The 72089-nt window shown below is 40.5% G+C and overlaps 3 protein-coding genes across 6 annotated transcripts; 2 read left to right on the top strand and 1 right to left on the bottom strand.

The window, feature by feature from the left end:
- Window positions 1-3253: 3253 nt before the first annotated feature.
- LOC306759287 (protein C19orf12 homolog) lies at window positions 3254-18246 on the top strand. Its single transcript, XM_079244873.1, has 3 exons — window positions 3254-3443; window positions 17588-17762; window positions 17956-18246. Exons 1-3 carry the CDS (start codon window positions 3339-3341, stop codon window positions 18219-18221), a joined length of 546 nt encoding a protein of 181 aa, XP_079100999.1. The 5' UTR covers window positions 3254-3338; the 3' UTR covers window positions 18222-18246.
- Window positions 18247-20408: 2162 nt separating this feature from the next.
- On the bottom strand, window positions 20409-35544 carry LOC306759261 (uncharacterized protein F13E9.13, mitochondrial). Of its 4 annotated transcripts, none has more exons than XM_079244841.1 (8): window positions 35412-35544; window positions 34983-35115; window positions 33482-33564; window positions 33225-33405; window positions 32887-33037; window positions 23183-23310; window positions 20677-20771; window positions 20409-20550 (listed from the first exon to the last, which is right to left on the bottom strand). In XM_079244841.1, the coding sequence occupies exons 2-8, from the start codon at window positions 35053-35055 to the stop codon at window positions 20500-20502; spliced, it is 762 nt and encodes a 253-aa protein (XP_079100967.1). In that variant the 5' UTR covers window positions 35056-35115; window positions 35412-35544; the 3' UTR covers window positions 20409-20499. The 4 variants fall into 4 exon arrangements, with proteins under 4 accessions (XP_079100967.1, XP_079100965.1, XP_079100966.1 ...); XM_079244839.1 differs by having other exon boundaries at window positions 20412-20550; window positions 20677-20881; XM_079244840.1 differs by lacking the exons at window positions 34983-35115; window positions 35412-35544 and adding exons at window positions 34557-34657; window positions 34775-34820 and having other exon boundaries at window positions 20412-20550; window positions 20677-20881.
- A 940-nt stretch (window positions 35545-36484) lies between these two features.
- Window positions 36485-56653, top strand: ccne1 (cyclin E1; the record flags this gene model as incomplete). Its single annotated transcript, XM_079243370.1, has 12 exons — window positions 36485-36498; window positions 36678-36765; window positions 38401-38463; window positions 38550-38704; window positions 40716-40851; window positions 41013-41159; window positions 41419-41514; window positions 42982-43116; window positions 46871-46982; window positions 48394-48551; window positions 48844-48994; window positions 56529-56653. 12 exons carry the CDS (start codon window positions 36485-36487, stop codon window positions 56651-56653), a joined length of 1380 nt encoding a protein of 459 aa, XP_079099496.1.
- Between the last annotated feature and the right edge of the window lie 15436 nt (window positions 56654-72089).

Genomic DNA, 72089 nt, shown 5'->3' on the forward strand with positions numbered 1-72089 from the left:
CATCTCTTTTTATATATACCCATCAGTCAGTGACTATCAAACCTTGTTACATACATAAACTATTTAATCTTTAAACTCCATCCCCCTCCTCGTTAATATGGTCCATTCCTGCAGCTCTTAAGCAGGTAGTTGAGCCTACTTCCCTCTTTTAGCTCCTGCGCTTCTCCAAGACCACAAGAGGTAAGTAGTAACCTTAGTTGTTAAGAAAATAAAACAAATGTTTAGGAAGTTTTCTAATCAAGCAATGCTAATTAAAACTCTCTTCACAGAGGAAGGATGGCCAGTCCCCCTCCACAAACACCTATCAACATTTGATTTTAAACATTTTCAATAAACAATTGATCAGTGTGCTTACTCATTGTCATCACATACCTTTTGCATCAACTATAAAGCAGTACTTGGTGATGGAGTCACACACGTCCATCACACAACCACTCACGTTCCCACTAACTCCTACGGGCAGTTTAGAGTAACCAATTAACCTAACATGCATGTCTTTGGACGACTGGGAGGAAGCTGGAGTACCCACAGAGAACCCACGCATACACAAGGAGAACATGCAAACTACACAGAAAGGCCACTCCTCCCCCAGCTGAGGATCGAACCAGTGACCTTCTTGCTGTGAGGCCACAGTGCTAACCACAACTCACAAAGTTATAAAGATGGCTGAGTTTTGTGTTTTGCTGAGTTTTAATTCTAACATGGGACAGAACAATTGTGACATTTCAAAACGATTGGTGACGTAACGGAACATGATGTGAAACAGTCACGTGAATTCCACGTTTCGATTCAGATCAGGAATTTAATTTCCCATTGCACGTTCCACAGTAGTTTCAGTATGGACTGCAACACTGTTTTGAGCTTGCCAACACCAGTGTTTACATCTAGCTTCAATATGCAGGTCTGCCAATAATTGACACATTTTAAATTTCAAAATGTAATGAATCATGAAGGTAACATGGTTGAATTCACCCACGAACTTCCTGCAAAACACCTGGATTGAAAACCTTCTCGAAAGGCTAGAATTGTTCCTAGCTCACCATAGATCACCCAAAGACTGTGCTTATGGTAGCGATTTTCCCCATATCGGGTCCTCCTTCCAGCTGCTGACTTTGTGATTCAGTAGGGGACCACCAGATGCCCCTTATGTCTCTGTACATGTGTAGCAGATGGTGTAGAATCTGTGACTGGATGTGATTGTGAAGTGTTTTCTATGTTGTGTATCTCATTCTCCTCTTTTTCATTTGTTTATTTTCCTTCACCTTTCTGTTCTCATTTTATCCTTTTTCTGTGTTCTTCTTTAGTCAGGACCAGCAGTACTATGTAAACTCAATAAAAAAATTATATTCATACACATTAAAACAAGCAAATGAAATTGAAAACACTTAAATTATCAAGGGGATCTTGAAATATTTAAATGTCCTCCTGAAAAAGCAAATTTGCTCATCACAACACATCAATCAGACCATTATTCTGCTTGCTTTGATGCTGGACAGGACAGGTTAAAAAAATAATAATAATCATGTCACAACTTTCTTCTTGCTGTTACAATGGAAAAGTAATGCCGTGCTGTCAACTCTGCAATGTCCCGCCTTCAGGAAGACGGAGTGGCGCAATTGCTGAAGCCACCGTCAGCATGGCACTCTGAGTTTCACCCCCCTGCAGACAAAGCTTCGCCTGAGCAGTGCTGTGAGGGAGGACCACGTTTACCAAAGCGGGGCTCCAAGGTTTAATTGATCAGAGAACTGTTTCAGATTGGGTGCATTTCCCCTTTAATTATTTTTTTTAACGCATCCGTTTTTCTGTAATTTATTAATCATAATCAACACGTTAAAGTCTCAACTCTAATTTAATGATAACATTTAATATTTAGAAATAACATTTAAATATGATATTTAACATTTACACATGACTTGTAACATTTACAAATATATAAAATATTTAGATTTAAGATGTAACATTGAGATTTTGATCAAATAGTTTTAACATATAGCATTTACATTTATATATTAAAACATTTAGATTTAATATTTAGATTGAATGTTACATTTGACATATAGGCTTTGTGTATGTGAAAGTGTGTATGAATTGAAAAATGTAGGAAAAATGTGCTAAATATGAAAAACGTGAGATAAATAATGAAAATGTATCATCACCAGTTTTAATGCACAATTTTTTTGCATCTGGCATTCCATAGAAAACAACTAAATTTATTTAGAGATCGAAACAGGTTTCAGATACCAACCTGTTCAAAAGAAGAATCTTTTAATGCGCAGTGAGGATCCAAAGATCTTGTTTTACTGAAACAGGTTTGTCCACCAAAAAATAAACTCTCTTTATGTACATGTATGTACATGCGTTTATATAGATCAATATGTATGGGTATATATACATATTCATGCAAATGTCTTTTTTTTTTCTTTTCCTTCTTTCTCTATCTCTCTTTTCCTCTCACTCTATGAGGCATTTTCTTTCTCTTTCCCTTTGTCTTTCTGTCTATCTTCTATCATCGCCGGTCTGGTCAAGCAGTAGAAAATTAAAATTATACAATATAAATAGAGAAATAAAAGAAGAATCCAGAAAATCAAGGGGAGCATCATTTCAGTCATGCTCCCCTTGGCAAAGTAAATTTGCTCAGCAGAACACAGCATACAAACCATCATTTTGCTTGCTTAAATGCTGGACAAGACACACACACACACACAATAGGTAGTATGACGATTATTTTTAATGTTTTTGTATATTTCTCAAATGTAGATCTACATTTTAGGTACATACTATATATAACTATATTTAGAAACTGCTTTATATTCAGATTCAGCTTTACTTTTTTCCAGCTTTACATTAATTTGTACTGCTGGGTTTCATCTGACGTAGCCGCGACGTCACGCAGTGCGGACTGGGATCAGGAAGTAAACGCACAAAACCGACTTTCCTCTGTTGACTAAACATCAAAATGCTCAGATTCCCTGCTGTGAACAGTCACTGCAAACGCTTATCGAGAGAAATAGAAACTTTTTCATGTATCGAAAATAGTTTAACACATAGTTAATGATGATTTTTTAATAGTTTACAGAAGAAAGGAAAGCGAAGTGGATCAACAGTCTTCCGCTGAAAACAAGAGGAGCACAAACGGACATTGCCAGAGTTTGCAGCGATCACTTTTAATAGGTAAGTGTGGAGGTACTGGACGATGGACTACATTACCCACAAACCAATGTGCCTACGTGGGACGTTCGAGGCGGGACGTTGAGCCTATGGGGAGCGGCGACTCAGTGCGGAGCGCGAAGGGAGATAAAAAGTTGCGGGTTCGCTTGTGAAAACGTTTTGAAAAGTTAATGATTAAAAATAGAAGTACGAGAACGGATAGTACGGTGGTGATCGGAGGAGGAGACCAAGCTGCTGGACACGGAGCTACCGGAAGGACGCCGTACAACATAAGAGTGCGTAATAGCTAAGTGCGCACAGCACTAGTTAACTCACAAGTGTAGCATAGCATGTAGCTAGGTCATTGATTCTCGGAGGAGGAAGACTTTAGTGTTTCTCGGCGCGCTGAGGAGAGACATGACGAGCCGATTGATCCATCAAAGGAGGAGCTATAACTACAACCGGTTCTGCAAGTCCAGTACTTTCATCGAGGTTGGAGCAGGTGACCACCCACAACCACCACCACGGATCAGTAAGGCCCTTATGCTAGCAACCTAGATATCTGACTACTCACCTATTTTCCCTCTGGATCCCCGTGGATGAACAGCTAAGTTCTGTGGCCAGCAATGCCACAGGTGGACGTTTGTGTGGACATATCACGAATTGGGTGTAATTGGTTGAATACTTTCAGGTATAGAGCTGCGGTTGAATTAGCTTATTGATGTCAATTTTCTGTCTGCAGCTTTTGGGTTTTTTTCCAAGTTGTATTATCCTATGTGTTGCCATCAGATTCATCCTTTTTTTTTTTATTATAACCATTGTTGTGGCTGAAGGATGTTCCAGCTAGACAGTTGAGTTACTTACCTGCATAACTGGGTGGTGCTATTAGTCCTGGTGCATTTTCCTTTTGTTTGAAATAAATGTGCACCTGGTTTTATAACTAATTGTGCCTCTTTACATGAATGCTAAGGTTACACACCCACTAAAGCAATTATCGGTATCAGGGTTGGGAATGCTATGACGGAACTACTGGGTGTGGGGAAGTGTCCAGACGAGTGCTAATGACTGAGGTGGAAGATCACAAGTGTAACAGCTTTTAGCAACCCTAGAGTATGCCCTAAGCCTACGCTGTGCCATCTAGAACCCTTGGGTCCCTCCATAAGCACCGCAGTTGTTAACTAGGACACATACAGCTGGGGACGCAGTGACCAAGATCCTTTGTGCCCCAACTGCCCAGTAGCCTGTAACTAAGCCCCACTACATGAGTAAGTTCTGCTCATTACATAAGGAAGAAAAAGTTAATGCTGTATGACTTGCCATCAACATATACTTACTCATCTACTAGGAATTTGGATTTGCATAGGCAAAATAAATAAATATTGGTAATTGTATTTTGGCAGTTTAATGAACCTCCAAAGTGCCCAAAGTCTCTCCGGTCTAAATGCAAGACTTCATTTGAAAGTTTATTATGAAAAGTTAAACGTTTTATTATCTCTAAGACGTAACAGGCATGAATACCGGACTAAGACTTTATATATAGTCAGTTGAATGTTATTCCAAACCTTATTGTTAAACAGAGTCTGATTCAGACTGAAGCAGAATGGCAGATATACCTTCAGTCTTTCACCAAGGTTCAGCAATCCTTTGGTCATGTCTACCCTCGCAGTGGGTACAGTATCCTAATATCTAGTGGCTGTGTCTCAATTCAGGGTCTGCACACTTCCACGTGTTAGACTACGTATGACACCAAGTGGTTTTTATGGCAAGCCGATAGTATGAAAAATCGGACGTAAATTAACGCCGTATTCTAAACTGTAAAATATGGCAAGCCAAAGTGGTCAAAAATCGCCACTTAATTAACGCGTTTGCATTACAACGCCGTAAAATTCGCCGTTTTCTTCACAAAACGCCGCATAAAGCGCTGTTTTTTATGACTAAACCGCCGTAAAATACGCCGTTTCGATAAACGCCGTAAAATACGACGTTCTGTACCGTTCCTGCGGCGTTCAATGTACGCGTGTAAAAAAACGCCGTTTTATGTCACTTTGACGCGCGTAAAAAAACGGCGTTCTGTTCAAGTACGACGCGCGTAAAAAACGACGTTTTTTTTAATATTATAATTATCCCAGCCCCCTTTCTGAACTGCCACTGAAATTAAACCACAATCATCCAATCAATATAGACTAAGAGCAGACATCGCCAGTTCATCACAGAGTTCCTTTGCTGCACGAGTCTTTTCGATGAGCCCATTCTGGTGTTTGTTGGGTGTCTGCTTATGTACTCATATCTGCTGCTTAATTTAAATGCACTGCCAGGAGACACGCTCACATGTAGATTAAAAAAGACACTATTTTATTATTATCATTTAAATATATTGCTTAGCCTACTTCGTATTAGTATTTAGCCTACTTCGTATTTGTGGCTTAGAGAACATCACCAAAATGCGCAATAATTAGAAAAAAAACTACCCGTGTGTGCGCATGTCTCTCATCTATATTAATTATTAATTACCATCTAATTTCTATCTATAGTTAACGTCTTCCACGGTCACTACAGAGGCAAAGGATGGCTTCAGTCTATTTGTATAATGAGTTCACTTCCATAATAAGACACCGATCTGTTACTATATTTATAAAAAGTGATTGATCGTGTCGCACACTATACAGGATGCTATAAAACAAGATACCCTTAACCGTAGAATACCGATGCTTAATTCAAGCAACTCAGAAAATCTGCTACATTTACGGCTACCAGCCTTCTTCTCTCTGCCAGCTCAAGCTGTCGCCGTCTGCATCCACGAGACCCATGTTCCACTTCACCATAACAACCAAATAAAACAAACCATCAGCACATTGACCAGTCCCCCAAAAACTGTATATGTGGGATCTACAGTTTAGAGGTCCTCATACAAGTATAACATTATATGTGCTATACTACTGTAGTTTGTAGTAAATACATCAGCATAATGAAATGTAACACACTCAAACATGCTTTTTAGTTTGCAGGTTCAGTCTTTGCTATGCTTATGACTCTGGGTAAAACTGTTCTTTTGATGTTTGCATGTTTGAGTGTGTTACATAAGATAGCTGCAAAATAAATCTATAAATGAAATGGATACCAACATGTTAGATTAATCCAGATGCATCAATAAACAATCAATCTATTTTTATCTGGTCAAATAAATTATTATTCAACCTTGTGAAATGTGATTCCACACGATCTGCTTTCAATATTTTGCCAGGTATTGCAACCGTATGCTAAACAAAATATGGAAATAGCTGCTGGCTTTCTCTTTACTACGGTTGACTTTCTTTTATTTACATTTATTAATTTATCAATATAGAGATACAGGTGTAAGAAGTTTGAAAATAAAGTATTGTATCAAAATTGTGCAATTCAGAAGTTACCCGGAAAAACACTCAAAGAACGTAAACCTCTGCCAAGGCCTTTAAAAAGTTCCTGGATTCAAACGGTGATCCATATCATCACCAAATTTAAATCAGTTCTTCCCTTTCAGGTTTCCAACAAGTCCTGAAAATTTCATGAAAACCGGTCCATAACTTTTGAAGTTATCTTGAACACAACCAGACAAACAAATAAAGCCGGTAAAAACATGACCTCCTTGGTGGAGGTAATTATCCTACCATGTAAAACTCTCTTTGTGAAGTGTCAATATCATATTTTTCCATAACACCCCATTGGAGTAAAATTTATCATTTGCACTTATTAGGTTATTCACTGTGTTAACAACATTTATAAACTAATTATATAGAAAAGTGTTTTGTGTGTGTGTAATATATACACATTGTTCCACAAAAAAACAGTTATGTGTTGAAATTATGTTGACTGCAGCAAGACTCGAAAGCAGAGACCAGTTCAATATTGCAGCAACACTGATTCACTCTCCAGGGCATATTGAGGCGTCTATGTATATATGATGTCTATGCTATCGAGTGTGCGAGAACTACCCATAGTGCTCCAGTTCTCCGTTGCCTAGCAATGAAATACGCCAACTTTATCTATTATTATGTATTATTATGTATTATTTTGTAAGCCGTATTACGGCTATTAATGGATCCACTATTCTTTTTGGGTTTAATGTCGACATGTTATCAGATATCTAAACTTTAGGAATAATTACAGCAACTCTAAATAAAACATGTGACATACAAGGAATAAATTGCAAAAAATAGCTAAAACAGGAGGTTTGAAAATACGGAACTTGACAGCGACTGAACCATTCTCAGCTGTTTGGTCAAATAAAATAAATAGTAGGGCCCGACCAATATGGATTTTTTTGATACCGATACTGATACAAAGACTTTAGAGCAGGCCGATAGCTGATATAATGGCCGATAAATCCATCCACCAGAAAAAAAAAAAAAAAATATTACTCAAAGCTAAAACACTACATTCTAAGCTCATTCTTAAACTCATGTCTACCTGTCTACACCATGAACTATCTGAATTATTCACTGATTTAAAAAAAAAATGTAAATACGGTTTTCTTATTCCACAGTGCCGACACACCGTCACTGTTTTATCAGCTGATCTCTTCTTCGGTTTACTCTTCTTCATCGTATTTGACAGAGAAACTAAAGTGTTCCCACACAGGGGATTTGAATGAACTGGGGCGTTTAAGTCCTCTGCTTGCCATGACCATGCTTCACTTATGAGTAACGATTATGCACGCAGCTTTCTTTTTTTTCCATGTCAATCCGCGGATCACATGTGTCCCGAACCGTAGATACTGATCCGGACGGATCGCGGATCAATGATGATACGTTGCACCACTAATAATAATAAGTATTCAGAAATGGTGTAAATGGCACGCAGCCACCAACTTTCACACACGTTCACGAGGCTAAACGCTAAGCACTGCATTACTTGCTGCAGAACATCAAGGTTTCCTCACTCTTATGACTTTCCTACCTCATGACTATAGGTGTTTTGGGGGCGCCTCTATAACATGTAAAGTAGTCATTTTTAAAGACACTGTTGGAAAAAATAGCCGTCAGATTATGGCTATTTTTAGAGATGATGACGATAGTCTCTATTTAACTTAACACGCAATGACAAGTTTGTAGAGAATGTAAGAGGGAAAACATAACTGTGTTTATTTAACATTTCAACTTACCAGTAACAAAATATAAAATGCTCGTGAGTAGACTTCACTTTACTTGGCTCAGCTGCTATCTGTTTCACCGTCCGGTTTACTCTGTCTCGGCTTCCACGGTAGGCAGCCATGAGCAAGAATGACCCCGCCCCCGCTACTTACCCAGCAGATGGCTGGCCGATATTATCGAATGATATATCGGCTGGCCGATATATCGGTCGGGCCCTAATAAATAGTACGACATAACTGTTCAGTTTAGGTTCAACTGTACTCAACTGAACAGTTGAGATCCAACACCATACCATGTAGCTGGTAGGGTGGACTACAAACATCAAGATTGAGCAACTTGATATCTCCTCAAGTTGCTCTGTCTTTTCTGTACTAGAAGGAACTTTTCAATACTCATTTGGATTAAAACAGCAAAAATTTAAATTCAGTCATAATAATAATAATTAATAATAAATACTAACTCTTGACACTTTAGTTCCATAGATACAGGCTTTATAAACATATATAAACAAATATAAAGATGTAAATTTCAACCTTAAAATCCACTCTGCTGAATCATGTATTCATGAACTGTACTGGTGACAGGTAACCAGCCTGTTACTACATTACAACAGGAATATGACAGTCCTGACTCAATAGTCTCATGTAAAGGTCATGTGACAGTGAAACTCACGTGACATTTCAAATGAATATCAAATTTAATTGCAGATCAGTTTTTCTTTGTTGACCAACAAACAAAACAGTACAGAAAACATTGAAACTTTTTCAGGCTATGTTCACATGTCAGATATTGTGTTGACATTAATAAAACCTACATACAATATTGGATCAATTTTAAGTGGAAATTTGACATAAAAAACAGAATAATGGCAGATTCCACTTGTGCAGCTGTCTGCATTCCTATGATTGACATTAAGTTCTTGCTGGAACATCAGAGCAGCAGAAATACTCCTGTTCCTCACTTTCCATCTTCACCACTCTGTGTGAAAAAAACCCAGTAAAATGATTTGTAAATTGAAGACTTTTAAGATTTATTAAGATCCCACAGGAATGCTAGACTTTTAATTTAGAACACCAATAACACCATGTACCCAGCTAATCTTGCTCGTACACACCTTCTGTATATCAATAAAAGCCCTGCGTCCCTTTGCGATGCTGGGCCTCCATTATGTCTTCTGTGACATCTTTGTGGACACTGGTGGTGGGGGCAGCAAGGCTGGCAGAAGTACTTATACTGTTTCTGCAATGTTTCTGTTTCTGTTCATATGTCCTGCCCTTTACTCAAGTCCATGTGCTCACCTTGAGATGGTGAATAGTTGTCCTCCATTTCCTCCTTGTCCGGCTCTGCACAAGGTGTCAGATCTGGTTTTACAGCTCTGCTAGAAGCTACCTAGCAGAGCTGTCCTTGCAATCCATCTTCAGCTGTTGTAGCAGTCTGGAGCAAAGCTCTCTCACTTTGATGTGAAGAGACCAGTCTCATCACTGAAGAAGGTTTAAAAGTCCTCATCAATCTGTTGAAATTAAGCTGCAAAAATCAAAATGAAAAGATAATTTAGGTTAATGAGCTTTTCAAATTTACCATTGGTGTGAAGTGCATATTGAATATTTGTTTTTTAAAATCATGAAAGGTGGTCTACACACTTAGAAGTTGGACAGGCAACCCAGCATTGTGGACAGCAAATGCTAAAGAACCACTCTAAGGATTTCTTTGTTGCAATTAGGAAGTAACCAAGTAAATATACACTAGTGGTATCCATATATTCATATTATTTTGTGTGGCAATACCTATTGGGGGACACCAGGTCATTGATGTGTTCCAAATTTTAAGTCAGTAATTTCATAGATTTGTCCATAAAGCAGTTTATTACACTCTCCACACAACATGTGTAGGTCTACTGGCTCACACTATGTGTTGTATGTGTATTATAATTCAGGTTGTTTTTAAACTCTTTTGCAAGGTGGGAGCCTCCAGGTTAATTAGCTCAATTGTCAGATCGTATATGTTCAGTAGGCTTGATTTGGTTCTTTTGTAACCTGAAACACCACTGCAGCCAACAATAAACATCGAGAAAGGGAATTCTCATCAGAGAAAATATTGTTAAAAAATGTTACTATTAAAATCATTCAAAGGTTGTGTGTGTAAGAGAAGACAGGAGACATTTCTTGTTTTTATATTCGGTGTCAGCTGTTGCAAAGTTGATGTGCCGGTAATACGAGCAATAAATATTTATATTGGAAAAAAATTGTGAGAGAATTGTGATCTCAATTCTAAGCAAAAAAATTGTGATTCTCATTTTATCCAGAATTGTGCAGCCCTAGTATAAACTTTCTAGACCGAGACTTAAAATGCATTATGTTGTGTTACTGAAATAAGATCCAGATCAAATTAAATTAAATCAACCCGACCTGGTGGTGGGTAGAGGTAGAGGTGAGCTGGCAAGGAAGGAGGGGTGCCAGGCCCATATAATCATATAATAAGGAAACACTGAAGTTACAATTTAATTAAATATTTCATAAATGTTCTAAAAGTGCATCATTTTTAAATCTGATGAAAAATGACAGCTTAAAAAAATTACCACACTTAGCAAAACCAGTGTCATTTTTGGATTCAGCACATCAAAATTGTCCAAAATCAGCATGCAAAACTTAAGACACCAAATTTGTTGTAAACCAGTGTTATCATATGCTATTACCCATGGCAGTAATTTCACAACCAAAGGCTGAAGTAGGTGTGTTTCCAGTCCCAGCGTGACCTCTGACAGCTCTCCCTCCTTTTTGTTTGCTGAGCTTCCACTGGAGGTTCAGCAGACACTCTTGGATATCGCCAGTTGCAGGGATTTTTCCGTTCCCAGGAGAGAAGAAATAGTCATGAAGATTGGGAAAAAATGTTTGAAATAAGCAAAGTCTTTAATCAAAGACTTGCATGTTTGACACTAACTCCTGTCTGCAATATGGAAGAAAGCTACTGCACAGAAATACCTTTGTAGAGAGAAAGTCGACTGGCTACTTCCCTTCTAAAGATCTCGCTCAAGAGTCACTTTGCTTATATCATTTCCCTCTCAGACTGTTCTGAATCCCCATTCAGTGACCTGCAGGAAACCCCTACTATTGGCCACAGGTTTGTATTCTACGATACATAATTGACTGCTAGCAATTGTTCCTCCTCTCTTCTTAGGCTACAATGAAAAAGTCAACAAAAGTATAGTCTAGGAATGGGATTTTCAGGACTTTTGAGAGAGCCGGGTTGTTTGGATCGGCTCATCAAAATGACATCTTTTGGTGGCTAAATGGCTTTTTTTTTTTTTTTTTTTACTTTTACAATGTAAATTACCAACACATTTTGCATTTATTTAGATTAATGACACCTTGAATGCACCATGCACTACTTCCTGCACAAAAACAATAATCAAGCAAAAAAAAAAAGCAACAACAAAAAAAAAACCACATAAAAACAAAGCAGTCTAAACCTGCCTATTAGACCAATTAAAGGTGATCAAATCTGCAGCTCAATTTCTTCACTGAACTGTCTGATGAACTGTTATTGTGTTAGCGATCTTCTTCACGTAGACAACTTTTATTTTAGAAAAAAATAAAAACAAAAGCCTTCTGCTTTATTTTCACCTGGAAAAAAGAAAAACGAGCCTCAAAAGTATATATATTTATCTTTGCTCCCCTGACATTGGTGTTCATCTTTTTTTTTTTTTTTTTTTGCTGTTTTTCCTGAGCAGCCTGCATGCACATCTCTGTCTCTCTCCCCCACTGTCACACTCTCAAACATGGTGAAGCAGGCAGCGCACCCCGTGCACAAAAGAAAACCTCCACCAATCAATTTAAAGAGCTGTCTCTTTGCACCGACAAATTCACAGAAACTTCTCTTTCATCCAGAAGTTTGAATTATAAATTAAATGCAACTTACTAGGCTGTGCCAGACTTGATAATTAGTAAACTACAAGAAACCTGCACCAGCTTGATTCCCAAACTCTTTGAGAGTGCTTTCCTCTCTTCGTATTCCTTGGTAACAGTACTTTCACCATTTGCATGGCCTTTCAGAGCTTTCCTGATGTCCTTCAACATACACATGAAACTCAACCACAGAGGTTAAAAAAAAAATTAATATACATAATTATTAAATGGATAAAGTAAAACTTACATAATAGGAGCCTCTAGCAATAATTTTCTGTGGTGGTTCCAGACCTTTTTGAAAGTTTCGACTTGTGTTCTCAGTTTCTCCATGAGGATGGCGCTTGCACTAGAGCTACTTGTAAAAGAGCTGGTTTCTCCCCTTAGCACTGCTGGCTGTCGGCACAGACTCTTGGAATCCTTGTCGGAATTTCTTGAGTACATCCTTCATACAGGTCATTTTATTGTACATCATACAACAAATTATTGTAATTTTAAGTGAATTCCAATTACACAATCTTATGCATGCTTCAGAATATGTTTTCGACAGAATACAATATTATCAGCCAGCTAAAAATGCAGCTATTGACCCTGTGCAGTGTTTCTTAACCTTTTTGAGCCATGGTATATATTTTATATTATAAAAAAATCTAAAGCCACAGTTAGCCATACACCCAAAAAAGTATACTTGTTGCAATATAATTACAATCTAATCTCAATTTACTCACTCAGTGTGAAACCTGGGCCCATTTAGTTGAACACAAAACATTAAAAAATAGAATAAAGATTCACAGAATTGACACTTGGAATGTCAGCCTTGTGAAATTGGCTAATTTCTCATGGCACACTTATGTGCCACCCAGGTTGGGAAACACTGATCTAGTGAATGTTAACATGTACTGAATACAGTAGTTGGAACAGAAATAAACTAATGAAAAGGAAATTTTCTCGTACAATTCTTGTAAAAGGTGTTCCAGTCTCATTAAATAGACATGTGTACTGCTTCATCAGCATCATCTTCAAATGGGCCCAAACTGTGTACAATACCCAGTCAGAAAAAAAAAAAAAAAATAAATACCATGGCATGTGTTTCATCACATTATAATAGCCAGTATTTCCATTATAACTGGAAAATCTAAAATGCACAGGTTGACAATCAAGGATGCTCTTTGGAGTAGCACACTGCAACGTTGGTGGCACCACCCTGTCTACAAATTAGGCCTTTACATGCTGATCAAAATATTGTGTTGGCCACAGTACAACAATAAAGTGAGCAGTACCATTGAGAACAAAGATGTGCAAAATCTTCCCAAAAAGAGGGCACCCGGTTTCAACGTCAACATCCATCACAACTCACATTTCTGGGTGATTTGTGACTCCATTGTATTTCAACCAGGTTGCATCAAAAAGATCTTCATATGAAGCAATTGTGCTATGATGGGACTGTAGCACTGGGTAGCACTGTGACACTCCCACTGCCTATCTCTATTGCTCTAGAATCAAGATGAGCCTGGGAGAAGAAGCGATAACACTGAGCCAACTGGTGTCTCATGGCCATTGTCTTGCATATGTTTTTAAAATAGCAGACACCATGAGAGAGCTGCTTGAAGTTGTGCTTTGCCTCAAACCGCATGGCCCAGAATCTCACAAGAGGCCACAAAAGCCAAATGCACCGTGGATAGTGTGTCATGTAGTGCTGCTTTGGTCGCAGTCTTGCATCTGGAAATAGCTCCAAATGGTCTGCAATCCGCAGAAAGTATGTTGCTTTATGGGTAATAGCAGGTGCAAAAGCACTGCCATGATCTGGCAGAGACTGATTAACGGCTCCCAGTGATCATCATCTTCTGGAATCTTGTCTCCTAGCATCAGAGGAATAAATTGCACCAATGCAATACCTACATGGATTGTTGGATGAAAAGCTTTCAACAAAGCCAAAAAGTCCATACATGGCCAAATTGTCACCAGACACTTGGCCAAGGGCTACTTGACATGCATCTGCATGTCACTGACACAAAAATGAATTCCTTGTTTGTTCAAGTGCTTCAGCTAATCTGCTGTACATTCAAGGATTTCAGAAAAGCCATACTTTCCCCTATCTGTTGCATAATAAATCTGCAGCAGGTGACAATTAGCCAAAAGGGAGTTATATGCAGCTGGCAACTCTTTGATAATGTAGTAGAAGAAGCCAAGCTTCTGGATGCCTGTGTGACTGCCAAGTGGATGTGTGGTTTCCATATCATCATTGTACAGACCCAATGTAATACAGTTGGGCTGAGAGAGTATGGCATTATTCTTGTAGTATAAGCCATCTTAGAAATTTCTACGGATGCCATCATCCTTTGGCTTGTTTTGTTGAGGAACTTCCCAAACATAAGGTACTCCAGGAATTTTTTAGAACACATTGTAAAGGAATATATGACACTGTGTCATACTCGCCACCTAAATTGTATCTCCAGATATTCTGTCATTTTTTTGTTCAACCCTGTGGCCAAGAATTTTCTCCTGTGGCAATATGAGCGACCCATGTCTCAAAAAATATGTGTTCTCCATATGTTGAAATGAAATACCATGGAAGAGGTGTTCATGAAGCATAAACTCGTGTCTAATGTTACCCAACACAATATTAAGGTTTTTTGGATTTTCTGCAACATTTCTGAGCTTTGTAATGGTCAACTTGTGCAAGTGTTGCGCAATATCTTTTACCATGTTTGTGGAATAATCCAAAACCTTATTTGCATTCTGCATCTTCATAGACCTACTTGTCCTCATTTGAGCAATAAATACTGCTGCCGGTTTACAAACCCCATGCTCATCACGAACTGAGATACAGCTTGGATTACGTCAACATTTTCATGATGATCACAGTATTGGTAATAACATTTGTCACCACTTATGAATCTAGCATCACTCGCCCACTAATAACTAAAATTAAACCAATCTTCTACTTTGATGCAGTATCGTTCATACATGTTACCAGTGGAGCACCATCACCGTTAACATGTTAATTTGAATTGCATTGCAATTGCAAAAAAAGAATGCAACATTTTTTAAATACAGTATTTAATCTCTGCAGACATATGCAATGATACTTTTTTGTTTATTAGTGATATTTAGAATTTATCATGATTTGTAATTTATTTTAATATATTATTTAAAATATTTATAAAATCATATGTAATCATATTTATATTATGTTATCTTCTATAAAATAAAGATATATCATCTTCTTTTCCTACTTATTGCAAAGGCTAATTTGGGTAAAAAGCAGCTTTTTCATAATAACTCAAAACAGCGCCCTCCTCTGGTCAAACTCATTATAATGGTTGGAGTTTCATGAATTGAAACGCTTTGGGGTACACCGACTTCATTCAAACAAGGGTCAGTAACATTATATAACTTGTGTGACACAAATAGTTCATTTTAGATGTAGAGGTTTTTTTGTTTGTTTGTTTGTTTGTTTTTTTCCTGCCAAATCAGACTACAGTAACGATCACGGTCTTGTCATGTAATAATTGCATGTCGGGTGAATGACCTAGATAACGCACCGAGGAGGGCAACTATGACTAGCTGTGTGATGGATGCATGTGTATGTAGAAAAGGATCATATACGTTTGATTGTAGTGAATCAATTTACTTACCCTTTTCTGTATACCTCTCAAATCCCCATTCCTTGAGCTTCTCGATGACATCGTCGTCCATACCAGCACAAAATATCAAATGTTGGTAGCTAAAAAAAAAAACTGCCACACAGCGACTAATAAAAACTGTGGTTTTAAAAGTGCTGTACCTGAATCCCGGCTATTATTCAGTAAAAAAACAAACAAAAAAAAAACCAAACAAAAAAAACATCTCTGTCTCTCCCCTGTCTGAAAACGTACCTGGTTCTTTTTTAAAAAGCAAACAAATATGATAAAATAATATGTTACATCACTCATAAACAAATATTTTGTTAAAGGGGTGCTATTATGGTATTTAGAGTTTTCTGAGCTTTCTACAGTGTGACAGTGTTGAATCCTCATCAGACATGTGAACAGCGGGTGGAAAACGTGGGATAAAGTTATTTCCAACGATGGCTGGTGAGTTTACCAAAGAGAGACATCCTGCTGCATTCGTTGCTGTGGGTTGCTGTTTTCCACTTCGTTTTCAGGCTCTGATTCAGGTTCCAACATGTAGGGCTGGATGCTATGTGTTGACATTGTATTTTGATATTTTGAGTTCATATGAGCCTAATCCTTCTGTTTATGAGATGTTACAATGACGGTGAAAGCAGGTGCGGTGCGCGCTCCCGATGTAGCGCAGTGGCGGGAGGCGGGGCTTAATGCGGAAGAGTCTCAATCCACTCGTTTTGCCCGCAGGCTGATCTGACAGCCTACGGAGAGGGTCGGTCTGAAGTAAATAAAGCCATTTGTGACAATAACTCCATCAATCCCAGCCCTTCTGGTCTCAGAAATAAAAATAAATTAGCCTGAAATGCACATAATAGTTCCACTTTAAAGAATCCTTTCATGTTTCTGCTACAGTCAGGCGTTCTATGTTCCTCTGTCAGACTTTCGCAAAAGTGCGCTAATATGTCCAGGACCCATTTGTTTTTTTTAACTCAAGTAAATGAGAAAACAGTGTTTTAAATCACTAAATTATAATTTAGCACATTTTTAGTTATACACACATACCTACTCAAGAAATAAGTCATTCTGTCTCAAACAAATTTGTCTTTGAGCTGAGAGGCAGCTCCCTTACTACAGTGAGGCATATAAGTATTTGTACACCCTGCGATTTTGCAAGTTCTCCCACTTAGAAATCATAGAGGGTTCTGAAACTTTCATCTTCGGTGCATGTCCACTGAGAGACATAATCTAAAAAAAATGAATCTGGAAATCATATTGTATGAATTTCTTAAATATTTGTAAGTTATTGACAGATTTTCTTTAAATTTATAGGGGTGGTTGGAAATGTGAAAAGGAAGAACTGATTTGATTTTGGTGGCGATTCAGATCACCGTTTGGATCCAAGAATTTTTTAAAGGATTCTTTGACATTGTGAGAAAGGGCCATTTTCAACATTAGTGCACGTAACTTCAACGAAAATGGTCGGAGGATTTAGGAATAAAAAATACAGAACAAGCTTCCAACAGGTTGTAAAATATATCAAAGACTGATTTCAGATAAAGGAATCTTTCCAAATACTATAATCCAGAATATGAAAAAATAGGGGGCATTTAAATTTTAATCATAGAAAGAAAACAAATAATTACAAAATAGGGACAACTGTGGCCTTCGGTGGAGGTTTGCGCTCTCTCAGTGCTTTGCTAGTTGTGAAGGTGACTAATCTGGCTTTCAAACCATGAATAATACAACACCTAACAGTATTATTAAAGGGGAATTTTACACCAACGGACTAACTTTGCTATCTCAACAGGGCCTCAGCACGGTGATGGCTCCCAGGATGGATGACGTCATGCGTCTGTGTTGTGAACTATCAGCTCATGATCAGATCAAGGTGGCTGTGAAAAACTCCATGAAAGGAGCAGTGGTGGCGGGAGGAAGTGCCTTCGTAGGTGGACTTCTTGGTGGACCTGCAGGAATTGCTGTTGGTAAGGTTGCTGATCGGCAATCCCTAAACATTTGTTGATGGAACACACAAACTTCTGAGTTAATGTGTAATGAAAGGCTTGGTATACTAGTTCTTATTTAAAGTGCAATAAGATCAGTTATTGTCAAGCTAAAACATTTTTTGCCATTTTTACCGAAACTGCAGCTTACCTCTTGTTTATCTGTCTCCATCAGGTGGAGCAGTGGGTGGTCTCTTGGGTAGCTGGCTGACCAGCGGTCAGTTCAGGCCTCTGCCTCAGATCCTGATGGAGTTACCACCAACCCAGCAACAGAGGCTGTATAATGACGTTGTTAGTGTGTTAGGAAATCTGGACTGGACAGATGCAGCCCAGCTCATAGCCTTAGTGATGGGCAATGCCACGCTCCAGCAGCAGGTCACTGCTGCTCTACTGCGCTACGTTACTAACGAACTCAGAGCAGAGGTCCGGTATAAGGACTGAGTTCTGATTTCACGTGAACTTTCCTAGCCAAGCAGAGGCTATATGGAGAATTTTGTGCCTAATTGGGAAAAAGTGTGAAAATCATAGGATTAACTGTCATACTGGTGTAGGATTTTTTTTTTTTTTGGGGGGGGGGATTCCAGTTAGGAAAACCACAATTGTTAGTATATTTCTTTACTAAGGTTGATATATTTATCTCAGAACAAATAATGTTTTGTATGCGACTTTACAATCTCTGTAAGTTCTTTAGAGGTTCTCACAGAGTCACATATCCCGAACTCTTTCTCTCTTTCAGGGTGTTTTTTTAATTTTCCACTCATTATGGACTTCAAATAAAATCAGTGTTTTAAGCTTTACATTTTTATTACGGTGTAATTACATCCCAGATCAAGTCTGACAGGATGGCATGAAGGCATCCAGTCAGTGGAAGTCACAGGTCCATTTGTACATCTCTTTAGCAGCAACAGTGTAAAGCATAGGTGTCCAGCTAGGGTCCTGAGGGTCACAATCCTGCAGGTTTTCCATGCATCCCTGCTCCAACACACCTGACTCAGTTATTGTGCTGTACTTCATTGACTGTTGGGTTCATTAAATGGAAGCCAGGTGTGTTGGAACAGGAATACCAAAAACCTGGAGGCCACTGTCCCTCAAGGACCAATTCTGGACACTCCTAGTGTACGGACTGCATGAATATTAGAAAAAAATCTCTCAATGCGTTTTGGATACTGTATTGCAGGCGTGTCAAATTTCAGCCCTCGAGGGCCAGTATCCAGCAAGTTTCTGTTGTTTTCCTGCACCAACACACCTGATTCAAATCAAATAGATCCAACAGCTTTTTGTCAACCTATTCATTCATTTCAGTCAAGTGTATTGGAGCATGAACAGACACACTGAGGCTGCCAGATGATGAAGATACATCCAGGTTATTTTTGCACACTAACTTAACACACATTCTGTCACTGATTACAGAACTAATAAATGAGTGATGACTGCTTTTCATCAAACCTGTTTTCCTTCTCTGTAAAAGCCACAACCACACTGTGAGAATATGTTCTATTTCCACTTTAATTCCAAGCCAGTTCATGGCCACCCCCACACCCATCTCAGACCCTTAATGTGCAGGCAGTGCTGCCCCCTAGTGCTGGGGTGTTTTATATTTACTCTCAAGCAAAGGATGAGAGAGGTCAGAGGTAAACTTATTCTAAATAGAGCAGTCTAAACTGATACTGATGCAATGCAGTGATGTTTTTCCTCAGGTCATTTAAGCACGCAGACCTCACAAACAGGAGCCTTCTTCACAGTTCTTTGACTTCTTCTCGGCTCTGCCTGCTGGGCTCAAAATGTTGAAATCCTGGTGTCAGACAGCAGTCAGCCCAGGAGTCCTTTGCTCTGTGAGACTAAACCAGACTTTGATGGCTTTAGGGTGACTATCCTTGTCTTCAACATCTGCCATTCTCTCCTCACACTTCTTCGGAAGCGGATCTGGAAATGCACTAGAACCAGTAATCTTTAAAACATTTTAGCCTTGTTGTTAAGCAGGTTGTTTTATTCCTCTTTAACCTTAATACTGTAACTGGAACCTCAAGTTTGAAGCCAAAACCAGCCTTTTTAGGAACATGGACCATCCAAGCCCTTGCAGAAGGGTCTTCCACTAGCCACAGAGCTGGTTGGCAGCATCTGTGGTTATGTGTCATCTGCTCATGCTGTTTTCATGCCAGTGGCAGTGAAGTGGCACATATCCTGGTACCGACCACATACTGGCTGCTCAGAGATCCCTCTACAGACCGAACCTCACGATTCCCTCAGGGAGGAAAACGTTGTGCCCACTTCAAGCAGCCCTGCTAGTGCCTATACTACTACTGATCAGGCTTTTCCTTTTCATTTAACAACCTCCAGCAGTACCCAGGAAGCTGCACTGAATTCTTCACTCAGCTCTGCATCCCCACCAAAGCAAGGCATCCCCAGTGCCATATAATGATCAGGCAATGAAAGGACAGAACTGTTTTAAAACTTGAATACAGGCAGCATACCAAACCACTGGAAACCCTAAAGTGTCATCTTAACCACAACTCACAGTCCGTCTATACATACTGAAATCCTTACAAGAAGATAAATATATGTAAAAAATGGCAAAAGTTGTTTTAAATGCTGAACGTGGAAACCATTTTAATGATGCAGTTTGTGATGTCTGGGGACCTTCATTACCAATGATACATGTTTGTTACTCATATTAGAATGGATTGTTTGTATTTTCCTTTGCTTGAAATAAGTTTGCAGCTCAGCGTTGCGTCTGCCCGCCGAGTGCATGGACATGTCCAGTGATGATACTCTGTGAAAACAAAGAAATATTAAGATGAATATTTCTGTGTGTGTATAAAATTCACAAAAAACATGAATAAATGTGTTTTTTTAAGCTGGTGGCAGCAGGTATTTTAATAGGACTGCACAGGCGTACTTCAACAGTCCTTGTTATTCGCGAAGCTTCCGGATCTTCTCCATAAACCTCCTCACTCTGTCTGGGTCGACTGTGTTGGCCCAGTAGCCACCATGCTTAAAATGAGAGCCAATAATCATTCCATTTGCACTGATGTAGTGTTCCACATTGTCGTATGTTACTCCAGAACCGATCAGCACCGGGATTTTCACCGACTGGGACACTACTGCAAAAGCAAACAGAAAGATTTGAATGCTTTTTTAGTATTTAAAACTTCTTAATGGTCTGGAACCTTGTCATTTATCTGACCAGTAAATGATGAGCCCCGTGGACCCTGACGACCTCTGATACTGGCCTTTTAATGGCTCCTACAGTCAGAACGAGGGCCGCGTTCCATCCCTACAGCCCTCGTCTGTGCAACAACCTGCCTCAGCGCTGCAGAGGCGTCTCGTGTTTTTAAGAACAGGCCCGTCTCAGCTTGTGACTGGAAAACTGCTTTTTGCTGTAGTCTTTTCTTTTTTCTTTTGCATTATTTTATATATGCACATTTTTGGTTTTACTGATTATTAAATAGTGTAGTGAATGAGGGTGTTGTGGAGTCAGGCCTGCACTGAGGTTGGTCACTGGTGGGCTGGCTGCCACGATGAAAGTTGCTCTTGGATGTTTATTTACATTAATAATTTTATATGTATATTCAGTTAGAGATGGGAGCCTGAGGTTTGGTTTGTGGAAAGCTGGACAAGCAACACTGTGCTGCTTCGTGTTTTCTTGTTTCATAAATAAAATTTGATTTGATTTGACAAACAGCAGCTGCAAGTTGATATCAATTCACCACTTCGAGTTAGATACAGATCTGGAAACTTTACTGAAACTGAGAAAAGACATGCAGTGATTAGAATCACAGAAAAAATCTGGCAGACGTTTGCAGAGTGAGGACTGCCTATCTGGATGCTTTCGGCTACAAAGAGCCGTTCTCATGGACCTTTGTAAATCGTTTGGACAGTATTGTAGAGCCTTATACAACAGTCCAGCCTCGTCACGCCACATGTGCAGACTATCCCAACCTTCTCGGATGTTTTGGCCTGTGAAGCATTTCAGCAGGAGCTGGGAGTTCGGGCCGTGACGATAAGCTTTTGTCCCGATTCGATATGATTCCGATTTTTTGGGTGCCAATTCGATTTAAATTGCGATTCTCAAAAATCTTCAATATTGATGATTTTTGTAGATTAAAAACAAATTTTTTTAAATAAAACTTATTTTTGCTAGTAACTTTACTTGATTTCAGTTAGGAAAAAACAACACAGTAGCCAGATCATCATTCTGCTACTATAATGCCCAAGAAGACAAGTAAAAAGATCAATAAAACAAATGAAAATGACAAAAATTTTATACTGGATTAATTTTATTTATTTGAAAAAAAAAAAAATCGATTTTAAAATTGTGAAGAAAAAAAATCCCGATTCCCGATTTTTCGATTCCATTTTCCCACCCCTACTGGGAGTCATAGTGGGCTCTCTCTCAGGTGAGGATGTAATAAATCATCTGGTCACAAAATATACCAATTTTTCAGAAACAGTTAAAGAACAAATCACTCAAAAGAGGATTTGATTGTATTCTGTTGTCTTTCTGAAACTCCATAATTGGCTGACTTATCTGAGACTCCCAGGTACAGCAAATGAATATGGTCTTCTGCTTCAGAGGAGGACTCCTTATCAACCACATCTGGCTCCACGGGCATGGGCCTCCAACACGCAGCAGCTCATTGGTCGACACGTTTATGCTTCACTAGCTTTTTTAGTAAAATGATGAGCTTGATGAGGAAATGAAGGTATGTCCTGATCTTGTCTCTGACTGTACATGTCTTCTGTCTTGTGACCTTTTAGGGGCATTTTTGGCTCTTTACCTGTGAAAAATAATTTAGCAGGACACAGGCATTTATTAGTCTGAGATGGGGACAACACCGTCTGACGGAGAGTTTACTGAAGCTAAAACTTCAGAAAGTATTTAGGTAGCTGTGTTTCTCATTGGTTTGTCTCTTCGTCATGGTTTTGGTTCTAAAGTCATGATTTTGACAGAGACTTTGACAGAGTCGCTAGATACGACTCTGTTGTTGCTCTGTCTGTGAATGTGTGGTGAGACACAGCAGTGTTCAGCCTGCCTACAGCATCATCAGTCTCCAGTCTCGTGATGATGGTTTTTCTTGACGGCAACTGACAGCCATATGCTTTCAGCTCTCATGTTACTCCATTTGCTCTTGATGTCTAACATTAAATCCTCATCCTCTGATGACAAAGTTACTTATTGACTGCTGAAGTCCTGTTGAGCTGCTATGTTACCTTTCAGGTGATACCTATGAAGGATATGCTGATGCCTTTGCCGTACATCCTGGTTAGGCCACTCAATGAGCTGATGTCCCATCTGACATGCAGTTGAATGTCATGCATGCTGCAGGAGACAGCTGCTGCTCTTTGTGAAGATCTGCTTGTTTGTGTATGATGTAATAAAGTGTGGGTTTTTGTGGGAGTACCTCTGAGCTCATGTGGGTCTGCCTGCTCTCCAGTGGCTGCTCCTGTGATGATGAGTCCATCTGAGAGGAAGAACTCAGCAGCGCGAGCCGTCTCTTCAATGGTCACATCTGATGTCAAGGCATGAGAACTGGAAAGACGGACAAACAGTACATTGCATTGTGTTTACTTTGCATATTAAAACACCAGCTGTGGCAAAGCGTCTAAAATAAAAGGTACAGTGTTAGAGAACTACTGGCTCTTCTCCTTTACCATCAGCCAGATGATGAAACTGAAAGAAGTGATGATGAGCTGCAGAGGAGGAGTTTGCTGCTTAAATGGAGGCAAAGCAGTGGAATGAGGCTTTGCCAGAATAACAGGCATGGATCTTTCAGGGTGAAGCTGATCACAAAATAACAAACTTAATAATAAAGCTGTCATTTTGTCCACATTTCTTTCAGGCTATCATCTGCAAAGTGCAACAGTGTCCATTTGAGGACAAATAAGGACAGTTATTTGGACTGGAACGCAACTTTGCTGCCTGGAGCTGAAAATTTAAAAAAAAACAGCACAAGTTGTTTTAGGGATGAAATTAAATGAAATGAAAAATACTTTATTAACCCCCAAAGGGAAATACAATATTGTATTATATAATTAACTAGAGGAGGTCTTGTTCCGGAGGCTGCTGGCTGCTGGCAGGAATGATCTTCTGTATCTTTCAGTCTTACATCGGACCTGAAGAAGCCTCTCACTGAACACACTTTGTTGTTTCATCACTGTGTTGTGGAGAGGGTGTGAAGAATCCTCCATCATCTTCATCAGCTTGTGCAGCATTCTTCTTTGGACAATCAGCTCCAGCGGCTCCAGAGTTACTCCAAGCACAGAAGCAGCTTTCTGGATCAGTTTGTTGATTCTCTTCAAGTCTCTGGTTCTGATGCTACTACCCCAGCAGATGCTGCAAAGCTGACTGCACTCTCCACAACAGACTTATAGAAGATATGCAACATCTTGGTGCAGACGTTAAACCATCTCAGCTTCCTTAAGAAGTACAGTCTGCTCTGACCTTTCTTGTAGATGTAGTCAGTGTTGCATTTCCAGTCCAGTTTGTTGTCCAGCTGAACTCCAAGATACTTGTATTCCTCCACCACCTCCACCTCCTCTCCCAGGATGGAAACAGTGCTTTGTTTATTCTTCTTCCTCCTGAAGTCATCAATCATCTCTTTTGTTTTGCTGCTATTTAATATGAGATGATTGTCACCGCACCATTTAACAAACTGACTCATGTTAATGAATGAATGAATGATTTTAATGAATTATTTTACATTATAATTATATAATTACATTAATTATATTATATTACATTATGAATTAGTATGAATTACATTAATGAATCATATTAATGCAAAGTTATCTTCCAAACTTAAACAAAGGCCACACCCCAGCATTATCTATCAGGTTGGAACATGTTCTGAGCTTATCTGCAAGCTGACTCTGATTTGTCTGTTCCACCCATGTGGTTAAACTGACCATCTTGCCAAACAAGCAGGCGGATCTGAGCAGGTCCGCCAGCTGATGCCCTGTCTGATGGCGTGTTTGAAATGGAGAGAAAACTCCTCCCACCTAGCTTGAAGCCAACCAAGTCACCAGGGCGTTAAATGGAGCAGACCCACTGACAGGTGAACAGTGACATGTCAATGATGGGAATAGACGGTGGCTGTCAGTGGCCAAAATTCCTCCAGACATGTTTTTATCTGTGCCTGGAGCATGACGGGTCCTGATCAGTCCCACGCAGCAATCCCACAAAACGTTACTTTCACTCTCTCATGAGACATCACAAGGCAGTACAGTGTAATCACACATTTTATAAGATAAATGCATTTATAAAATAATGATCCAATGTATAAACAGAATGTATATATGGTATTGATTACTGTCTTGTTATTACATCTTGGGTATATAGCCTTAACAAAACCAAATGCACATTGATTATACAGTTATCAATGTGTGTGCAGAAAGCTGGCTGCTCTCTGACCGGACAATTTGATTATTCACCATGCAATCTGATAGATGCATGAAGAAAAGGACAAAATGTGTATCTGCAACTTCAACGTCTTGCACACAGTTTTGTGCTTCCTGTCTCTTGACAGGATGTTTGCAGAAGAACTTCCACAAATGCAAATATTTTTTTACAAAAATCCCTTTCTGCACGTTTACAAACTTTCATTCATTCATTCATTCATTTTCTAAACCGCTTAATCCAATTCAGGGTCGCGGGGAAGCTGGAGCCTATCCCAGCCAGCTTTGGGCGACAGGCAGGGTACACCCTGGACAGCTCGCCAGTCCATCGCAGGCGTTTACAAACTTGATTTACAAATATAAACTCCAAAACTATTTGTAGCTGTAAACTATCCATTTACAGCTGCAAAGTATGTATGACTTCATACTGAGCCCATAGTAGACCTCTAGATCTTGCATGCTCCTTTTCCAACTGTAGCTGTTTCTCTGTGGGGTTCCTTTTTTCTAAGGTACATACTGCTACTGGCTTTTGATCCACATCTTCTGTGTGCACTATGGGATCTTCGTTTGCCCAACACACACCTGATCTGAATATTTGTGAGCAGAAATTTAGCCAACATACCATAGAACCACCATATGATTAGTATAACATCAATATATACAACAGTGGAACTGGACTCTGTCATGGTTTTCATCTGTGGATGGTTTTTCCCAGCGGTCTCTGAAGGCATCCTTCCTCAACTCTGATTTGCTGATGCCTTCCACCTTTTAAATCAAAAATATTTTTATTGGTTTTCAACAGGAAAGCTTTTTACATAATCTGTCAGTTCACAGTAACAACAAATAAAAGATTGACGTGAGAGTCTCCAACAGAGGCATCGTACATTATAATGTAGCAATGTATCAAATTTATACAAAACAAAACAAACAAAAAAAATCATACCATTAAAAAATAAATAAAATAAATAAAAAAATGTTTTTTTAAAAACTACAACAATATCCCACCCACCCCGTCACTACCAGAGTAATGCATTCAAACCAGGACCTGGGTTTGGTCGCATGCAGCTATACTACTACTTTATGATCACAGAGCTGGAAATGCACACAAGAAGTGGCCCCACGTATCCTCAAAGGCACCAGGAGTTTGTTTTAACGAACACTTAATTTTTTTTTATTTATTTTAGGCAAGACATAACGTCCTGCAGCCACTGTGTATGGGAGGGAGGGCAGGCATCCTTCCATTTCAGTAGGATAGCACGGCGTGCCAAAAGTAAGGCAAAAGCCAAAGAATGCTTTTTGGAAGCACTTTGTTTTCAAAGACCCCAAAAAGGGCTACTATGGGGTTTACTTCCAATCTGAAATGCACCAACTGAGATAATGTGCTAAAAACAGTCCTCCAAAAAGTGCCCAAGTGTGGGCAGGACCAGAACATGTGGCTGAGGGAGGCCTCCATCAAACTACATCTGGTGCACAGTGGGCTAACATCAGGATACATAGAAGACAGTTTGGCCTTAGAGATGTGTGCCCTATGCACAATTTTAAAGTGAGTCAGTTGATGGCGGGCACAAAAGGAGGATGAGTAGACTAGTTTAAGTGCATCAGCCCAAACTTCATCTGATATAACGATACCTAAGTCCTGTTCCCAGGCTCTTTTAAATTTGTCCTCTGAAGGGCTGTTAGGTTCACAGATCAGAGTATACAGCTTGGAAATTAGGCCCTTGGATGGCTTGAAAGATAAGATTTTGTCGAGTGCAATTGTTTGTGGTGAAACTAAAGATTCAGAGAGTTGTGATGTTACAAAATGTCTTATCTGAAGATAGCGAAAAAAGTCAGATTTTGAAAGATTAAATTTCTCTTTTAGTTCTGTAAAAGACAACGTAATACCATCTTTGAACAAATGTTTGAATTGGGTGATACCTGCTTGATGCCATCTCTGAAAGCCTATATCCATTATAGAAGGCTTAAATAGCTGATTTAGAACAGGGCTTATGGTTGAAAAGTTAACAAAGCCAAACTGCTTCCTAAATTGACTCCAGATTTTCAAAGTGTTTATTTACAGGATTATCAAAAAGAGTAATAGAAGGTAAAGTTAGGGCGGAGCCCAGACACACCAAAGGGGAAAAATTGTGAGAGGAAAGCTCCAACTCAACCCAGTCAGGACGTTCAGGTTGGTCATAATAGTAGGACCAATGAACCAGACATCTCAAATGGGCCGCCCAGTAATAGTAACGAAAGTTTGGTAGAGCAAGACCCCCACTGATTTTAGATTTTTGAAGATGGGTTTTGGAAAGGCGTGGTCGCTTGCCAAGCCATAGGTAGGAGGATATGATTGAGTCTAGTTGTTGAAAAAAGGCATGAGAAATAAAAATTGGCAATGATTGAAAAAGATACAGGAATTTCGGGAGAATGACCATTTTAACAGAATTTGCGCGGCCCATTAAAGACACAGATATGGGCGACCATTGTAATATCAGTTGCTTGGTCTGGTTTAAAAGGGGAACTAGATTTTCTTTGAACAGGTCTTTGTATTTTTTTAGTAACCGTAATCCCGAGATATAAAAAACTTCGTATGTTCAACCATAAAATTTAAATTGGAGAAATCAAGAGCCCTTGCTTTATCATTTATAGGAAAGAGCTCACTCTTGCTAATATTCAGCTTGTAGCCTGAAAGAGAACCGACGTGACTTAGTATTTTTAGAGCAGGAGGAAGTGATTCTGTTGGGTTGGAAATGTAAAGCAGAAGGTCATCTGCATATAGAGAGACCTTGTGCTCCACACCCTCTCTCCAAACACCTGACAAATCATTGCAAGAGCGAAGAGCTATAGCAAGAAGCTCTATGGCTAAATTGAAGAGCATGGGGCTCAGGGGGCAGCCTTGGCGGGTTCCACGGTGTAGATTGAAAGACTTTGATCGTTGGGAATTGGTACAGATCATGGCAGTGGGGTGAGAGTAAAGTAATTTGATCCATAAGATAAATGAGGACCCCAGACATATTCAGCACGGCGAATAAGTACGGCCGTTCGAACGCTTTCTCCGCATCGACAGAGACAACAAATTCTGGCCCATCCTCTTGAGCAGTGTAGACAATGTCAAAAAGCCTTCTGATGTTATAGTAGGACTGCCTATTTTTAATGAAACCAGTTTGGTCTTTGGATATGATGGTGGGAAGGAGGTTTTCCAGTCTATGAGCTAATACTTTTGCCAAAAAATTTTTCATCCGTGTTGAGAAGAGATATGGGCCTATATGAAGCACAATTAGTTGGGTCTTTGCCTTTCTTTGCAATTAGTGTGATACATGCCTCAGAAAAAAATGAGGTAGTTGGCACAACTTACAACATTCCAACAGGACTGAGGAGAGCAATGGCGAGAGCGAATGAGAGAATTTCTTAAAAAATTCTGATGGAAATCCATCAGGCACGGGACACTTATTGGGCTGCATTGAAGACATGGCCTTAGAAGTTTCTAAATGTGAGATTGGCTTTTCCAGTTTTTTAGCTGAGTCTTCACAAAGCTTAGGAAAATTTAGGTTGTTAAGAAAATCATTGATTGCATTTGGGTTCACACAGGACTCTGAGGCATAAAGTCTCATAAAGAACTCCTTGAAAGCTTTATTTAATTTAAGGGGGTCAGTAGTGATCTCCCCATTACTCAGCTGTATCTTCAAAATAGCCTGCTTTGATTTCAAACCCCTTAATTGATTAGCTAGTAGTTTATCTGACTTATCCCCATAAGTGTAAAACATAGTCTTACTTTTTAAGAAGCAACTGTTCAGTCCGGTAGGTGGTAAGCAAATCAAATGTAGTTTTCAGCTCAACTCTTTTTTTTATACAAGTCAGGGCATTTTGTCTGGGCATACTGTTTGTCTATTTCTCCTATTCTGCAAATAAGTTCATTTTGTTCCTGAACTGATTTACATTTCATGCGAGTAGTTTAAGCAATAATCTGCCCACGCAGATAGGCTTTAAGTGTGTCTCACAAGGTAAGATATGAGATATCCGTACTAATGTTGGTATTAAGAAAGAAAGTAATTTCGTCCTCTATAAACTTAACAAACTCCACATCTGACAACAGAGTTGAGTTAAAACGCCATTGAGATCACCCCCAAGAATAAGATTGTAAGTATTTAAATCTGGTAGTAAAGAAAATAACCGGTTGAAAAAATTTGCATCATCTACATTGGGGGCGTATACATTAACCAGGACCACTAACGTATTGTATAATCTGCCTGAAACTATTACATATCGACCATAATTATCTGATATTACATCATGAGGTTTGAATTGAATATCTTGGTCAATGAGTATTGAAACCCCCCGAGATTTGGCCTGGAATGAAGAATTAAAACATTGCCCAGACCAGCGCAACAGGCGACATGAGTCTGATTTGCGAATATGGGTCTCTTGTAAAAAAGCAATTTTGGTTTTAAGATGTTTTAAGTGTGAAAAAACTTTCTTTCGTTTTACAGGGTGATTGAATCCCTTCACATTCCAGCTTACAAAGTTAAGGCCATTCATTGATCACCATGAATGAATGGAAAACTACAGGAAACCTGGTAAGAAGCACAGATAAGTAAAATGTCCAGCACTTTTACTAAAGGTGTAGGCTGTCACAATGCTTTTAACAGTGACAATCCCTCCCACAGCAACCCCCCCCCCCCCCCCCCCCCAATAACAAGACAGCTGCAATGAAGACAAATAAAATAAAGCAACAAGCTCTGTAAAAAAAAAAAAAAAGATAATAAGAAAGAAAAAAGAAAAGGACATCTCCGTAATTTGCCTTCCATGTATTACACGAAATCTAAACCATGAAAGCTATAGCTCTGGCTTACAAGTAAATTTGAATGATAACCCCAAACGTAAGGCTATATAAAGCACCAGGTAAAGAAATTAAATAAGCCAGCAAGCAGTCCTTCAAAAAGAAAGAAAATCCGAATTGCTAATGCAATGGACAATTTCATGGAATTAAGTTTTTTTTTCTTTTCCCCCATTTCTTTTTCTTTTTCTCTCCCTTCGTTTTTAGGGCATGCAAAAATAAACAATACTCAGTGGAAAGAGAGTACAACAAAATATTAATACATCATTAAAATAAATGAAGATTTGTCTCCAATATTAGTGAAAATGATGAACAATATAAATCACCTACAGTGGAGCTGACAACACGAGACACGGCCAAATCCAGTAAAGAGGGGCTAAAGCAAAAGGCGTCAGGCGTGTCAGACATCTCTCCAGTTACGCTGGGTCGTGTTGTTGAGAAGGATGGTCATCAATAAACTTTTGCGCTTCACTCACCGAGCTGATCCATTTCCTGGCTCCACTCGTCAGCGTTATACGGAGATGGATAGATCAAAGCCGGCTTAAAGCCCCTGTGGTAAAGCACTGCCATAAGGTCCTTGTATTGCACTCGTTGGTTCATCACTTCAGCGCTGTAATCCTCGACAATGCGAATTTGTTGCTTCTCTGATGATGAGATCCTTCATCTGGTACTGATGCAGGCAAGATGATGATGGCCTTTCCCGAACGTCTTTCCCGAACATTTCTTGGAGTAGCTGGGAAAAGAACTGAGTCGGTGGACCATTCTCTGTAGATTCAGGTAGGCCAATAATGCGTATATTTGACCGTCTGCTGCGATTCTCCAGGTCGACCACCTTAGCTTTGAGTGCGGTGTTCTCCTCTCGAAGAAAAGAGCAGGCATTTTCAAGCTCTTGAACTCGTTGCCTAAGGTCATCTGCAGCTAATTCAAGAGAGGATATGCGTTGGCCGTGGTCATCCACCAGAAGTTTTGTTTGGTCCAACTTGGTCTCAATCCCGGTGAGTGACACCTTAAACTCTGCAGACAGTTCTTCACAGTGTTTTTGAAGCAGAGCGGATATAGCATCAATGGTTAAGCTAGTGCTAGTCGTAGTGCTACCAGCACTAGCGGCGTCCTTTTTGACAGTTTTTTCTAGACATTTCGACAAGGTCTCGCTCAATCCTGGCTTTAATGAAGAATGAAATTCTTTAAGTTACCGACGGACTCAAAAGACTTGTTTGTGCGGGGTTTAAAGGATGAAAAAGTATGAATTTTGCCGGAGCTCGCTCCCCACGCGCCTACTCCATTAAAGCCATACCGGAAGTCTCGATGCCTTCCACCTTTGCCCCTCTTTATCAAAGCAGCAAGCCCAGGACTGCCGATTGCCAGAGTTTCTCTGTTCATCTCCAGCCCTGATAAACCAAATACCTGTTCTCTGTGGATTCTTACCCCTTTTCCTTAGCTATGAGTATCTGCCTGCCCCAGCATTTGCCTGATTTCTCCTCCTCATGGCTCTTCTTAGTGTATTGGATCTTGGACCGTTATTCGGATTTGGATTTTGGAATTACCCTGATGAGATTATTTGTGTTCCTCCTGGACTTTCCCTGTGTGCCACTCTGCTAACCTTCCTACTGTCTTCAACAGCATTCTTTGTGGAAATCTTCAAGGAAGGATAATTTGAATTCAATTAAAGAACCGACTGCCTGCTTCCCAGACTCGGTCGTTGTAAATAAAACTTATACCTGATCCTGAGGTTTCTGATTCATTTTGGGTTCCATCTTCTGAGTCGTTATTCTCAAAAATCCTTCACATGTGTGTAATATTCTCTCTTTTGTTTCTTATTTGCTGTAAATTGGTAGATTAACTTGGTCTTTCCTTAAATTGATCTCTGTGTTCCCACAAACTGCTCACAAAAAGTTAGGGATACTCAAGTTTGGAGTAAAATGTGCAGAAAATGTATTAAGTTCATATTCAAGTAGAACCACGTGATGGTCATTCCTTTATCCTAAACTCTTTACCGAGACAAAATCTAAAAACAGCGGTGAGTACGCTGCAATATAAAATATCAAAGTTATAACAGCTTTTCATGTTTTAGGCGTCCTCTTGGTCTTATGTGAACAGCACAATGATGAGCAACATTTAAATATAAAATGTTGTTGAACCAAAACCTTTCATGATCAATTCATAGTTCAGGAACTATTTTCATTTACTTTGGTAGTTAATTATATCAGAAAACGGCATGTTGTGGTTATACACAGTGGGGTGAGCTTTTCTTCAAGGTTACTGAACATTCTGGCAGTTTTGCTCGGTTCATGCTGTGATTGCTGGTACAGATTCATGTCTGTTTTAATATAGTCCTGTTTGAGGGTCCCAAGATCACCAGCACCAGTTTGACCCTCACCTTTTCCCCTGCGCACAGATTCCTCCCGATTCAGAGAATCGTTTATCATACTGTACTTTGTAGGTAGTTTTCAAAATCTATTCAGTTTTGATTTGATGAACATTTTTCTGAAATTATTCAATAATATTTAGAACCAGTTTGTCTCAGATTGATAGACTTTGCATATATTGTGTATGTAAGTCTGATTTATTCAACGACTGGTTGAATGCAGGGATGTAAAACAATCCTTATTGTTGTTTTTAATCTACAATAAAGTCTTAAAATAAATGACACTGTGACCATCTGCCTCTCCTATTTGGTATTCTTGCATTTGATCCGTATTCTCTTTCCACATAAAGAATAAGTCGAGCAGGCAGAGGGTTTCAATGAGAGATTCTGTTTCTCTCCACACATCAATGGACTCCATTTCCTCTCATACATCTTTCACCAGTTTGGAAATAGATTTATTGTTTCCTCTTCTAACTGGCTGCATCCTAATCAGAGTTGCTCCACAAATCCAGCACTACAGATGGTGATCTCACCTGTGTTTCTTTTTGATGTCGGTAAAGATCTGGACATGGTCAGCCCCAATATGTTTGCGATATCTCAATAAGTCCCCAGCACAGGCGTTCAGGAGGCCCTCATCCGCCACATGAGAAAAGATGAAACCCTCCGCCCGGATGAAATTTAGGCCTGGAGCCGCACAGTTACATGCGATACATAACTGATACACATACTTCAAGTGGAGGTTTGTTTGGCTGAACTTTGCTCAGATCTTATGCAGGAACTCAGTGAAGACTAAACAAATACCGGTGTTTTCCACTGGTACAGCAAACTGAACCTTTGTTTGCAGATGTAAGCTAATGCACACTGATCGTACCTGAAGCCAGAGCTACAGCGAGCGCCTGCTGGTTGGCAGCAGACAGTATTTGGACTCCAAGCGGCAGAGATGGACAGACACTTCTCACAGCAGTGCAGACTGCAGTCATACAGGCACACACCTCAGGACCAATGCAGAATGAGTAAGGAACATCATGCATGTTTTCAATGATCAGACCATCCTGAACAAAGTGAACAGAGGTCATAGTTACTGACTGTCAGCTGTACATAAAATACAAGTGATAAGCAGTTACTTACAACTCCTGCATTGCGATGGACTTCTGCCTCACGGCACGCTTCTTCAGTGATTTGGGATATTTTCAAACAACTCAACGGAGTACCTGAGGTGGAAAAAAAAACTTAGTTATGTACAGTTGTAAATTTAGCAAAGAACAGCTCCAACTGAGTAGGAAGCAGAGGGATTTATTCAGATGGAGAAGCTTCACATCTTACAGCAGCAGTTACAACCTTGTCACCATACTTTGTATATTTCACCTTATTCCACTTTTCACCTTCCCTCCATGGCAGTTTAGATATGTTTGTATAAGAGATTTTACCATGAAACTGAAAATGAGTATAAAAGTGATTATCTAATAACTTTAAAAAGATTTTGCCCAAAACACACAGGTTTACTGACACTTACAGATACTACCACAAAATTATATGAATAAATTTAGCAGAAATAGTCAGTACATGAGTGTTGTTTGGATTTTTCTTTGTTGTAGCAATCCTTCTCGGTAATAAATCATATACAGTTGGAAAGTCTGCTTATTTCCCATGTAAATGAAGACACATTAGGAAGAAAACTGCCTTTGTGGGCTGAGCAGCAGAGTTGAGTGTGTGGGACGTTCCTTGCCCAATTTCCTCTGCCAAACAGCTGATTCTGTTGTTGTCTATCATTTGCTGTTGTGCATGGATAAAAAACACATATTGGAAATTTTACATTGACTTAATTTAACCAACAGGAGCCTCAGTATCATGTGAAAGAACCATATACAACCATATACAACCTGACCCATCCACCAGCTTGGTAGCTTGTCACTGCTGTAAGATGGCCTCACATTCTTCAGCCAGCATCTGGGACCAGTCAACTAATGTGGTTGGGTTTAGTCACTTTAGTACCAACAGCACCTTAAGATAATCCCATGCATGTTCACTGGGTCAGGACTACAGGTAGGTCATCCATCCTCTGGAGCTAGTCTCAAATAAACCCCACTCAGAAGAGGCCAGTGTCATCTTGGAGAATTGAGTTTGGTCCAACATAGTGGAGATACGGAATCACCACTGGCTGTAGACTCTAATCTCAGTGAGATTTCCTCCAACAATGACAAACCTTGTTTGTCCAGTGAATGAACTGCCTCCATCCAAAGATGTTACCCTAAAGATGGCGCAATGGGGATAGCGTTCTCCATGTGCTCTCCACAGTCAAATGTACTTATAAAACATTAAAAAGATAAACAACAAAAAACAAACACACACAAAAAGAGTGTTAACCAAAGTGCAGCACAAGTTATAAGAACTTAAAACTCAAAACTATAATCAGTCATTTACTTGCTTTCTGTTTCAGAGCTTCAGACTTTGATTGTAGGTTCTGCTGACAATCTGCTCATGTGAAAACGACAGTTTTTTCTGCAGCAACATCTTTAGACACGTTGCAGTATTTGTTTATTGTTTTCAAAAGTTAGTCGACCAACATTTTACACGGTGGACCACATGCTTTACAGTTAACATTTGAGGAGATAATATGATGTTAACGTACCTGGTAAAGCTTTAACGTGAATCATTCCGATCACGACCGATTTTAGGCCCCCAAAAAGGTCCAGAAACTTCATTGTTCTTGTTTTCCTCCTATTAAATAAAGGTCTGATGCATGTAGACTGTTGTCCGTTTCCCTGAAATGAGGATCATGTGACTGGGCAAGGGTCAACTTTGCTAATCAAACAAATTGTTTACTCTTTTTCAAGCCGTCTTCCTCAAAACATTGCACAGTATTAAGACTGTGTTAATAATTAAAATGAGTTTGTTTATGACGCAAGAGTTAAGCTGTAATAAAGGGAGAGGGGACAGACTGTAAACAGGTGGGACTGAAGCTGGAAGTTACGCACCAAACATCCGCTGGTTAGCGGACTTGTAGAGCATAGAAGGAAAAATTAGCTGCGGTCAGAATGACAACAGGTGACAGCCTTACCTGGTGTTCAGGGAATTAAAAAATCCCTTTATGCAACAATAACTTGGTTCCGATGGCTTGTATTTTAGCCGCACTTCGACGGACTGCTGCTTTGTTTACATCTGACAGCGAAGCCACGCGGTGCGCGGGACTCTTCCTGCTTTGAAGCTCCGCCCACGCAGCTGTCACCGCGGAGGCCACGCCCCCCGCACCGGCTCAACTTTAATAAAGCCACTTATTCTTTTATTTAGCAAAGCTTAGAGTGGCTTTCAGCAAGGATATTATTTCTCTGTGCTTCAACGGAGTGAGGCTGCTTTTGAATGGAGGTGAGTGAATGCATAAAAAGCCAGCGAGGTTTAAATGAAGTCTCCTGACGTTGCTGGTGACATCCGCACAAGGCGCGAGCTCACGGAACAACCCGGACAATCAGTGGCAGAGAGACTCTGCATCTGAGCTGCAGCAGGCTGTTTATCTGGAGCAGTACGTCCACATTTCAGCTTAAGTCGCAGGAAAGAGTGAACTTCAAGGACTTCTGGAGTCTTGGGGTGAGTGAAAGAACCGAGAATACGACTCCTGGTTTGGTGTTTTAGACCAGATTTAACTTCTACCACGTAGCAAAGCTGTCGTAGCCGCTAACCAACCCGCTGCAGGCGGAACGAGTTTGATTAAATGTGGATTAAATGTCTATTTGTGAGGATCCAGCTGGTTATTTTTTACATTTTGGGAGAAGAGACGGTCCTGTTTGTGCTGTTAGGTCACTATGTAGCTGTCCAAAGTTAGTAGGTTGTTGTTAACTAAATCTTCCCAAAAATACGCATGGCGACGCCAGCAAATAAATAAAGTAATGCGTGATGGGTGCTGCTGTACTAGTTTGTTGAAGATATGTGGACGTTGAGCTGCTTTTGTGGAGACAAACTTGCATACTGTCGCAGTTTCCCCGCGCCAGGCTGAGCGGGGCTTTGTCAGAAGGAGGGAGTTCAGAGTGGGGGTTGGGAGTTCATGTACTGCTTATTGTTAAGCCTTCAAACATTACTTTAACACATTTCTCCTACGCAGGTTTGCTCCGAAAGTGTCATTGAACCCCTCGGAGTATCATGCGAAGGCAACGGTGAGTTTGTCGTGTCGGATCCACGGCAGAGAAAGTTGTCTCGGTGGAGCCTCTTAGCTGTCCGGCTAATCTTTGGCCTGCTGGTTGACATATCATCTGCAGCTTTGGGATATGTTTGATCCTGACTTGTCTGTTTTAAGCTGACACCGGAGGCTTATCCATGTTCTGCATTGTCTCAGGGAAGAGAAGGAACCGAAGTCTGTCGCTCCCGAAGCTTCCAGAGAGATTGCAGTCCGACCGAGGAAGAGGAAAGCAGATGTTGCTGTTGTAAGTAGCCAACTGGGGTGGCCTGCTGGTTTAAACTGGTCCCAGACACGGTTCAAGCATGTTTTACAGAAATGACTCGTTTCTTTTATTTAGGAATTCCGTTTTACCAGCTGGTATTATTCTGCATATGTGCTTCTTAATGGTGATCAGGATTTAGTTTAACCTTAATCTCCTGTCAGGGTTTTTACAGACACTCATATCCATTATAACTTGTGTTTCACAAAACCCACTCAACCACATCCCCTTGACTTTGTTGTCAAACTATTCTGCAGTCTAATTTTTGTTCCCTTTTCCTCCTTTACTTTATGCCTCCTCACCCGATTCTCTAAAAAGTTCCTATGATACACATAATATATTCACACATAGTATATACATAGTATAAATAAAACTATTAATGCACATGTGCTTTGGTGACGTTTGTCGTTGCTGTTAAAGAGATCCCTAAAAATCTACCATTCTGCAACTTTTAGATGCATATCATATTCACCTTCTCTCTCACACACACACTCATGCAGAACTTTTTTAATACTAAATGCTTTAGCTATCACACACCTTTCTTCCCAGATCAACACATTGGGAAAGCGAGGAATAGATAGGGTTAGATCCACTGACTGGTTTGATGGACAAGAGGTGGACAGTATCCTGTCTGCTTTTTGTCTCCCCACTCCGTCAATGCTGCCTCTTCCTCACACTCCCCTCCTAAAGTGGAGCTTTGCTTGATCTAATCTTGTTGTCGTTTAAAAACAACATGATCAAGCATCCTGTGAGGATGTTTGCCACATGATACATCTACACACTTTGGGATGACATTAGTTCATTTCGTTTCATTCATTCATTCATTCATTATCCTAACCGCCTAGTCCAATGAAGGGTCGTGGGGAAGCTGGAGCCTATCCCAGCAGTGTTTTTGGGCAAAAGGCAGGGTACACCCTGGACAGGTGGCCAGACCATCGAAGGGCCACACAGAGACAAACGATTATTTAAGTCAGCCTTCAGGCAAAACAAAAAACAAACAAAACAGCATCCAAATACAAGAATGAAAAGAAACGTAACATGAAATGCCATTTTTACTCTTTTTTTTTTTTTAAACTTAACAGTTCTTCAAACATACAATATACAACAAAAACGCAACCCAAAAAAGTTCAAAGTGGTCCAGTCTAAACAAGTTTTTATTGTTATTTTTCAGTTTTTACGTATATTTTAATATTCAGGCGTACGTTCAGCCATATCTGGTGTGAAAGCGGTTATAAAAAAGTTTATGGACTAACTCTGTAAACAGAAGCGTCACTGTCAAGGCGTACACTGCTCTCTAAACGCCACCCCAAGTGATCGCCATAATCAATGTCCAGAAACAACTCAAGCTAAACTTAGCAGATGGTTTATTATTGAAATGATGGAGTGAAACTGTAAGTGCAGCATTAATTTACCTGCGTTGCCCTTTCAGTTAAACATGCATGAAGATGAGCATTGCTGTCTCGACTGCTGATCTGGCAGCATCTCTCGCCACAACCTGGTCAGAATCCATGTGGCTCCAGCGCATTCGGTTTAGCTGCCATGTCTCCTCTGTGCTGACAAGTGGATATTTAGCGCATACTGTTTGTGTTTGAACAACTTCATTCTCCTTTTGATCACTAGTATTTACAAGATCTGGATGAGGAGGTAGCAGAGATGACGAAGAAGAAGCATCGTGAGTGTGAGGTGAGTTTATTAACACATGAATTATCACCTTGCTGTCCAGCTCTTATGTTACATGCTCCGTGTTGTCTCTGCTCTTTCCTGGGAAGATGAGGTGGAGTCCAGATTCCAGTCCACACAGGTGGATCCCAGCACTGGATCAGGAAGAACATCAAGTTTCTCTCATAAGCAGAGGCTTCCTGCATTGCAACTTTCACAACATCTATGTGACTCCTGTTCATTGTGCGCCGCTCCCTGCGTTGTGGTGAGTGTTATGTGTTCATTTTCCTCAGTTTAGGCTCCACAGTCTGATCAAGGCTGATGGACATTCCATGGTTTGTACGTCTGTGTGTGCGTGAAATGACCGAGGAAGAACATGACTTGGCAGGAAAACTGACATTCTCTACATCTCATCTGATGCAAAATCGGCTTGTATAAGATACGGAAGACATCTGCAGAGCTGCAGTGGACATGGGAAGCCTGAACAGATGATTTCATCTCTGAGAGGGGACTGAGTGTTACGATAGATGGGACAGACCTTCACCACCATCCAAACTAAACCGAGGTGTTATCTGATGAGAAAATGGTGTTTATGTACGTTAGATTTTTCTCACCAGCCTGTGCTTGTGTAGCAGCGAGGGGTCTGCAATATCACAGTATTGTACTGGTCGTGATGATACTGGAAGGATTTTTTTTTTTTTTTTTTTTTTTAAACTTTAGTAGAAAATGTAACAGTGTGATGTTATATCACACTTCTGTTGCTCCCAAATGAGAATTCAGGCACATACCAGAAGTACACCATTACTACCCAGTGCTGCCAGCTTAGTGACTCTGTCAATATATCTAGCAAATGGCTGACCTGCCTCTTCTGCATGTAATCCTGCTCTGCAGAGGCCTGGCAATGAGACAGTCATTGATTCAGGTGTGTTGCATCCAAAAGCTGCAGGATGGTAGATCTGGAGGACTGGTATTGGGCACCCCCGACCTAGACTGTTAGTACCCAGCTGCTTTGGTATGCCAGCTGTCTTTATACACAGCGACTCACAACGACAGTTGGTCTTATTGGACAGTCACAGTGAGTGACGTGAAAGCATACATCGTTCTTATTCTTCTCAGTGAGAAGAACTGCTGTAGGCCACTTGTGTGTCCCAAAGCCCTCCCAGGTGGCCAGTGTGGTGGAGAAATAAGTACCCCAGCTGTGAAATGCACCTTTTGCACGAGTGACTGCAGGAGCTACAAGAAGAAAAACAAACCAAAAGAGAAAGGCATGGAGTCACAGAGGCTTTTACTCTACGTCTTATACCAAGTCGGGCAAACAGTGCAATGCTTTTAGTAATGCTGGTGACGTTTCGCTTGGTAAAAGACTTCAGGATTGTCTGTGAAACCGTTATTCTGTAGTGGAGGCAGATATAAATTTCTTTCACATCATGTCTGCAACAGCAGCTTGCCTGCTTCTGCGAGGGGAATTGAAAGGGGTGCTATGATGGTATTTGGAGTTTTCTGAGCTTTCTACAGTGTTACAGTGTTGAATCCTCATCAGACATGTGAACGGCACTGTTTTTTATCACCTAAACGCATGTTTGAGTTTGAGTTTGAGTTCCAGCACTCTTGCCGTTCAGTTTCCATAGCGATGAAAAACGCGTCATTTTAGAGAGTTTTTTTCTACTTGGAAATCCTTGTGACGTCCCGGGGGATAAGGTTCGGTGATTGGTTACCTTCTACTGGTTAACAAGGGCATGTACAAATACATCAGGCGGGTGGAAAACGTGGGATAAAGTTATTTCCAACGATGGCTGGTGAGTTTACCAAAGAGAGACATCCTGCTGCATTCGTTGCTGTGGGTTGCTGTTTTCCACTTCGTTTTCAGGCTCTGATTCAGGTTCCAACATGTAGGGCTGGATGCTATGTGTTGACATTGTATTTTGATATTTTGAGTTCATATGAGCCTAATCCTTCTGTTTATGAGATGTTACAATGACGGCGAAAGCAGGTGCGGTGCGCGTTCCCGATGTAGTGCAGTGGCGGGAGGCGGGGCTTAATGCGGAAGAGTCTCAATCCACTCGTTTTGCCCGCAGGCTGATCTGACAGCCTACGGAGAGGGTCGGTCTGAAGTAAATAAAGCCATTTGTGACAATAACTCCCATCAATCCCAGCCCTTCTGGGCTCAGAAATAAAAATAAATTAGCCTGAAATGCACAGAATAGTTTAATACTTTAAACTCTGAGTACAGATGATGTAGAGAGTTTGCTGAACTGGTTTAATGTATGTGTCTGCAGTTGGGCCAGTAAAGATGTAGTGTGGAACAATATGTTGGAGAAGGATAAGACCTACACCAGAGACGTTCACATGCTGGAGAAGCATCCACACCTGCAGCCCAAAATGAGAGCGATCCTTCTGGACTGGCTTATGGAGGTCTGTTGTAGCTGTTGTGCTTCAGGTTGGAAGGATAACCTCAGCACATTTATTAAAAAACCTCGTCCACTACAACATTTTCACACGACTTAATCTTGAACATGTTGAATATAAATGACTGTTTTTGCTTCTTTAGTTCATGATTTTCTTTTTGTTTGAAGGTGAGTGAAGTGTACAAACTACACCGGGAAACGTATCACTTTGCTCAGGACTACTTCGATCGTTTCATGGCCACACAGAGAAACGTCTTCAAGTCGACGTTGCAGCTTATCGGCATCACTTGTCTTTTCATCGCAGCCAAAGTGGAGGTGAGGTGTGACCTGGTCAGTGTCTGGTTGTCCTGTGATCACTTGTGTGGTTTAATATGGAGTAATACTCACCCACTCAACCTTTTTTAAAGAATTGATTCTTAAAAAATGTTGTTAAAAATGAGGCCGATGTCGGTAACTTCCAACAAAAACCAGAAGCAGCAGAGGTATACTGTGTTCTTCTCATGTTTGTGTTTAATCCTGTTTCTTCTCATTGCTGCTTGTCACAGCCTTTTTCTGTTGTTTTTGCTTTTCCAAGGAGATGTATCCTCCCAAGGTCCATCAGTTTGCCTATGTTACAGATGAAGCCTGCACAGAAGATGATATTATCCGTATGGAAATTATTATTATGAAGGTAAGAACACAGTGATGGCACGTCATGGCACGCATATAGATTGACCTGTAAGTGTACACGTGCAATTTTCATGCCACTGGAGCAAAAGTCTAAGAAAAAATAAACATTAATATATTTAGAAAGCAGTCAATCAGTTTGAAGGTGGGACGTGCACATTGCTCTGGAAATGTGCGTAAAACCCCAGATGAAGTGGATGAAACTGTGCTTACAGGAGCTTTTTTCCAGGAAGCCGTTTTGCGAATGAGCTTGTACTGTCGCTTAAACACACGCATCGACTTATTAGCATCTGACGCCTTCTGACAAGCCCTGTGAGACATGTAGCCATGAACTTTAAAACTACTGCTAAAGGACTGCTAAATAAAACTGTAATCCATCCATCAAACCAGTACACACAGCTATGCCAGGGTTTCCTCTGCCGTTTGGTAAACTGTGAGGAGGTCCCACGCCATTATACAACCTGAAACATTTATAAATGATTTACTAAAGACGGTCATATTGTAGCTTATCTATTGGTGCAGTTTGTCACCAGGGTCAGAGGACTGGATCTTTAGCTCTGAGGCTCTGCTGTGGCTTCCTGCTCTGTCCCCTCCACTACTTCTGTTCTGCAAACAGGCAGCGAGTCTTCTACGTCGCCAATAAGCCGCTGTTCACATCGGGAACATTTCTGAATGTTATCATGGTTTTCATCAATCACTTCTAGTCCAGAGCTTGAGGACATAAAGTCATGATGAATCTGGGTTGGCAAACCTTTCCGTTTTCTCATGCCGCCCAACTCCTTTGGGTTTCTTCCTCTTCCTTTTTAGAAAACTGAGTCATTAAAACTGACTGACGTGATTCAGCCTTTCTGAGTACCTGATGCAGTTGTTGCTGTGACCTCGAGAACACAAAGAAAGTTCTGGCTTCTCCCGGAGGATGTAACAAGCTTTACTCTACTCTGTCACCTGTCAGTAGCATTACTATCATATGTTGGCTCTAAACCACTGGCATGTGGACAAGGCTGCGTCCACATGCCAGTGGTTTAGCCTTCAAACCCAATGAGTAGACCTCCTGCCTTGTATCAGCGTGTAACCTCCGTGGTTGGACTGCCACACTGCAGCGGTGCTCCTGTCATTGAACTATTTAGGAAAATAGTTTTTCAGCATTGATAAATCCTTATTGAATTGTTTTTAATGCATCACAATGAACAAGTTAAATAGTGAATCTGCTCAGTCCGAGAAATACTTCTTCAGAAATTATTGGCCAAGTTTTATTCTTTAGTTTAAAATCCAAAACAAATCGTAGATCCTGAAGAGTGGATATCTTTACATGTTTCCATACGGTGTGGTGATTAATATCTACAGGTTAATTGTGGTTTATAAAAGTCATGTGTTTGTTTAGATGACATGTGTCCAAGTTAAAATATAAATATAAAACTGTGTTTCCAACAAGACCTGTTCACATTGGTGGTTTTGTTTGTTGTCAAACCAGGAGCTGCAGTGGAGTCTCTGCCCCCAGACTCCCATCTCCTGGCTCAATGTTTACATGCAGGTGGCCTACCTGACGGAGGAAGAGGAGCTGCTCATCCCCAAATACCCTCAGAAGACCTTCACACAGATCGCAGAGGTGTGTTTGTGCATTAACCTCTTCTGTCTTTTGCAGGATGACATCCTGTTCCGATTTGCTGCTGAGGTGGCAAAACCTGACCCCCCCGCCTAGAAATAGACTAGTTGTGTTAAATAATGAGTCAGGTATTGTTCACCTGTAGAGAGCGACCTGGGAGTGACACCGGGGTCCTGTTAGGCAAAAAGCAGATGCTGTAAAAGTGTTTACTTTTTAAATTTAGCTGCAGGCATGAGCAGACAGTCTGGAGTGATTATGACCTCAAAATGAACTAATAAAGCTGATAGGGTGATTTAAAATAGGACTTTACAGTGCAACCATGAAAAGGTAGGGCACTTTCAGTTTTAAACGTGTTTAAATGCATCATATGAAACTATTTTCTGATTAGAAGTCATCAACTGTAGAACGTTTGAGTACTGGAATTATTTTGGAAAACAGGAAAAATGCCACAGTAAGCTGTATATACAGAGCACCAGGATCAGTTCTGAATAAATCTAGAAACTGTGTGGAAAAGATGTACACGTGGCCAAAAGAATGTCTTTGTGTGTGGAAACTTCAATATAGGCCCCTTAAAGTTAATAATACATGAAAAGACTGATGAATTCCTAAATATGTTTAGTTTAACTTTAGTTCCTACAATCACAAGACCCACAAGAATGACCTCGGACTGTGCAACCTTTACAAATGTAACAGAACACAAAATGGTGAGTGGTATACTGACCAGTGATATCTGTGACCTGTGTTTCCCCAACATAAATTATGGAACTAATGAGGGTAAGGAGAAAAAAAAAAGCATATAAACCCACCTTCTATGGGTGATTATGTACTGAGGATGCTATTAATGCACTGAAACATGACTTGATGCTACAAGATTGGGATGTTGTCTTTTAGGGAAAAGACGTGGACATGGCATATCATATATTTATTTCTATATTGAAATCATTACATGATTTAAAAAAATGGCCAAGGAACTACAAAGTACTTGTAAAATAAAAAATAATCTTTATAGAAAATTTATTAAATAAGAACTGAATAGTCTGAAAATTGAATTTTAAAAGTAAAAACAAAAAACAAGTTAATTGATGTATTAAGAACTAGTAAGAAATTGTATTAAATAAAAAAGCCAAATGAGACTAAGAATGATACCTGGGGAATATTCAGTGAACTGAGGAATGGGACAAAGAAAAAGGCGTATTCAGAGTATTTTACTGATAATTATGACATGAAAGAGGCAGTAAACAGAATGAGTAACTTTTTGTAGCGTTGGACCAGAGCTGGCAGCAAAGAGAAGAGATAATAGAGAATTATCCTCGTTTAATTTCTCTTTCAGAGGTGCATGAGTTGGAGGTAAAATCTGTCTTAAAACAGGTAAAAACAAATGGCGTGCTGAGGTATAGACATGGCATTGGTAAAAGAAGTTATTGATTGAATTTTAAAGCCACTAACTTAAATTTTTTATCAGTTAAAAGTGATTCAGTGCCACAGAAAATAAAAATTGCTATAATAAAACCATTATTCAAGCAGGGGAACAACCATCATATACAAACTGTCTGCCAGTGTCACTCCTCCCACAATTCTCAAAAATATTAGAAAAACATTTGATCAAAAGAATGGAAAAACTTCATGAATAAATATAAGTGTATTAAATCAGAGACTATATGGATTTAGAGCAAAGAGCTCAACATCATGGAAGCAACTGAAGAAATAATTAATGCATTGAATGAAGGAAAACATGCAGTTTCCATATTCATTAGATTTCAGGAAAGCATTTGATACAATAAATAATTCTGCACTTAAAAAAACTGCAGCTGTATGGCGTTTGGGGAGTGGCACTGAGCTGAATTACAGGTTATCTGACAGAAAACGATGTAAAAACAAGAGATCTCTGGTCGGGATGTTTGGAGATTGCCCAGGAGTCAGAATTGGGGCCCGAATTGTTTAACTTATACAGAAATTATATATCTTTTATTTCTCTAAATTGTCTAAATTAATATTATTTGCCAATGATACTAATATTTATATTCTGGAAACAATTATAAAAAATATATGGTTGATAAGAAATTATCATTGAATATAGGACAAACTCAGGTAATGGTCTTTGGTAATTATGAAAATAAAGATGATATACACATACATGTAGATAATGAAATAATAATGAAATCATAAATAAAATTAATTAGATTCTGGATTACCAGCTGGTCTACATTCTGTATTGTTCACTGATATTACCTTACTTACAGTACTGTGTAGAGCAAGAAGTATAAAACCAGACTTTACTCACGATAAATACGACAAAAAGGGCGGTTTGTGTTCTACATAAAGCTGCTTCTTCAGATCAGACAAACTCTTCAATTTTACAGTCTAAGTTACTAAAACTCCAGAAGCTGGTGGATTGTCACACAGCATAACTTCTGTTTAAGGCTGCAGGAACCTGTTATGTACAAAATCTTTTCAGTCGGGGGGGGGGGGGGGGGGGGGTACTGGGGAACATGCGAGGGAACATGATGTTCAAAACGCCCTTGGTGAAGAAGCAGCAGGCCAAGTGTTTGTGTCTCTCTGTGGGGTTAAACTGTGGAACAAGCTGGGAGAAAATCACAGACAGTGTCCAAATGGCCACAAATTTAAATCCATATGAAAAGACATGATAATTGAGCAGTATAGAAATAGTATGAAGACCTATTATATAAACTGAGTAGTTTTTATTGATATTATTGTTATTATTACTGCATTACTCCATCACTGGAATTGATTACTCTAATCTTAGATGATGACACATTACAGATAATATTATTATTATAGAAGTATCACTATTATACTAGACTGTTAAGGTATTACTATTGGGCTACTATTGTTGTTATTGCTATTGCATTGCACAACTTCATCACTGGGGTGGGTTTATATGAACGCTTATGCTTCTACCCACGTACTCCACATTTTATTTCTATTCTTGTTTTATACATTTGTCATTATGTGAAAAAAAACTTTCTAAACATAATTCAGACTTCAGCAAGATGAACATCTGGAGCGTTGGTGAATGTTTATATCACCTGTATTTATGGGGATTGTGGTGCGTTGTCACAGTTTTACCTTTTTTTTTTTTTTTTGAAAAATTTGTTTTGATAATTGTGTGCAATCGGTCGGCGTTGTCGGGCTGATTGGTTCTTCAGTGTAGCAGTGAAGAAATAAATTAATTTCACATCTCACCTTTTTCTCTTTTTTTTTTTTTTTTTTTAATCTTTATTTATTTATTAATCTATATTTTCTATTCAGTTTGGCTTTATTTGCATCGTGCCGAATCACAAGACGTTCAACAGACAACCTAATTCAGTCCAGGTGATTGTATAATCTTATGATGCAGTTAAAACAAATCCATAATCTGATCCATATCAGTCCAGTTTTACGTGAGGAGGCCGCTTGTTGGCGCTAGTTCGTCACGGCCGTCGGGTGGAGAAGAGGCCTCATTATGCTGATGTGTCGTGGTTATAACTGACTGCTAGGTTTGATTTGCTTTTTTAGAAGAATGTTTTCTAAACTTGAGCACCAGTAAAGCTTTTGTAACATGACATGTTGGAGACCGGAAGGCTTGAACTTCTTCAGTTGGGTACAGTTTAACTTGTAACAAGCCCACATGTTCATCTCTCTAAGGCTGTCGTTGTTTGTCTAACATGACTGATTCTTTGTCTAATGTGTACAAATCTGCTAGTCCTTATTCTTTCTGAGGTTTCATCAGTTTCATTTATTTTTTCTCTTTCTCTAGTTGCTGGACCTGTGCATGCTTGATGTCCGGTGCCTTGAATTTTCCAATGGGATTCTTGCTGCTTCAGCTCTGTTCCACTTTTCCTCCATGGAGCTGGTGGAAAACGTCTCAGGTTGTTTTTAATTGGCTTTTACACTCGGGTGCTTTTAAGTTGGCCGTTTAAATGGTGAAGAACAGACTCCTGCTCAGTATTCACTTCCAAACATGAAGAAATCTTTTTTCATCTTGTCGACAGAAGAGGAAGAAAAAGGAATTTTAAGTTGCAATCTAAAACATTTTAATGAGCAAATCAAACAGGAGGTTTATTTATTTTACACAACGCCTGGTCTGGGTTTCTGACTGTTTGTAATATTAATGAGATGCATTTCACTCAGAAATGACTCAAAAAACATAAAATATCTGCAAATAACAGCAATGAAACCTGATCCCAGCAATCACCAGGTACACCTGGACAGGTCCATGGCAAGGCCAGACAAACAACCACTCACGTTCACATTCACACAGAAAGGCCGCTGTTTGGAAACTCCTCCCCTCTGAGACTCAAACCAGCGACCTTCCTGCTGTGAGGCCACAGTGCCAACCACCATCATTGTGCAGCCACATCATAGTCGGATACTTTATTCATCCATGTGGGGAAAATACAGATCGACCGGCAGCTCACAATTTTCCACATGTACACATATGAACAGTAAGATCCAACTTTGTAGAGCAACGCTGCCGACCACAGTGTGGTACACAGCACAGGTCAAAACTCATCACAGCTCCATAAAACACACAATAACAGTACACACAAGCAACACGGGCTGAGATAAAAGCCAACGGGAAATAAAATGTGTTAAGAAAAGGCTTAAAATAGGATGGAATACATTAAAATCAATAAAACAAGAATATAAAAGAGTCAACAATATAATATTAAACATTTAAACTATTCTTCTAAATTGGATGTGACAAACCTTCCAGTTAAAGCTAAGTTCACACTTTAACTTAACAACTAGGACATGCTTATGAGGCAGAAATACAAATAAAGTAGTTTTTTAGTAAAGGTTTTGTATTCTGAGTTTCCTGGCATTTATTTAAATGTTCTTCAGGAAAAGTTTTCATTGCTCTTTAAGGACACAGAGCCCCTCTTTGGACGTAGATGGCCGTTCAGTTTCTCAGCACACTGCTGAGCAATGCTTGTTTCTCACTCTTCTTCCAGGTTTTTTTTTTTTTTTTTTTTTTTTTTTAAACTAAAATCCTTATCTGGTTCTTTTAAATCACAGGAACAGTCTGTAAAACAAACTGCATGTGGTGAAGTATCAAAAACTAAAGACTTCCTCTGAAGGAAGCGAGGCAGGAGGATGAGTCTGAAAATGTCCTCTGTAACAATGACTCCAGTTTAGATAATACACCATGACTGAACAGCTAGGCGAAATATGATGCAGAGCTTATCTAGAGACTTTTCCAGAGTTGTGTGTACGAGCCTACCCGTACCTGCGCCTGATGATGACACTCTGACTCGTGACTTTTTCCCTGGCATCCAGCTCTGAAGAGGGGGGAGGTAGAGGAGTGTGTGAAGTGGATGGTCCCGTTTGCCACGGTGCTAAGAGAGGTTGGTGGAACGCCTATGAAAGCATTTGCTGGCATCGCTGCAGATGACGTGCACAACATCCAAACCCACGCCGCCTACCTCGCATGGCTGGTGAGTGCAAGCTGTGTCTGGAAATCTGGCTTTAGTTTTAACTTGTGAAAAAGAGCCCGCAGGAATACACAACACCTTTCCCATTATTCCAGACCTCTGGTTAGATTTATATAAGAACTGGAAAAGAAAAGGGGAAAACGATTTTAACTGTTAAAACAGTTTTACACACACACAATGTTAAAATGGGTTTGAGCTGCTGAATTGGACTATTTAACTGATTTTAAATGAAAATGATCATTTGTAAAGCAAATGAAACGAATTTGAAGTGACATCTCGGTGCTCTTGTGTGCAGGAAAAGGTCTACTCTTACCAGCATGTGGACTTGGAGCGTCTGAGCCACTGTCCCGTTCCCTCTGGTGTCCTGACTCCTCCTCTGAGCAGTGAAAAGACTGAAGACGCGCTGCTGGAGGAGGCTTCAGAGCTCAAACACAAACCAAGGATGCGTACTACGTCCTCCAGAAACCCTCTTCTGCATTAGCGAGGCACCGAAACCAGCAAGGAAAGCATATTATTGTTGGATCTTTTACGTGGAGGGAAAGCTGCGTCGACAGTGGATACGTGAGGTTTTGGTGGGAAGGGTGTGAATACTTGCTGGTTAAACTGGGGACCACTGAGACGGACACCAAGCATCCATTTGCAAGCAAAGGGCCAGCAGATACTAGATATTTTTATTAGTTTTTCATTAATTGTTGACAGTGTCTGAATCTGTTTTGGTTTTTTTTAAGTTTCTATGCACAGATCTAATTTTCCCAGATTGACTACCTGATTGTGTGTTTTAATGATGTTTTCATCTGTTAGTGGTCTCATTTGCCCTAATTACTATTTCTGGGGTCTTCTATGACTCTATGTGCTGCTATAATGTGGGCTTTGCATGGTGGGAGATGTGTGTGTGTGTGAGAGTGTTTTTGTTTGTTTTTTTTTTTTCCATCTTTTTTTTTTTTTTTTGGGGGGGGGGGGGTTCTTGTCCTGCTCTTTTATTGGCCAACACAGCATTGCTTTTCTGTGCGTTGGGACCAGTATCTTGGCTACATGAGAGGCCAGGTGGAACCAACCAGGCTTCAAAAGCTCCAATATTGATTGTATTTAACTTTTTGATCTGTTTGATTTTCCCACCAAAATGTAAAATTTTTATTTGACTTTTTAAAATAAAAATGCTGCTACATGTTTTTCATTAAAGATGGTTTTGAATATCGTCTTTATTTATGAGATTATAGTACTTTTTAATAATTTTTTTTTATAGTGCCTGTGTATAAAAGCTATAAGATGCCATTAATTCTGTTATTGTTTTAACAGAGTGCAAGACAAGAATAACCCGTCTTCCCACACATAACGACTGATTCCCACTAGGTGTCAGTGTGAAACCGTCAGAACAAACACTTTCTGGCTTTTAGCCTTTTAGTTCAGTCTGATCCGTCAGACTGAAGATTTACTATAAGAATAAATAAAATAGGACATGTTTATAATGGTATACTGATTGTGCATTTTAGTTCAACTCCTAAATTATTTAGTTGCTGAAATCTCCAATTAGAGAGAAACAGGTGAGTTTCTCCCTACATGTCTGTAAACGCAAAGAACATAATTAAACCTAATTATCATGGAAAAATTCTTCATTTGCTTAGAAGAAGGCTTTTTTTTTGTGTGTGCTTTTGTCATCTGGGATATAATCTTCACCAGATTGTCTAGAAATCAGAAAAGCTCAGTTTAAAGATGTCCATAAATGATCTGGATCCTCCAGGTTCTGGTGTCAAACAAAAGCTGGGTCAAGTAATCTGTTCTGGGTTTTGTTTCATGAATACACGTCTCACCCAGAACAGGTGAGAATTAAAGCCATTAGAGCAGGAATGTCAAATTAATTTCTGTTTAGGTTTCACATAAAGTGCAGTTTGATCTCAGTCTCAGGTGGCCTGACCAGTAAAATAACAGAAAAATGCCCAAATTATGCTTGTGCAAATTCATGAACAAGGCAACACAAAAAAACAATTTATACTTCATTTTTTTTAAAGGTTTATTTCTCACACACAAACATTGCACGTGTCCATTCCCCATGCCCACCCCTACCCCAGTTTGCATGAACATGAACTCCCGTCCCTCCTTTACTGTCTCCAACTGATTGTGAAGTTATCAATAGGATAAAAACATCTGGCTTGATGCTGCTGTGAGGAAACAATGTCTTGCAGATCCAGGAGAAAATCACAAGTTGAAAATTAAAACAGGATAAAATATTCTCAAAAACAAGAATTTAAAATAAAAGTTCTTGAAAAAATTGATCAACATAAACTAAAGAAATGAATAAAATCTTGTGCTTGAATTAAAACAATTAAAGCAGAGAGCCAATAAAGAGATAATCAATAAATAGACAAATATACAATATATACCAGATAAAAAAAGAACCACATGATTAAGATGTTTACCCTTAATGATACTTCCTCGTCAGAAACACAAAAAGAACCTTTTAAAGTGAAATACATGCAGTCTTCTCAGTGGTATTGTATTTAGATACAATACCACCAAAAAGTAGATTTTTTTTTAATCCATTCAAAAAGTAAAACACATCTTCATTTGTAGTCATCACACACAGGAGGATTATTCTGTTTCTCTTCATACTGGTTTCAGCGTTCAGCTGGTGAAAGTCTAGTTTGTTCCATACCTGGAATACTGTGGACAGGTTCAGCATCGACTCTACGTTTCGCTCCATCCAGACTGTTAAAACATCCGGAAAGGTTTCTTCTGCAAACACTGCCTGACTCAGTAAAGCAAAGTCCTCTTTTCAGATGGAAGAAGTTTTGCATTTCTTTTTTAAATGAAGGTCCATAAGTTTGGAGGACTGGGGGTTGGAGAGAATCCAAGCTGTTTGAGGTCCAGTGTAACGTGGGGGGAACCACACCATCGCTGCCAAAAGTAACTACCTGGTTGGAGAATCATGTATGCCTGTGACTGTTTGACCACCAAACCTACCTGACCTGAAGCCCGTTGAGTATGTGGGCCATTGTGAAGAGGAAAATACTAGAAACCAGACCCAACGATGCAGGAGTGCTCAACAACTGTGACACGTCAGCAACAGACTGACCGCCTCCATGCCCTGCCTCGTCGCTGCAGTAATTTATGCAAAGGAAGCTCCAACTGAGTAATGTTCACTTGTTCATAAAGAAAATAGTTAAGAATTTCTTTCTCAGATTAGTTTCTAGTAAAGATTGGAGTTTTCTAGCATACTGAACTCAGAGTTTTCATTAGCTGTAGGTTATATGAGATGATGAGAAGATATATAAACACACTGATCACAAAAGCTTGGAACATTCATCTTTTGTACGTCAGAAAGTTCCTAAAATACAGGTACATTAATTTCACAGGTAAACTTTATTTGACTCTCTAAACCAGGGGTGCCCAAACTTTTTGCTGCCAAGGGCCAAACTAAAAATGATCCAGTGAATCACGGAATAAATGCTGCATGAAACACAAGAAAATGCACAAAGTTATTTTAACTATTGTTCAATAGCAAATAGTGTATGTTTTCCTATCTGGGCAAATAAAATGTTACGTAAAAAATCAATATAGCAATAGAACAATAAAGCCATACTTAGAGGGGCAAGAAACAATAATTACAGCCAGTAAACTTTAACCTGCAACGTGTCAACAACCAGAAACAGTGTGGAACAAGGCAAGTTGTTGTTACTTAGTGGAAAACATGGAGTTTATCTTTGGACAGTACCAGTCTCCATGTTGGGTTGCACCTGGCTCACTGACAAGGTCACTGAGATGTGAGTCAGTCAGGCTCCCTCTGAGTCTGGTCTTATTGGGGTTTATCAAGCTCTGTAGAGCATTAATATAAATAATGACTTATTGGGCCAAAAGCAAAGTGCTGACAGGCCGATTTTGGCCCGTGGGCCCCACTTTGGGCACCCCTGCTCTAAACGTTTGAATACATATGTACAACGTCTCACTGTCGTACATTTGCTTTGCATATGTGACCTTTGCACGAGCGCCATGATCAGTGTATCATCCACTTTTGACATTTTCTGTATATTTGACCTGAAAGTTGAACATTGCTAACTTTTAATAGGTAATGTATGTCTGTCTGTGTGGTATGACTATAAAGAAAGACGTGTTTCACCTTCGAAACTGACTCGGTGAAAAAACATGACCGTGATCTATTTATTTAAGATTTCTAAGATTAATTTGTAGATGTAAAGTGTTGAATAAAAAGCTTATTTCTGTTTTCTCTCGAAACTAATTTTCTTTATAGAAAATTAATTTTCTTTATACTTTAACTGTTTAAATGAAGCCACGAACAGGTTTGAGACTTGTAGTACCATGAAAAAGGATGTGCCACTATGTAGTTTTGACATCCACTTTATTGGTTCATTTGCCTACAGTGATGCACTGTTTTCCATCAGAAAACAAACAGGTGACCAGGCAGGGTTTTCAGCCAGTTGTTTCGCTGATCAGAGGGCATTTCACTCACTCTGATGGAAAAGTGACCAGTGGCTGCAGCCTCACACAGGAAACAAAACAAGCACAGTGGGGTTCCTGTAAACCAGCAGCACAGAGGCAGATTTCTACGCATCTCTAGTGGTTAGTTTAATCATTGTGTGGAGTAAATGCCAGCAGTGTTTGCTCCAGCTGGCCTGGTTCTCCAGAGTTAGAACCAGGCCAGGCCTCCCTCAGGACCTTGCCACCATCCCATGTAAACAACTTTCTCCAGTGTAGAAACACTTTGATGCTACCAGCCGACTTGTTCTCTCACTCTTAAATATTTAATTGATGGATATTCAGAGCAGAGCAGGAAGACGCTGATAGAGAAACTCTCTGACAGGCAAATGGGCAGTAACCACTGAACCTTCGGGAGGATTTTATCATTTGGTTGCATTCCTACATAGTTTGGTGGAAATTTCATATTGTGTCTTACTAAATGTGGTATTTTGTGTCATATGTATTCACATAAACATTACTCATTATGGAAATGTTATTTCTTATGCATTAGTTCATTCTATGGTAAAAGGTTCTCTCTAAGTACATTTCTAAGGTGGGGTCAAGTTGACCTTTGTTACTTTCTTAAGAGAATTTATGTATTATCGTTTATTGTCATAAAGCACGTATGGATGACAAGCTTCCAGCTATGAAAAACTACTCAGATAGAGGTTGTTTATTTACTAGAAGAGGGGCTCTCTGTCTGCTGAGAGAAACCAGAACTTTGAAATGGGAACAACTATGGTTTAAAACAAGTTCTTATCTGTATTCAGATCAGAACGCCTCCAGACACTTGTTAACACTTGTTCATTTTTCATTCTCTGCTCAATGAACTTTGTTAACCATCATTTTACTCAGTCTAGACTCCTAATCCTTTGATTTTTCAGGATTTTTCCGCACCAATAGTAAATATTGTAACATAAGAGACATTCCTTTGTAAAACTCCTGAACTTCATCTTTGTGTCAGGCTGGTCTGAACTGGTGTCTGGCTCCATCTGCTGGCGAGTCTGGGGTAATGCAGAACCTTGTGTTTCTGCCTCAGAATGGACACAATGGAAAATAAACAAAAACAAATTAAATACTTAATCAAATACTTAAAACAACTCTAAGCAGTACTAGAAGTCCCCATGAAACTATTACAAATTATTATTATAATCATTGTTTTCAAGCACAAAGTTATTTGAGCAAAGGTGCATCTAGAGTAAAAGGGCAGGGCAGACTCTGCTTCTGGTGTAAGCAGCCTGAACTCATTCTATGACTGCAGCGAAATGTGTCACATCTTCTATAAGTCTGTTGTGGAAAGTTTAGTCCACTTTGCAGGGTTTGTTGTGGCTGAAGAACCAGAACCAGAGAGGGGGCATTCACACCAGGATGATGAAACGAAGTTTAAAGTGGTCCAAACAGCAACTGTCTACATACACACTGCGACTGTTTGGTCCGATTGGACCTGCCCGCTTCCAGGCATGGTACAGTTCATTTTGCACAGTATGAACATCAACTGCACTCTGACACGGACCAAAAAATGCAGACTTTGGTCCACTTGAAAGCCAGGATCTCAGTTTGCTGGCAAATGGACTATTCAGTGACCAGCCAGAATATGTTTGGGTAGGAGGACAAACAAAGCAGGATTTATTCTAAAGATTTTTTTTCATTTGCATAATATGACACTGAACTATTAGATCACCTCCCTGTCTGTTATTTTGCTACAGGGGGGCTTCTTTCATTTGTTTGGGAGAACGTTGCATGAACCAGATATCAGCCTCTTATCCTGGGTCCAGATGTGTCTCTGATCCTGAATCACAGAACCAGCAGCAGAAAAATATTTCTCTGGCTGCTGCTGGTTCTGTGATTCAGGATCAGAGATATGAGCGCAACTTTAGGAAATACTCCTGCAGGTCACAAGGAAGGCGCCTTTTCACTCCTCGCATCCACAAAGATAAAAAAGAAAAAAACAGTCGTGCCTGTCCTAAATAAATATCCAACCTCCTGATATTTATTCTATGTAGTTTCTTTCTTTTTTTCTTAACCTGGTCCAGAAATTCTGGTTCTGTGCTGCAGACTGCTCGTCTGCTTGTCAGATGATTTATTCTAGGCTGTTTTCTTCTACAGTCATTTGGCAGAGGCTTTTATCTAAAGCAGGGGTGTCAAACTGCAGACCCAGAAGACCGGTATCCGGCAGGTTTTTGTTGTTTCCCTCTAGGGGGATAGACTGAACTCTTATGATCCCAGGCCACTCACACAACATTAACTGCTGCTTCCAAAAAAATTATATAATTTATATTTTATATTTCAATCATAAAATTAACACATTTTTATTATTAAATTTATTGGGTTATGTGAAAATGTAAAAAAAAAAGAAAAAAAAGAAAGCACAAATCTCCCTGCACTATCGTGAATTTGTTCACATTATGTGATGTCAGTCTTTCCTCTGGGTGTTTAATGGACAGACAGAGCTGACCCTTGACCCTGACTGATGTTAAGTCGAGTCAAGGGTGTATCATGGACAAAAGACCAAAGAAACCATCAGGCGCCCAGTTTACAAAGTGAAGGAAAGAAGAAGAGGAGAACTGCTGAAAAGCTAAGTCTCTATGAGTGACGTTAAATGTGTATGTAATGAAACGGTAACCTGTACACTTTTTGTTCTCCTCTTGCTAATTGCGACTTTGCCATAGACGACGACTGTATTTCATTTTTAGCTCTGCTTAAGCAACTATTAAAATTTGAAGCATGAAGTCATGCAGTTATTTTCATCAGAGGGCTATTTTGTGTTTGCAAGACAACAAATGCAAGTTCACATGGGCCCATTGGTGGGGGAATTTGGTACCAATAGTACGTCCAGACTGTTGAGTTTTTAATGCTTTATGTGGGTCTATACTAACTTTAAAATCTTATTTACATTCATATGTCAATGTATATTGACATGACATTTTGTAAGCTTTATGTGATGCTTTTTGAATAATTTGTAGTGTGTTATGCTTAGTTCATATGATGTTATGAAATTATAATAATTTGTGAATTATTATGGTTTATTTTAATTGGGTAACTGATAAAGTGTGATCTAATTTAAATGATTTAACTTAAGTGCATTATAACCGTCTAATGCACGGATCCGAGTTGTTTAATACCAATGTCCTAAACAGTAAACATTTGATAACAAATTTGTATGTCTCTTTTACAACACTTGCTAAATATGCTAAAGTCTAGGAACTATTTCATGCTGGCCTTGATGTACTTTTATGCTCAACAACCGCTGACAGGCTACAGCATGTTTCTCTCATTCAGGTTTTTCCGTTTCCAAGTGGCTTTGATAAGGACAGCGGGGAAGTGCAGGTGAATTCTCTTCTCTACGCGATGGGGAGAGATGCAGAGCCTCTCTACAACTCATTTGTGTTTCCTGCTGCAACAGGCCGTTCCATACCCTGAGTTTGACTTTAAAACTGTAGTGGAAAAGATTGACGAGCACTTTATACCCAAACAGAATGTCAGTCATGAGCACGCCTCTTTTCACATAAGGGAGGAGTGAGACCGTGGAGGCGTTTGTCCAGAGCCTGTATGAGCTCACAGAACACTGTGAATTCGACAAAAGTAAGGATGAACAGAGGAGGTCTCACAGAAACTATGACTCGAAGCGGATCTGACGCTCGAGAAAGCGATTCAGGTCAGGATTTAGAGCAAGCAGGTGAAACAACAGGGTGCGGAGCATCTGAATACTGAAGGGAATGAGGTGAAAGGGAAACAGTACGGCAACGTGAGAAAGAAGTATTACAGATGCCGAAAGCACAACAAGACGGGTCATTTTGTAAAACCAGAATGCTGAAAAAAGTCAGGACAGACAGCTTAATGAATTCAGAGGATGATTCATTTTTCATAGGTGGTCTTTTCCTTGGAACCGTAACCGAGTCTAAACATGTCATCATAGAAGAAACTGACTCAGACACAGATTGGGATGTTGAGCTGATGGTGAAAAGCAGTCCAGTAGAGTTCAAAATGAGTACTTGAGCTGACACGACTGTTATAACGGAATTGACATGAATTGACTTGCTGGGGAGTTAAAGCGGATGCTCAACTTAGGCATTATAGAGGAGCTCACGGACTGGTGTGCACCAATGGTGCCCGTCCCAATGCGCAACCAGGAGGAGGTCAGAGTGTGCGGATTTAAAGCGGTTAAATCAGGGAGTAAAGTGGGAGAGCTACGTACTGCCCACATTAGACGACATCACACCCAAGTTAGCCGGAGTTAAGGTTTTCTCCACCTTGGATGCCTCAAGTGGGTTCTGGCAGATCCCGTTGGACCCCAGCTGCCAGAAATTGACGACATTTGTAACTCCTGTGGGCAGATTTTGTTTTAGACATTTGCCGTTTCGGATTACATCAGCACCAGAGATATTCCAGCAAGTCATGAGTACACTGCTCAAGGGTCAAGAAGGGACTGTTGTTGTGATGGACGATTTCTGCTACGTACCATTGAAGCTTCAGGCCTTAAGCTCAATAGAGCTAAGTGCCACTTCAGACAGTTCGAGCTGCAGTTCTTCGGACACGTCATCAACGCTGACGTGATGAAGCTGGATAGCAGAAAGGTGGAAGCCATCACCAAACTGCCCAGCCCTACAAATGTGGAGCAACTTCGCCAGGTGCTGGGACTGATAAACTATGTGGGCAAATTCCTTCCTGGTTTGTCCACCATGCTGCACCCACTCACTAGCCTACTTAGAAAAGAGACTGTTTGGGTTTGGGGGAAATCACAGGAGCAGGCCTACAACAAGGCAAAAGTGGCTTTAGTAGTGGCACCAGCACTGTGTTACTATGATGCTAGCCTGCCAACGGTGGTCAGCAGCTATGGCCTAGGTGCTGCCCTACTTCAGGACCACAAGGGAGAGTTGCGGCCGGTTGCCTTCTGCTCTCGCACCCTCACAGATGCGGAAAAAAAATATTCACAGATAGAGAAGGAGTGCCTAGCTTGTGCGTAGGCCTGTGAGCGCTTTGCCCGCTACATTCAGAGAATGGGCAGGATCTGCCTTCAGACTGATCATAAGCCTATGGTGCCATTGATTAATAAATATGACCTGGATAAAAGTCAGTTGAGATGTCAGGGGCTGCTTATGTGTCCTATGCGGTTCAACGTCAATGCTGAACATGTTCCAGGTAAACAGATGGCAATAGCAGATGCGCTCTCAAGGCAGCCCTTGGATGGAGATCACATGTCAGCCACCATGTTGTTCACAGATGGACAGGTTGAAACATATGTGAACAACATGGTGGCTAGCAAGCCAATCACGTCCCCCAAGCTTGAGGGAATCTGCACCGCCGCAGATGCTGATGCTGAACTTCAGACAGTGATCACCTTCATCAGAAATGGTTGGCCGCAGAGGATAGCAGAGTTCTCTCCCCTGCGAGGATTTCGATCAGTTAGGGTGCACCTTTCTGAATCAGATGAACTAGTACTGTACCATGATCGGATTGTAATCCCTGCAGCACTCAGATCTGACATCCGGAATCAGCTCCACGAAGGTCACCAGAGACTAACCAAGTGTCGGGAGCGGGCCAGGCGGGAATCCCTGACAACAACTCCCCTACCCAATGGCCCTTGGCAGAGGATTGCAGCTGATCTGTGTAAGCTAGATGGAAAGAGTTTCCTCATCGTAGTGGATTATTTTTCAAGGCACATTAAAATTGCTGCTCTCATGATGATGACAAGCAGAAAGATTCTTGACGAACTCAAGCAGACATTTGTGAGATGGAGAATTCCATTAGAACTGGCCAGCAACAATGCCACACAGTTCACATCAGCAGAGTTCCAGAAATTTAAACAGAGGTATGGGTTCACTCACATAACCTCCAGTCTGCGTTATCCTCAGGGCAATGCAGCCGCAGAAAGAGCCGTCCAAACGGCTAAACGGATCCTCAAGCAGCCTGACCCCTGCTTAGCCTTGATGTGCTACCGCTCTACACCAATGGGAGCGACGGGGGTGAGCCCTGCTGAGCTAATGACAGGACGACAAATCTGCACCACTGTTCCAGCGCTTGAGACATCATTACTACCTCAGCCAGCTAACTGGAATCTGGTTCACCAGAAAGACGTTGTGGCCAAGGAAGTTTACAGGTTCTTTTACCCCAGTGATGTCCAGTGTTCAGGTTGTGTATGAGACAGGGAGAATGTAATTATGTTAAGTGAATTATGCTGTTGCACAACAGTAACTTAGGCTGTTTATTTACTGTATTTGCAGTCAGACAGTTACAAAGGGTTGACTTGCGGTTTGTGAGTCCTTATGCGAGATGAAATAATTTGATATTCTGTGCCAGGCAGTAACTGATTTTTCTTTTATGATGATATTTTCCTCTAAGAGGGGAAGATGTTGTGAGATAGTGTAATCTGTATGTGGGGCTTCCGTAGCAAGAAGAAGTGAGACATGTGGAAGTGAGGTCCCTCATTATTTCATGACAGTTATTGACTCAGAATATATATCAGAATCCTGACCCTGTACATGATTGGTATCCTAGCAGTTGAGTAGAATCTATAGATACCTGACCAACAGATTTCACCTGTATTCGGAGTGCAAATATGGCTACAGGCCATATTTAGAATCCTGACCCCGGATATGACTGATATCCTGGCATCAGAATTCAACATATTTGTATTAAGTAGAATCTTGAAATATCCCGTCCGGATATCTCTAGTGAAGAGATACTCTCTGAATATGGGCCTTGGCTAGTATCCCATATCCGGGGAAAATCTGAACAAAAGATTCTATCAGTATCAAAGTGGTCTCATACCGGGAGTAGTTATGCTCCTGAGATGAAATCTGAAACGGTCATGGTTGGAGAGTATCCAGGACAGATATCACCATGCATGAGGCATATCTGAGGTTATCTCTGGATTTCGGTGGGGTTTTGCACAGTGGAAATAAACAGGCTTGATTTGTCATGAAGCATAGTTAAAACAAAAGAAGTATCCACCAAACACTGATTTACAGGGTTTCTAGAAGTTTAGATCATCATTTTTGAGAACATCTACTGTTGAGTGCTGATGGTGCAAATGTCTGTAAAAGTCTCACGATTCACATTGAACGAAATCAGGGAAACTATTGGGGAAACAAGAAAAACCTTTTGACTGGGGACCAGGATCTAAACTCTGTGTTTTTGCGTTTCATTAATATAAAGAAAAAACACCCCAAAGTGGGAACATTTTTCGCCTCTTTAAGTGAATCTTTGACAGAGCAGAAACATTCTGAAATACTGAATTTCTGTTTCAGAAAGGTAAAATAAAACAGCTTTTTTCAGCCTCTCTCTCCTGACAGAGCTCACTTTGTCTTATTTCCATTGTCCTTTTTAACAAAAAACAAAGACAGAGTTGTCCTTTTTCTTGAATAAGTGGCTGTTTTGCTTCAACACTTGCACAAGTGATGATACCCTTTAAAGCATGCTGGGGAAGATTTATGTGTAAATTCCAGCTTCGTAAAGAGCACATTTGGATTTGGCCTATTTATTAGTTTGAGCACAAAGGTTGCCTTTTATTTGAAATGTTTATGGGATTTCATGAACGTTTGTGTGACATTGTTCCCGTCGATACAACTCCAAACATCCCTAGTTCCCCTTTCCATTGTAATTCCTTTAATTAAAGTGATTTCATTCACAGGCACATCGCTGGCAACGGCTACTTTCTATTAGCCATCTGAGTGGACGCTTTGTTCGCTAGGAGGACGTGCACTGGGGCTGCTTCCCATGGAGCACACAATGCTATTTTCATCTCCCAGCTGAGTTTGTTGTGTGTTTTGAATTTATTAATCATTGATTTTAATGTGCTGCCTCTTGACAGTGGCAGCTACCCACGCATTAATTAATTCCTGCTTCCCAGCCTAACAAAATGGCATTTAAGAAACAATGAGAGGTCGGCTGGTGTTTCCTATGACCTATAAATGGAAAGCCTCAAAAAGCAAAATGTCAAAATTTGCTTTTATTTGTTCTTCTCTTGGCAAATTATATTTGCCTCCTTTTATTTGACAGAGCAGGATAGAACTAAGGTTATTTTAGGTGGCTTGAAATGATGTGTAAATACAGTTGTGTCACCTTTTAATATTCTGGTTGCCTTTTTGGGAGCTTGTGAAATGCAATAATGTGTCTTTGTTAGGCATGTTTTCCCTCAGTGCACCTGCTTTGCATATACCATCTACCAGGAGCACTCTCAAAGGAACAGTGAGTCTTAAGTTGAGGATAAAGGTGCATAGCCATCAACAATAGGTAGTCTGTGTTTATCCTTTGAGGTCTTAAACAACTATGTGTGCAAAGAGTTTTCTTCTGTGAACTGGTGGAAATAGAAAAAGACAGATTAGATCTTAATTTAAGCATATGGTACTGGAATTTAAATGGAGCAGGGATTTGAATGTATTTATGGAAGAATATGCTTCTTTTTATTTATTAAGCAGAGCTGAATTGTTCCTCCATTTAAAAGAGTACTGGTTTGTGTGTTTGAAGAGATAAAAGCTCACTCACATAATCCTTATTGACTCTCTGAGATGCTTAAAGACAGCTATTACTAAGTCCCTGCAGTGCCCCGTCCCACAGAAAGGGGCCTCATTCCTATTCACAATCCGTTATTTAAAGCTAAAGATTTCCTGACAGATTGTTTTCAACAGATTGATTTGCACATGTTGTGAGAGACAACTTCCCATACTGGGTTGGAGGGGGGTTTAAAGTCTGCGTTTGTGTAATGGGGGTGGGGGGGGGGGGTGTATGCCTTGTGTGCATACAACCACAGAGTGACTGGGAGTGAAGGGAAGTTGCGCAGTGCTTATCACATGCTTCAAAATACCTTTCTGCTATGATATTTACTAAATCAAAGAAGCACATTTGTTACCTGAAGGCATTCAGAGGAAGCCCCATGAAGCTCTGGCATAAAACCACAAATAATGCTGACAGCTACAGAAGATAACACACTCGCTCCTCTTAGTTCACCTCTATCATAATCAAGCAATTGTAATGTTGGGAGAAAAGGGGATAAGTTTATACGGCGTGCATAGACACATGTACAAGACTTGGCCTATGCCTCACACACCGACACAACAAAGACAGTCTTAAACACCCAAATGTGAGAGGCACTTTTAAAAAGAATCCACTGTGAGACTTCGGACTGGTTACATATCCACTTTTAATCCAGTTGGGATGCTGAGCTACTGTTCTTGGTATGGATACAAGTCTCCATCTCTGGTTCTCATCACTAAAATAAATCAATTCTGTGTAAATGCTCTTTTTGACATTCATTCAGTCCTTTGTGTAGGAAGCAACTAGCCCTTTGAAGAGAAACTGTTCCCACTGTAAAGCTACTGTAAAGTGACCTGCTTAGACTTCCTCCTTCCTCTTTTCTCACCGTCCTCCCAGTTTCATCCTCCTCTTCCTGCTCCTGGCCACTGAAGGGAAAGAGAGATCCATCGAGAGATCCATCGATCAATGGCAATTGTTGAGCGCCTGCCCCGCCTCCTGCCTCCTGCCTTGCCTCGCATTGTTTCTATCTCATCTCGCAACCCTGTTGCCATGGCACTGGAGATGGCACTTCAACCCTTGTGCTTAATGATCTCTTGGATGATAGCCTACTTGTCAGACGTTCATGCCCTATTCTGTTGAAATGCAAGACAGAGAGGAATGAGCTGCTTGACTAGAGGAGGGGGTGGTTATTTGAGCATTTTATTCTAAGGATAACTGGTAGGCGCTATGGTTTATCTGCCAAAGAGCAGCATGAAACAGTCATTTTGTTTTTTCTCTTTAGCCCACCTTCAGCGTGTTCAAAGAGAAGGACTCTTTCAAAAGAGGAAGGCCAGAAAGCATCCGTTTAGTGCCCCTTTTTTTTGTTATTACTTCAGCTTTTAGGAACTGAGAGATTACTATGCTTATAAATAGCTGTTACTGATTTTACTAACAAAATATCACCATTATGTAGACAGAAAATCCTAATTGGGAAATTGGGACACAAAAAAAGAGACGGGCCCTCATTTCACATCCGTAATCTGCCTCATTGCATAAAATCAAGGGTGTCACCTTACAATGCTTGATTTTTACTCATTTCCATGATTGAAACAAAGGTAGCGCCCAAAGCTATCACGCAGTGTCACAAAGCAAAGAGCTTGTTGTTTTATTATCTTTTATTTGTCAGCCTTTATGTGCATCTCTGTGTGGCGGCTCCATGTACAGAGGGATGTTATTCGGGAATACAAGGGTTAGAAACACCAGCAGCCATTAACATGAACATCAAATGAACAGGTAAATAATTAGAAGGCTGCTGTTCCTAATCACATTTAACCTGAGGGAGGAATTATGTGTGTGTATGCCCCCCCACCTCATTTTTAAATTTAAAAAAAAAAATTTACATATGAATTTATATGTGTCTCTAATTCAGCAGACACATTAGTGATATTTATTGATTATAGATTTCCAGAAAATAGTGAATACATTGGCCAGGTGTTGCTGGAGCTGTTCTGTTTGGTTGTTTCTGTTTTAATGATCTTTTAAACTGTTACGATAATGTACAACCACAATAAACAATCACTGCGATAGTTTTCTTATTGAAGACTCAACAGTGTGCTGGGAAAAAGTTCAATTCTCAGCTTTGGTTCAAAATCAAAGTCATCTTCTCAACTTTGATTTTTAAAGTCATGGTTTGTTCTCAGTCAAGGGATTAAAGGCAGAAACTTATGGGTGGAGGTCTGTGGAAGACCTTCAAGACTGTGGCCCTCGAGGACCGGAGCTGGGCACACCTGGTCTACAACATGTTACAGTACTTTTAAGGGTGCATTCACATCAGGATAGTCCACTAGGTTTGATCCAGTTGGGGACTCGGCTCAGTTGTAGATGGGATGCGGACGAAGATTGCGTTCATTCTGCATCAAACAAGCCAAACGTCAAATAATATATTCACATTCCCACCAAAGGTGGCACTGCACTAGTATTTAGCAAAAGAGAGAAGAAGACCCACGAAAAGAAGAAAACTACGTTGCGAGTTAATCATGAGGGTTGTTTTTGTTTTCCTCTATCAAGACGAAACTATGGCTGTTTTGGGTATTTTATTTTATCTTATGCTAGTGTACTGCAGAAACACACTGCAACAATGGATTAAGTATGAACAACAGATAAAGCAGACGAAGATTATTCTATATTTACTCACAATGCAAAACTGCACTAAATGCAGGAAGTTTTTTTTTTCTGTCGTCCACTTCTTGTATTTGGTCCACTGAAAACGGGCCGAGACTGCTTCTTTGGTCCGAGTCAGAATTTGTTTGGCATTACATAGCTCCCCAAATTAAGTGGACTTTCTTAACAAACTGACTGGGATTTGAATCAAATTATGTGAATGTGCTCTAAGATTTGTTATGGCTTCCTGGTCATTGTCCCATAGTCTTCACCTGTGCTTCATTTCTCCTGCAAATCCCTGCTCGCTGTCTCCTGGCTGGGATTGGATAGACCGGTCACACCTTCATTTCCTGCCTCCTCATTGGATAATATATGGTCCAATTAACTGCTAGTTCTACCTACCACCAGGAAATAAAGGACACCTGCAATCCTTTAGTCAGTGGCAACTTTTTGCTCAGTAGTAGTCTGGCCTCAGCTTGCTTGTGTTTTTGGACTGTGTCCGCAGTGAAAATATTTGGGTTAGATCAAAAGCTTAGGTTTGTTTTCACACTTTAGTTTTTTTAGTAGTTAGTTTTTAGTGAATTTGCTTGAGTTATGAGTTGTGTTAAAACTACTTGGCTTTGAGTTCATGTGTAACTGGTAAGTTTTGTTTTATGGTTTTTAAAGCCCTTGTGACTTCTCTTTCAGTTAATTACTCAACCATGGAGTTGGGATGGTTTTATTAGTGTAGAGTTGAATATAATTTGTTTGTATTTTTAATTAGACAGTTATAGGTGCAACTGCTTTTTGTTTGTAAATATCTACAACTTTGCAGGCCAGCTTTTGTATTTTGTTTCTTTTTTACTGGCTGTTTTTGGGTTACTTGGACATTTTGTTGTTTTATTCTGTTAAGCTGCATTGCTAACGTCAACTCCTTTTTGCAATAGTAGGAACTATTGTCTATCCAAGTTGGAGCAGAGCAGTCCACTCATGTTGCTGTTTTCTGTACGGATTGAAAAAAGTGTGACACGGGAAGAGTCAGACTTTGGGGGAGGCGGGAGCTGATGTAGTTTTTGTTAGCTGCCCAAAAGTTGAATAAATCACTCTACCCCGTTGTGGTAAGAAAGAGACAGATGTCTAAGTATGTGAGAAGACGGGTAGAAACACACTCTCATCATTTAGATTATTTTATAGTACCTCATCTCCTACTAGGTGATTTTAATATTCATGTTGACGATGAAAAAGATAGCTTAAACATTTCCTTTAGTTCTCTTCTAAACTCAATTGGATTTTCACAAAATGTCCATGGAGCCACTCACTATCATGGTCATACTCCTGATCTTGTTCTAACATATGGTATTGAGCTCAAAGTTTTTCCTCAAAACCCTGTCTTCTCTGATCACTTCCTATTAACCTTTGAATTCACTTTATTGGATTACTCACTGATCAAAAATAAATGCTACTATGGTAGATGTTTATCAGACAATATTATAACAAAATTTAAACAACTGAATAAATTTTTTCCCCTCTACCATGTGCTAACATGACTGAGAGTCCCCCTTTAAGCTGTGCTCCTGCTCAGATTGATCAGCATATTAATACTAAAATAGCTTCAATGTGTACAACTTAGGGCTGGGCGATTAATCAGATTTTTTCTCAATTACGATCTGGGTTTTCAATGATCATAAAAATCAAAGGGTGCGATTATTTTTCTCTTTGCAGTTTCAGTCTCCTGCTGTCTTCAGTTGCTAATCGAGTATCTCTGGCATTGCTGCGCTGTGCTGTAAACTCCTCCCACAGCTGCTTTGCTTTCATTCAGATACTGTTCTCGCTAAATCTGGCAACTTTTTTGTTAAAAGTGACTTGCGACAAATCTAGCAGCTTTTCCTGGAGTTATTAGAGACTTTTCTGGTGTTTTGGCAACTGACTTGAAGGCACATATTGTTCTGCAGTTACTGTAAGGAAGGAGCAGCGGGAGCCTCTCCCGTCCTAAAGCACTCCCAGGCGGCCAGTCTCAGTCGACTCCGGCTGCAGGTCAATGTAGAATAACTGCAGTAGGTTGTGGAAGTTCACAACTACATAGTGTATACCATTGTCAGTGACAACTGGCTGCATTATTTTCGTAAAAATGCGCACGTAGTTCGGTAAGTTAAACCCTCCGTTACAGGGCGTTACCATAGCAACGCGTTAATCAGCACATATGGGGTTGGTTCAGATTAACTGTCTTTTAACAGCTGAATGAGAAAAACATGCTGTAGCCTGACAGCAGTTGTTTGGCATAAAAACCACATCCAGGCCAACATGAAATAGTTCCTATACTCCAGCAAATGTTGCAGAAAAGAAATACAAATTTGTTATTAATATTTACGGTGTGGGATCATGGTATAAGGCAAGCAGATTAAACCGTGTGTTAGACGGTTATAATGCCCGATGCCGAGTCGAGAACACCACGACGCGCAGCGTTGTTTAATCCTTACTTATATTAATCTATTAAGTTTACATCAGTATTTGCCCTTTGTCAAGAAAAAGCTTCATCTTAGTTGTTTGTTTTCTAAACTATGTGGAATCCTAAAGACATTTTTTCAAGTCACGGTTTAATGTAAAAAAAAAAAAAAAAAAAAAAATCATGTTAAAGATAAAAGGATAATTGTGTTCAATCATCGAGATCTCAGTTTCAGTCAAAATAATCATGATTAAAATTTTTGCCATAATCGAGCAGCCCTAGTACAACTTTGGATAATGTTGCTCCCCTAAAGAAGAAGAAATTAGGTAAGATTATGAAGACTCCCTGGTTTAATTCCCAGCTTCGAGCTCTAAAACAGGCATCAAGGCGTTTGAAAAAAAAAAAAAAAGGCGTTCATCAGAATTGGAAAAGTTTCACTTAACCTGGGAAAGAAAGTTTGATTATATACAAAAAAGTCTTACGTGTGGCAAGAACAGCTTGTTATTTATCATTGATAGAGGAAAACAAAAACAACCCTCGGTTTCTTTTCAGCACTGTAGCCAGGCTTACTAGGAGTCGGAGCGCTGTGGAGCCATGTATTCCTTTCTCACTTAGCTGTGATGATTTCATGTATTTTTTCAGGAATAAAATTGATACTATTAGAGATCAAATCCACAATACTCTTCCTTCTACCTATAATGTTGAGCTTGTTGTGGTCTCCGAAGCATCCTTAGAACCAGGATCTGACTTGTGTCTAAATAGTTTCTGTCCTGTCCAACCCTCTGAATAAACTAAAATAATAGCTTCATCTAAACCATCCACCTGTATCTTAGACCCTCTCCCACCGAGCCTCTTTAAGGACATTTTCCCTTTAGTTGATACATCACTACTAAATCTTATTAATATGTCTTTAGTGACAGGATATGTACCACAATCATTTAAAACTGCTGTAATCAAGCCTTTACAAAAGCAATCTCTGGATCCAGAGGTGATAGCAAATTATAGACCTATATCTAATCTCCTGTTTATGTCCAAAATTCTGGAGAAAATAGTTTCAGCTCAGCTACATGCCCACCTGAGCAGAAATAATTTATGCGAGGAGTTTCAGTCAGGATTTAGAGCTCATCATAGCACTGAGACAGCATTGGTGAAAGTTACTAATGACCTTCTTATGGCCTCAGACAAAGGACTTCTGTCCGTACTTATCTTGCTTGATCTTAGTGCTGCATTTGATACAGTCTATCATAACATTCTGTTACAAAGACTAGAACAGGTGATTGGAATTACAGGTACAGCGTTGAGCTAGTTTAAATCATATTTATCTGATAGACTTCAGTTTGTTCATGTAAATGACAAGTCCTCCTCACAAACTACAGTAAGTCATGGAGTTCCTCAAGGTTCTGTACTTGGACCAATACTCTTCACACTATATATGCTCCCTTTAGGCAAAATTATTAGACAAGATGGAATAAACTTTCATTGTTATGAGATGATACTCAGATATACTTATCCTTTAAACCAGATGAAACAAATCAGCTTGATAGGCTACAAAATTGTCTCATAGACGTAAAGACTTGGATGACCAAAAATTTTCTCCTCTTAAACTCAGATAAGACTGAAGTAATTCTCGTTGGATCTGAAAAACTCAGAGCTAAATTTTCAAGTTTTGTAATGGATCTGGATGGCATTTCTTTAGCTTCCAGTGCTACAGTGAGAAACCTTGGATTTATATTTGATGCTGACCTGTCATTTGGTCCACATATCAAGCAGGTTACTAACACAGCCTTCTTTCATTTACGTAACATAGCCAAAATTAGGGACATTCTGTCTCAGAGTGAGGCAGAAAAACTGGTTCATGCTTTTGTTACTTTGAGACTAGATTACTGTAACTCTCTATTACTGGGCTGTCCTAAATATGCCCTAAAAAACCCTTCAGCTGATCCAGAATTCTGCAGCCAGAGACCTGACCAGAACCAGCAGGAGATATCAGCTCCCAGATTGAGTTAGGGAAGCAGACACCCTTCCCACCTTTAAGACTAGGTGGAAGACTTATCTTTTTGATAAGTCCTATAGTTAGGGATCGTTAGCATCCCTTAGTTATGCTGCTATAGGTTTAGACTGCTGAGGGACATTTCCTGATACACTGAGCTTCTCTCTCTCTCTCTTATTCCCCCCACCTCCCCACATCCCCCCAATAACAGTGTTGCATCATTAACATGTATGTCTCCTGTCTCAGCAGGTCTCCTTGTCCGGGAGTAGCAGTTCCTGTTGTCTGTTGTGTTTCTGTCTTCTTCCCCCCCACGCAGCAGAGGCAGATGGCTGCCTGTCCTTGAGCCGGGTTCTGCCAGAGACCTTCCTGTTAAAAAGAAGTTTTTTCCTTCCCACTGTCACCGACTGACTTGAACTGAATTGAAATCTTAGTCCATATTTCATAGTCTGGTTCTTTTTGTTTTGGCTAATTTATTCTAGTGGAGTTAGGTCCTAACAACGTTTTAAATGTTTTCATCCACACTCTTCATTAATAGTCATTAATATCCAATGATAAGCTGGGGGGGGGGGGGGGGGGGGGGGGTGAGCCACTTTGCTTGTTCGTGTTTCAGTTTGGTCTTGGAGCAGAAGTGATCATCTCCTGCTCTGACTGCAGCTTGGAGATGAGTGATGAGAGAACTTCTTGTGAGTGTGTTTGGACGGGGGATGGGCCTATGGCAGCACACATGGCTGAAAAAAAGTAGGTTCTTTCACGTCAGTCACCAAAAGTCTCCAAAATGCCAAAAATGTTGCTATACAAATTACTAGTTACTGGCTCCTCTCAATGCGAAGGAGCAGTGGCTCTACTCTGAGCCCCTCCTGGATGACGGAGCTCTTCACCCTATCCTAAGGGAGAGCCCGGCCACCCTGCAGAGGAAACTCATTTCGAACACCTGTATACGAGATCTTGTTCTTTCAGTCACAACCCACAGCTCATGACCATAGGTGAGGGTAGGAACATAGATTGACTGGTAAATCAAGAGCTTTGCCTTCTGGCTCAACTCCTTCACCACGACAGACCGGCGCAGAGTCTACATTACTACAGACGGCGCACCAATCCGCCTGTCGATCTCACGCTCCATCCTTCCCTTACTTGTCAACAAGACCCCGAGATATTTAAATATGAGGCAGGATCCCACTCCTGACCCGGAGAGGGCAATCCACCCTATTCTGGATGAGGACTGTGGTCTCAGATTTGGAGGTAGTGATTCTCATCCTAGCCGCGTCATACTCTGCTGCAAATCACTCAAGCGAGAGCTGGAGATCACGGCCCAATGAAGCCAACAGGACCATGTCATCCACAAAAAGCAGAGACCCAATCCTGAGGCCACGGAGCCAGATCCCCTCAACACTTTGGCTGGACCTAGAAATTCTGTCCATATAAGTTATGAACAGAATCAGTGAGAAAGGGCAGCCTTGGTGGAGTCCAACCCTCACTGTAAACAAATCTGACTTACTGCCGGCAATGCGGACCAAGCTCAGACACCTGTCATACAGGGACCAGACAGCTCGTACAAGGGGGTCCCCATACTCCCGGAGAACCCCCCGCAGGAATCCCCAGGGTACACAGTCGAATGCCTTCTCCAGGCCCACAAAGCACATGTAGACTGGTTGGGAAAACTCCCATGCCCCCTCCAGGACCCCAAAGAGGGTATAGAACTGGTCCACAGTTCCATGACAAGGACAAAAACCACACTGCTCCTCCTCAATCCAAGATTCGACTATCTGACGGACCCTCCTCTGCAGGACCCCTGAATAGATCTTACCAGGGAGGCTGAGACGTGTGATTCCCCTGTAATTGGAACACACTCTCTGGTCCCCCTTCTTAAAAAGGGGGACCACCACCCCAGTTTGCCGGTCCAGAGGCACTGTCCCCGATGTCCACGCAATGCTGTAGAGACGTGTCAGCCAGGACAGCCCCACAGCATCCAAAGCCTTAAGGAACTCCAAGCCGATTTCATACACCCCCGGGGCCTTGTCACAAAGGAGCTTTTTAACCACCGCAGCGAATTCAGCCCCAGAGATAGCAGAGTCCACCCCTGAGTCCCGCAACCAGAGTTACCTTGAAACCATCGGGAAGTCATTCTCTATACACTCGCCAAACTCCTCCCATGCCCGAGTTTTTGCCTTGGCGACAGCCGAAGCCGCATCCCGCTTAGCCTGTCGGTACTTATCAGCCAGCAGGCCAAGAAGGCCAAGGCCAAGAAGGCCCGATAGAACTCCTTCTTCAGCTTGACGGCATCCCTCACTGCTGGTGTCCACAAATAAGTTCTGGGATTACCGTCACGACAGGACCCAACAACCTTACGGCCACAGCTCCGACTGGTCGCCTCAACGATAGAAGCATGAAACACAGCCCACTCAGACTCAATGTCCCCCGCCTCACTCGGGACATGGTTGAAGCTCTGCTGAAGGTGGGAGTTGAAGCTTGCTCTGACGGGGGACTCTGCCAAATGTTCCCAGCAGACCCACTCCACACATTTGGACCTACCAGATCTGACTGGCTTCCTCTCCCACCACCTGAGCCAACTCACCACCAGGTGGTGATCAGTTGACAGCCCCGCCCTCCTTTTCACCTGAGTGTCTGAGGCATGTGGCTGCAGGTCCAATGAACGATTACAAAATTGATCCTGATGCTAGGGGCACATATGAACACTCTTATGTTTGACCATGGTGTTCATTATGGACAATCCATGATGAGTACAGAATTCCAATTTAAAAACACCATTAAGGTTCAGAGGGGGGACCATGCCTCCTAATCACTCCCTTCCAGGTCTCACTGTCATTGTTGACATGAGCATTAAAAGTCCCCCAGCAGAACAAGGGAGTCTCCAGAGGGAGCACCCTCCAACACTCCCTCCAAGGACTCCAGAAAGGGTGAGTACTCTGTACTGCTGTTTGGTACATAAGCACAGACAACAGTCAGGACCTGTCCCCCAACCAGAAGGCAGAGGGAAGCTACCCTTTCGTCCACTGGGATACACCCCAATGTACAGGCACCAAGTCGGGGGCCCAAGCCATGCGTTGAAGTGAGTCAAACTATATCTAGCTGCAACCGCTCAACCTCACGCACAAGCTCAGGCTCCTTTCCCACCAGAGGGGTTACATTCCACGTCCTTAGAGCCAGTTTCTGCAGCCAAGGATTGGACTGCCAGGGTCACTGCCTCTTGCTGCCGCCAGCTCACATTGCACCCAACCCCTATGGCTCCACCCACAGATGGTGAGCCCACAGGAGATGGGGCCCATGTAACCCTTTTCATTCTGAGCCCAACTGGGCCAGCCCCTTGCTTTTGTGCCCCACCCCCAAGCCTGGCTCCAGAAGGGGGCCCCGGTGACCCGCATCCGGGCAAGAGAACATTTCTGCCCATGGTCGTCTGCATCATAGTGGTCTTTGAGCCGCACTTAGTCTGGTACCTCCCCTAGACATGTTTGCTATGGGTTACCCTACCAGGTGCACAAAGCCGCCGACAACATAGCTGCTAGGATCTTCAGGATACACAAACCCATCC

The sequence above is a fragment of the Telmatherina bonti genome, assembly GCF_933228915.1.
Source record: "Telmatherina bonti genome assembly, chromosome: 1".
Classification (NCBI taxonomy): domain Eukaryota; kingdom Metazoa; phylum Chordata; class Actinopteri; order Atheriniformes; family Telmatherinidae; genus Telmatherina; species Telmatherina bonti.

Coding starts and splice junctions, on each gene's coding strand:
- LOC306759287 (XM_079244873.1), top strand. CDS start 3,339: ATGATTAAAAATAGAAGTACGAGAACGGATAGTACGGTGGTGATCGGA. Junction 3,444..17,587: donor GGACGCCGTACAACATAAGA/GTGCGTAATAGC, acceptor CTATCTCAACAG/GGCCTCAGCACGGTGATGGC. Junction 17,763..17,955: donor ACCTGCAGGAATTGCTGTTG/GTAAGGTTGCTG, acceptor TGTCTCCATCAG/GTGGAGCAGTGGGTGGTCTC.
- LOC306759261 (XM_079244839.1), bottom strand. CDS start 35,055: ATGAAGTTTCTGGACCTTTTTGGGGGCCTAAAATCGGTCGTGATCGGA. Junction 33,565..34,982: donor TCACGTTAAAGCTTTACCAG/GTACGTTAACAT, acceptor TTTCCACCTCAG/GTACTCCGTTGAGTTGTTTG. Junction 23,311..32,886: donor GACATCAAAAAGAAACACAG/GTGAGATCACCA, acceptor CCGTCTTTCCAG/TTCTCATGCCTTGACATCAG.